Source organism: Hypanus sabinus, chromosome 22, assembly GCF_030144855.1.
Source record: "Hypanus sabinus isolate sHypSab1 chromosome 22, sHypSab1.hap1, whole genome shotgun sequence".
Lineage (NCBI taxonomy): Eukaryota > Metazoa > Chordata > Chondrichthyes > Myliobatiformes > Dasyatidae > Hypanus > Hypanus sabinus.
This window is the reverse complement of record NC_082727.1, coordinates 39,867,514-39,928,461: the sequence shown is the minus strand read 5'-3', so window position 1 is coordinate 39,928,461 and position 60,948 is coordinate 39,867,514. Positions and strand designations below refer to the sequence as shown.

General features: G+C 40.5%; 1 protein-coding gene across 1 annotated transcript; it reads left to right on the top strand.

Annotated features, from left to right (window-relative positions):
- Window positions 1-9,301: 9,301 nt before the first annotated feature.
- slc35g1 (solute carrier family 35 member G1) lies at window positions 9,302-41,680 on the top strand. Its single transcript, XM_059948051.1, has 3 exons — window positions 9,302-9,608; window positions 36,974-37,154; window positions 39,383-41,680. The coding sequence occupies exons 1-3, from the start codon at window positions 9,368-9,370 to the stop codon at window positions 40,140-40,142; spliced, it is 1,182 nt and encodes a 393-aa protein (XP_059804034.1). The 5' UTR covers window positions 9,302-9,367; the 3' UTR covers window positions 40,143-41,680.
- The last annotated feature ends 19,268 nt before the right edge of the window (window positions 41,681-60,948 follow it).

The following is a 60,948-nucleotide window of genomic DNA, read 5'->3' as shown; positions in this document are numbered from 1 at the left end:
TAAAACCGTTCGAAAATAGTGCCATCAGACTCCAACCGACCTCTCTATCTTTGCTGGTGAGTTATCCAGTTATGGGATACGTAACAACGGAAACAGGCCATCTCGGCCCTTCTATTCCGTGCTGAATGCTTACTCTCACCTAGTCCCACCTACCCGCACTCAGCCCATAACCCTCCATTCCTCTCCTGTCCATATACCTATCCAATTTTTTTTTGTAATTTTTTTATTGAAGTTCATCAAACAAATATTTCCATAAGATGTATTTCAGACATTGTACGTATATATCATATAATCATATATACCACAAAATCTCCACAAAGTATTTATCTGGGGTATACACTTATAGAAAAGAGTGGGAAGAAAAAAACAAACAAAAGAAAAGAACTATGTACAAGTAGGGAGTGATCTTTTCTTTTACAACAGATTCATTGATTTGTGAGAATAAAATCAGGCCTATGAGGCATTATGTAGTTAAACCATTTTTAAATGACAAAATCGAACCTGCCTCTACCACTTCTACTGGAAGCTTGTTCCACACAGCTACCACTCTCTGAGTAAAGAAGTTCCCCCTCCTGTTACCCCTAAACTTTTGCTCTTTAACTCTAAACTCAAGTCCTCTTGTTTGAATCTCCCCTACTCTCAATGGAAAAAGCCTATCCACATCAACTCTATCTATTCCCCTCATAATTTTAAATACCTCTATCAAGTCGACCCTTAACCTTTTATGCTTCAAAGAAGAAAGACCTAACTTGTTCAACCTTTCTCTGTAACTTAGGTGCTTGTAGTGAACTACATATACATGTCTGGACACGCCCCCCCCCCCCCCCCCCCGTGACTGCTCCTGTGGCTCCTCCCACAGACCCCGGTATAAAGGCGATTGGAGGCACAGCCCCTTCCTCAGTCTCCAGGATGTTGTGTGGTGGTCACTTGCTGCTTGTTCTTTCTTCCAGTCAATAAAAGCCTAAATCTCGCCTCATGTCTCCGAGAGTTATTGATGGTGCATCAGTGCTAAAATCCAGATAACATTCTAGTAAATCTCCTCTGTACTCTCTCTATTTCTGTTGACATAGTACAATGTCATGGTACAGTGTTTTGCAGAGAGCTAGGATCCCACTCTTTCCTGGGATGAGGTGAGCCTGAACTCAAGGTTGCAATGACCAGTGTCTCTGCTACGCTCACGACAAAAGATCAGCTTTCAGAAGTCCGTATTGGCCAGTGAATGCCTGGATTCCTGCCGCGTGAGGCCAGTTTATTACCATACAAGCCCAGATTGCATCCATTGTCTTTCGTAATGCAAGAAGAATTGCGTGATGTCACAGGTGATACCAGGCCATTCTTTAACAGAATACCAGGAATCATGCATACTCTCAAGAGTGAGCAATTGTGGCCAAATGGGAAATGATATTGCAGTTTTCATGCAGAGAAAAAGCATTTCACCCCTCATCCCCTCCCTTCCACCTAACCACTCTGCCAATGGCCTTGCCAGCAGCTCAGATTGTTGCCACCTTTGCAAGATAGAGAATGTTGGCATCAAGCTTTCATTACCCAGAGTCAGCTACAGTCACATCCACTGTATGAGGAATGATTGATAAGTCTGTGGCCTAAGATGGAAGGAGACAATTTGAGAAAACCTATCACATTTATTTTTCAACATAGTCCCTCCTACATTTACACACTTAGTCCAGCGGTCGTGGAGCATACGGATCTTGGACCTCCAGAAAGTGTCCACAGATGGGGTGATTGATAAGTTCGTGGCCTATGGTATAAGGAGATGAGTTATACAGCTCTCGTTACATGCACGTGCAGTTCAACTCTTTGAGTGAAAATGCAGAAAGCTTGAAGTTAATAACTCATCTCCTTCTACCTTAGGCCATGAACTTATCGGTCACCCGATGAGTTATTAACTTCAAACTTTCTGCATAATCACTCAAAGAGTTGAACTGCATGTGCATGTAACAAGAGCTGTATAACTCATCTCCTTCTACCCTAGGCCTTGAACTTATCAATCACCCTTGTTGTGGACACTTTCTGGAGGTCCAAGATCTGTATGCTCCACGACTGCTGGACTAAATGTAGGAGGGGACTATGTTGAAAATAAATTTGCTAGGTTTTCTAAAATTGTCTCCTTCTACCTTAGGTTACGAACTTATCCATCACCTCTCGTAAGTTAGCAGCTCTCCACCACTAGACTCACGTACAGCTTCTCTCCCACTGTTATCAGCCTCTTGACTGGAACTCTCACATGCTGAGGGTGAGATCTTGATCTCTCAGTCTATCCCGACATAGCCCGTACACTTCTTTACTGGCTTTGAACTTCCATTCTAGTTGCATTCTTTTTTCCTATTTAGTACCTTGACGTAGAACGCAAGATCTGTCTGGATGGCACAGACCCAAAAGCTTTTCACTGTATCCGTGAACATGTGACAGTGCCTATAGATATTAGTCAATGATGACAGGCAAAAGTAGGCGGAAAGATCTTAGCTTTATTTGTCATTTGTACATCAAAAAGGTATAGTGAAATCTGTCATTTTGCATCAAATCAAACCAATGAAGACTGCTGGGCAGCTCGCAAGAGTTGCCAGGCTTCCAGCGCCAAAACAGCATGCCCATGACTCGCTAGCCCAAACCGTATGTCCTTGTAATGTGGGAGGTGTAAGACAGGGCACCTGGAAGAAGCCCACACTGTCACAGAGAGAGCGTAAAAACTCCTCAATGGACAGTGGCGGGAATCGAACCCCGATCTTACAGTTGGCTGCTATAAAGTGCTGCGCTAACTGGTACGCTACCATGCCTGTGCCTATTCTAGAGGCACGAAAGCAATGCATAGGAGTAACTGGTGAACTTTTAGTCAGAATTTCATATGGTTTCATTTACTTTGGAAAGTCTACTTTGCCTTGAAACCCAACATACATTATCAACAGAACCAGAGGTAAATGGGGAACTCTTAGAAGGTGCCAGCTCAGATAGAAAATGGCTGTCTCATTGCCTCATCCTCTACTCTTCCTCTTCAGGCTCCTTTTCCTTAGTCTTGAATGCCATCTATCTGGTAGCAAACACTGCTGTCTCCTGAGAGAGAGGTGGGCATAGGTGCAGAAGAAATTCCCCCCCCACAAATATTTTAACAGAATCTTGGGAAAAGAAAGCAAAAACATTACTACATATTTTTATCAACTTAACAGGGGGAAAAGTGTAATGCAAGAAGTTGAGGGAATAACTGCCATAGTAACTATATTTAAGAGGGGACTAGAACATATCTAGGGAATTGGAGTTCAGGCAGCTTACAAGTTGTGGTAGGAAAATAACATATATTTACCAAAGAAAATTACAGCTTGATGAGCTTCTGATCATATGGGAAACTGAGGAGATGATAGATAAGAATTACAGGGAGATAGTCACTCCTAAGTTGCAGGAGGCAGGAAACTGGGTGATTGTTGGGAAAGGGAAAGGGAAAGGGAATAGACACACAGTGTAGAATAGTCCTGTAGCTGTCCTATTCAATAATAAGTATACCATTTTGGATAGTATTGAGTGGTGGGAAAAACTGGGGGGAGGGAGTTCTGAGTCTGGTACTGTAGCACAGAAGGCAAGGGGGGAGAAGAGAATTGCAGTAATGACTGAAGATTTCATAGTTAGAGGAGTAGACATGAGATTCTATGGACGTGATAGAGACACCAGATGGTATGTTGCCTCCCAGGTACCAGGATCAGGGATGTCTCTGATTAGGCCCACAACATTCTAAAGGGGGAGGGTGAGCAGCCAGATGTCTTGGTACATAATGGTACCAATGACATTGGTAGGAAAAGCAAGGGGGTCCTGCAGAATGAATTTAGGGAAGTAGGTAGAAAGTTGAAAAGCAGGACTTTGAGGGTACCAATCTCTGGATTGCTGCCTGTGCCATGCACTAGTGAGGGTAAGAATAGGTTGATTTTGCAGATGAATGCAAGACTGAGAAACTGGTGCAAGGGGCAGGATTTCACAATTCTGGATCATTGGGATTTCTTCTTGGAAGGTATGACCTGTACAAAAAGGATGGGTTATACCTGAACCCAAGAGGGACCAATGTACCAATGTCCTCGTGGGCAGGTTTGCTAGAGCTGTTGGGGAGTATTTAAACTAATTTGTCAGGGGGATGGAACCAGAGTGATAGGGCTGAAGATAGGGTTGTTGGTTTACAAGCAGAAGCAGTGTATAATGAGACTGTCAGGAAGAATAGGCAGATGACAGGACTAAATTGCAGTCAGTGGGATGAGTAGCAGAATAAAAGGGAGACAAAATCAAAAAGAACATTGGATACATGTTTGAAGGTTTTATGTTTAAATGCACACAGTACACAGATGATGTTGTAACGCAGTTAGAGTTCGGCAGGTATGACATTGTGGGCATCACTGTGTTGTGGCTGAAAGATAATAGTTGTGAGCTTAACATCCAAGGATACACATCGTATCGAAAGAACAGACGAGAAGGCAAAGGGGATGGTATGACTCTATTGGTAAAAAGTGAAATCAAATCATTAGAAAGAGGAGGACATGTGGCTTGAAGACATAGAATCCTGTGGGTAGTGTCAAGAAACTGCAAGGGTAAAAAGTCTCTGTTGGGAGTTATGTGCAGGCCTCTGAATGGTAGCCAGGATGTAGGCTACAAATTACAATGGGACATAGAAAAGGCTTGTCAAAATGGCAATGTTACGATAGTATGGAGACTTTCAATATGCAGGTAAATTGGAGAAATCAAGTTGGTGCTAGATCCCAAAAGAGAGGATTTGTAGAATGTCTACAAGATGGCTTTTTAGAGCAGCTTGTGGTTGACTCCACTACATGATCAGATATTCTGGATTGGATGTTGTGTAATGAACTGGATTTAGATAGGGAAATTAAGGTAAATGAACCCTTAGGAGACAGTGATCATAATATGATAGAATTCACCCTGCAGTCTGAGGGGGAGAAGCAAGTCAGATGCGTCATTATTACAATGGAGTAAAGGGAATTACCAAGGCATAAGAGAGGAGCTGGCCAAAGTTGATTGAAAGGGAACACTAGCACTGATGATAAAGCAGCAATAGCTAGAGTTTCTGAGAGCAATTTGGATAAATCCTAAAGAGGAAGTATCCTAAAGGCAGGATGATGCAACCATGGCTGACAAGAAAATCAAAACCAACATAAAAGGGCATATAATAGACCAAAATTTTGTGGGAAGTTTGAGGATTGGGAAGCTTTTAAACACCAATAGAAGGCAACTAAAAAACCATGAGTGGGATAAAGATGAAATATGAAGGCAAGCTGGCTAACAATATCAAAGATGAGATTGTTCAGATATATAAAGAGTAAAAGAGAGGTGAGTGTAGGAATCCAACAGCTGAAAAATTATACTCTAGTGGTAGTAATAGAGATCAAGGAAGATGTTGGAGTCAATTGTTAAAGATATGGAAGAATTGGATTAGTCCATGATTGAATGGTGGAGCAGACTCATTGGACCAAATGGCTTACTTCTGCTCCTATATCTTATTGTCTTATGGTCTAATTTTTGCATTTACTATTTGCTTGCGTACCCAAGCCATTGCATCATCCTGGTTTCCTGATCTTGTGTCTTCCCTTTCAGTCATACTTTGATCATTTTAAATTAGTAGAGCCAACTTTGTTAAATACTTTGCTTCTTACCCTTTGTAAATGCCATGTTGTCTTCAATATTTAGGTGTCAAAATATGTCCTCCTGGAGCCATGTTTCTGTAATAACTATCAGACTATATTTATTGCTATTTGCCGATAGCTTGGGTATTGATAGAGATGATTCCTTTCAGCATTTGCTTTTTAGTCTGGTGCTCAGCTCCTTGTGCAGAACTTCTTTCTTGATTGTTGGTGCTAACACATATCACTATGACTGGGTCCTCCCCTTCCCACTGTATGTCTCCTTCAGACCTGACTAGACATGAGGTACACTGACACCAGTCAGGTAACTAAGTTTTCTGAACTCTTGAAATTTGCTGCACAGAACCTTAAGGTTATACATTTTAATTTCAAGAATTTGAGGCCCCTCTGTTGGTCGGGGTCAACCATGAATGTTGCAGTCCAGCTACCTACATGATATGGAAGCCAAGACAGTATGATGTGGAGGCTCCCCCTCGCCATGCAGCTGATGAATCCAAAAGAACAGTAGAGACCAATACAGCTTGGCATCTGTGGCATTCAAGTTGTTGCTTGTCAGTGTTGAACTCAACCAAGGATTGCCTTAGGGACTCCAGCCCTGGATGGTAGTGGGAGCTTATTCCCAAAACCATTACTGGCTATAAAAACCTTAAGGAACCAATTGGGGGAATATAAACACAAAATATTACTCTATTCAAAAGAAACTACAGAATATTGCTGTTCAGCTTAATATTGGTGTATTTGTAAATGAAACAAAGAAAGTGACCATAGAGATAATGCAAGTAATTATGAAACCTAATACAGTTATAGCAAGACTTTCCTGTGTTTTTTTTAAATACTTTTTTTAATGTTTCTTATTTTTATTGAGATATAACGCGGAGTAGGCCTTTCTGGCCCTTCAAGCTGTGCTGCCCAGCAATCCCCCGATTTAACCCTAGCCTAGTCAGGTACAATTTACAATGATCAATTAACCTAACAACTGGTACGTCTTTGGAATATGGGAGGAAACTGGAGCACCTGGATGAAACCCACGCGGTCACTGGGTGAAAGTGCAAAACCATTACAGGTAGAGGCTTTTCCAAGGATGAAGTATAAAAGCAGGGAAGTCTTGCTACAACTTGCAGAGTATCAGTGAGAGCATTCCTGAAGTACTACATACAGTTTTGGTGTCCTTTATCCAAAAAGAGCTACACTTGCACTGGTGGTAGCTCTGAGAGTTTTACTAGGTTGATTCTGGGTTTAAAGGTATTGCCGATGAGTCCCCGTCCTGGTTCTTTTCCAGCAGCTGAGTAACCAAGGACTCATTGATCTATGGGGTGTTCCAGGGGTTACACACCGAGACAAATAGTAAGTTCTGCTAGAAAGTCATCAGCTTAGTAAAGGACTCCTTTTGGTCTGCCTAAAGCTTGTTCTTCCAGCATAGTGAGATGTCTATAAGGGAATGCTGCAGACTGGCTCAGTCCAGACTGCAGGTATACATATTGAAGCTTGGTCAACTATTGCTGGTGCTCCGTGGAGAAGGACCATTGTGTAGGCTCCTTCGGCCGCTGTATATGGAGGAGCTGAGTTGGGTGACAAAGCAAAGGGTGACCAACCAAAGGGTGTATCACCTTAGGAAGCCTAATGAATGGAAATGGTGCTAGGTTTGTTTGTGTTTTTCTCCCCAGTAAATTTTTCACTACTGTATATACTGACCATGAATGCACTGTTTCTTCCTTTGTATATACTTTTATTAAAAAATAAGTCATTTTTTGAAATTAATAAAAAGGTTGAGCAGATTGGGGCTGATTGGAGTTTCAAACAATGAAGTGTGATTTGTTGAACAATCATAAGATTCTGAGAGAGCTTGAAAACACAGATGCTGAGACCTTTCACTTTCTGGGAGAATCTAGAAAAGGGGGCATACTTTTAGAATAAGGAGCCCCTCATTTAAGACAGAAAAGTGGAATTTAGTGAATTTGAAATTTTCTACTCTAAGAGCAGTAGAGATTGAGTCATTGAATGGATTGAAATAGACAGATCTTGAAGGCAATAATTGTGGAAACAGTTCAGAAAGTGGAATTGAATTCTTACTCAATGGGGGGGGGGGCGTCAATTCAAGAGGAGAAATAATAATTCTACATGGAAACTGGTCTTTTGGTCCAACTGGTTCATGCTAACCAAGACTTCCTGTATGAGCTAATCTCATTTGACTTTCTTTGGCTCATATCTCTCTAAGCTAGCTTCCCAACTTGGGGTCAAGGTTAATGGCAGGGGTCTATGGCATTAAAAAGATTGGGAACCCCTGCTCTAAACCTTTCCTTTCCCGATACCTGATGAAGTGCTTCCTAAATGTATATAGAATGAGCGGACTCAACTATTTCCTCTGTCAGCTCATTTCAGATACAGACCACCATCTGGGCTAAAAACATTGCCCCTCAGGTTCCTGTTAAATCTCTCCAATCTCACCCAAAACCTCTGGACCTTTTCCCATTTCCTTCATGGTCTGTACAGCTGCTTTCAACATAGGGTTCTAGTGCAGACACAGAAATCCAGAGTGGTAATCAATCTGCTGGAGGGACTCAAGCAGCATTATTTGAGGGGTGGTGAGAACTGTCACCATTTCGGGTCAAATGTGTCCCATTGCAGTGTTACAACCCAAAATTGACTGTTCTCTTCCTTGACCAATGCTGTCTGATCCACTGAATTCCTCCAGCAGAGTGCCCATGTAAGTTGTCCCCCAAATTCCCCCATCATTGCTTTCAATTGGATGCTGAAGGCGCAGTCATAATGTCCAATAATCACATGCAATTGTTGCCATCTCCTATTGAGTTCAGCTCTCCTTCCCCTTCCCTGCCTCTTTAGTCAAGATTCAAGCTGATTTGTCACAAGTGCATCCAAACATGCAGTACAATGTGTTGTTTACATTAACAACTAACATGCTCATGGGTTTGCTGGGGCAGCTTGCAAATGTCACCATATATTCCAGCACCAAATTCTGGCTTCTGCCCCCTTCCACTCTACTGCTGTTGAACTCTTGGCAGGAAATGCCGATTGCTGATTCCCCTCCATAGATGCTGCCTGACTTGCTGAATTCCTCCAGCATCTTTGCCAGCGGTACCCAAGATTTCCAGCATCTGTAGAATCTATTGAGATCAGCTGAATTACTTCAGGCCCTGATAAAGTCCCCTGAAATAAGCTTTTCCTACATCTTATCCATTTTTGAAGTGTCAAACTTCAGGTCTTACCTGCCCAAGGTTATTAAAAAAGGTAAAAGCAATCTCTCTTATCGCAGAAAATAAACCCTGTAAAATATAACATAAAGAACAACGTACACAAAACATGCGAGCTGATCTGTTATCTATGCAAAAACTCATCGTTTACATCTACGCGTGGTTTACAGTTGCAAAAATAACTCTGTTAAACGATACGCTATTACTATACTAAGTTACAGTCAACAGCCCCATGAAGTAATTAACATGAGGGTAAAAGAAACTGGGTACATCGCGGTGCAATAACACACCACGGGAATCTGCATCAGGTTGCAGTGCGAGCCCGAAAGTCTGCTCTTTTGTTTCACTTTTGGAGCTTCTGTAGCACCGGCTGGTGAATTTCCGTGTACAGCCTCCCAGCCCTCAGGGTCACCATGCAACCAGAAGCCATTTTGTTCGTAAGCACCGCCCTTGAACGTAACTTGCCCGAGCTCAGGAACGGCACTGAGCCGGGAATGAGGAGGAGGAGGGCTGAAAATGAGCGCTTACTGCGACCCGGAGCAGGAGTTTGTGGTCGTGGCTGTCGGGGCTGAGCCGCGTGTGACTGAGGTTCTGATGGAAAAGCCCAACGGACGTTCAGCGGCGAACACCGAGTTCAACGAAATCCCAGAGACAGGGCACCGGACAGCAGTCAGCAAACACTTGAATTTTGCTGTGTGCTGCCACTCTCAGAGAGTCGGGCACTCTTCTGTTGAGGATAACTCCAGTGATCCACCAGGTAATGTATACAGGGACTTCTCGTCCCCACTTCCACAGACTTAAAAACAAACTTTTAAAATATACTTTCCTTGTCTGGTGCGGAGTTAATCATAGTAGTTAAATAATATATTTATTTAAAGGAAGATAACTTATATATTTTTACAATGACTAGGCAGAACGCTCGACGGCTGAGTCATGAGGCTTGGATGATTAGGTTACTTACCGGTAAGGAATGTGTGTATTCCTTTCATCAAGATGTTCTTTGTAGGTCAACAACTACTTAGGTGGCAACAACACTGGAGGCACAGAATATAAGCCAACAGTTTTCAATAGTCTTTTATAATTTGCTGTGTGGAAAAGTGGAATTGATACCTTCTGGCAAGTTTTCTGAATTGATGCCTTGTCGTGAAGTTTGTGGATGACACAAAGATCAGTGGAGGGGCAGATAATGTTGTGGAAACAGTGTGCAGATAGGTGGGGGGGGGATATATTATTGAGGAAAAGGAATCTGCAGAAGGACTTGGACATATTAGGAGAATGGGCAAAGTGGCAGGTGGAATACTGGAATGGAAAGGTACGGTCATGCACTTTGGTAGAAAGAATTAAGGCATTAAATGGGAAATGAATTCAGAAACTGGAGGTACAAAGGGACGTGGGAGCCCCAGTGTTGGATTCCCTAAAGGTTAACTTGCAGATTGAGATGGTAGTAAGGAAGGCAAAAACAATGTGTTAATTGACTTGGAGAGAACTAGAATGTTTAAGCAAGGATGCATTGCTGAGACCTTATAAAGCATTAATTAGACCACATTTGGAATATTGTGAGCAGTTTTGAGCCCTATATCTAACAATGGATGCACTGGTGTTGGAGAGGGACCAGAGGAGTTTTCTGAGAGTTATCCTAGGAATTAAAGGGTTAATGTATGAAGAGCTTTCGATGGCTTTAGGCCTATATTTGCTGGTGTTTAGAAGGATGAGAGTGGGGGAGTGAATTTGGGGGTGGGTGTCTTTGAAACCTACAGAATACTGGAAGGTCTGGACAGAGTGGTTATGGAGAGGATGTTTCCAGTCGTGGTGTGAGAGTGTAGGACCAGAGGGTACAGGTCAGGATGGAAGGGTATCTCTTTAGAACAGAGATAAGGTGGAAATTCTTTAGTCAGAGTGAGGTGAATCAATGGCATTTCCATTGCCACAGACAGGTATAACAAGGGCATCAAAGGTTACTGGTGGAGAGCAGGAGAATGGGGTTTTGAGGGAAAATGATCAAATGGAAGACCAGACTTGGTAGTCTGAGTGGTTCATTCTGCCCCATGTCCTGTGGTTTTTTGTGGAAATTCTTTAAAATGTTCCAACCCAGTTTATCAAATTGACAAATGGAAAATGTTGTTATCATTACAGAAAACATTTTTTCCAGTGTATGTGTATTTATATGATAGTTTTGAATGATTGAATAATTAGCCAAACTATTTAAGGAAATGTATGATTATTACAGGCATTTTAAAAACTCTCCCACAGAGGTATCCTGTCACTGTTGGATACAATGGACATCAACCATCATAGGTGTTGAACTGATAAGGTTTAATGCTAGATTTCTAGAGCATGAGGTTGAGATATTTGAAGACTTGTAGCTGATAGTAGGAAGGATGGAGGTCCAGAAGAAAGCTACACTAAAGGATTTTGTTTTTTGTTTGAGGCTGGCAGTGGAGTTTTTAAACAGGATTTGGAATTGGGGTGGAGAGGATACAGGGTTGATAAAGGATGGGACATTCCATTTCAAATGCAAGGGCAAGAACTTCAAATACACGCACTGATGTACTTGATTGTGAACAAATACTTCTTTATCAAGGACATCATTAAATTTGCAGTGTTGCTGGGTGGCTAGGAATTATTAATAGGCCTGAGCTTTGGCAGTGGAGGGAATAGGTGGGTGGCTGGTAAATCATTTATAATAGTCAAATCTGGAATAGATGGACAAGAATTTCCAGAGCAGAAAGGCAGAAGTAAGGTTGAAAGTCAAAAATGGGATGGAGGCTGTAACTTCTTAGTGATGTAAGCATTATAGGATGCTTGATTTCTCCACCTTTGGGGGGAAAAGATTGTGTGCATTCACCCTATCTGTGCCCCTCATGAATTTAACCACCTTTGTTGGATCAACTGTCAGTTTCCTGTGCTCTAAGGAATAGAATCCTGGCCTGTCCAACCTTTCCCAATAGCTTAGTCTGTCAAGTCGTGACACCTTTGTAAATCTTTTCTGCACTCGTTTTATTTAAAAACATGTGGAAGCACCCGAATTAATGATCACAATCTTGATGGCAAAGTACTATCTTGCTAGAGGTGTTAAGAAGAATAGTTATAGCTAGAAGTGGATCTAAATATTTATTATTCAGGGTTAATGGTTAGTTTTGGGAGAAGGGAATGTATATCATTGGTACTTAGTCAAGCTAGATGCAGTAGTTGAGCAAACCACTTGTGTGCCCTTTGACTCAAAGGGGTGAAGAAAAGTGAGCAGAGTATGAAGTTATAAAGGTTTAGATGAGTGCAAGAGCATCAATGAGAAGGCATATGTTTGAGAAATTAAGTATATGTAACTGCAAAAGTATCCTGGCCAGTAGAGTTTGGGTTTATTCCAGGGGAGATGAATATGGGAAGCAAGAAATTCAGAAAATGGATGGGAAGTGGATAAAAATGGAATCTGCAGTCAAAAAGAAGAAAAAGCTGGGTAGTCTCAGGGCTGGAGAAACATGGAATGAGATTGGAGTGTTCGTAAGAAAAGGTTTTTGTGAAGATTGGAGCAAGTTGAGATTTGGGTAAAAATGTTACAGGTGCAGGTGAAATGGTGCAACTTACTGTTGAGAGAGGTGGCATATAGAATGAAGTCTCAGCTAATGAGGGACTAGTTCAGAGTGAACAGAGAAGGCAGAAAATTTCTGCAGGAAAGTGCATAGCAGGGAGCTGATTGTTGACCTGGTTACAAGAGTCAATGGGTGCAGTGAATTGTCATTTATCTTCATGAGATACAGGCAGGAAATTGACAAATAATGGTTGGGTGAAAATGGACTTACAGATTCAAGTTTACTTGTCACATTCATGTCAAAGCATGCAGTGAAATGCATTGTGCGCATTAATAACCAACACAACAATTGAAGTGCTGGATCAGCCCACAAGTGTCACAACACATTCTAGCACCAAAATAGCATGCCCACAATGCTCAGCAGAACAACACACAACAACAGCAAACAAGCCCCCCCCCCCCCCCACCCAATCATATATCCAGTCCTCCAACCCCAAGACATCCATATTCTTTGGCTTCAAGCCACCAGTAGACACAGACTCAGACCCTAATTCAGATGGGGTAATGCAGACATTGTGCCTTTGACCTCGCCAGGAGACTTGCAGAGATTCTCAGACCTGGGGCTCCAGCCGATGAGCCTCAACTTCAGACTTCAGTTTCGATCCTCGGCAGGTCAGCGAGCACCAGGCCTTGACCTCTGGACTTGCTGATGATGGGATCCCAAACACTAGGTCACAAATCCTGATCTCAGAAATGCGCAAACCCAGGCATTATTGGATCTTGTTCCTTATGCCTGCATGGAAATCTGACTCTGGAACCCGACAACAAGCTGCTAACTCTTGGTGAGCTACCAAACTTTATCGATGCTGGTCTATTGGCTGGATGTCCTGCTCCAGTCCAAGTTATAAGGAGAGGTTAGCCAGGCTGGGATGTTATTCCTTTGAGCGTAGGAGACTTGAGAGGTGATCTAATAGGGGTGGAAAACACAATGAGGTGCTTTGATAGAGTGAATTGCCAGAAATGACAAATCAAAAACTAGTGACTGTAGGTTTAAGTTGAAAGGAGAAACATTCTAAAAGAACTTGTGACAGTTTTTCTTGTCTCAAGTTTTTTTTGTACACAAGGTGTGGTATCTATGTGGGATCAAAATGTGGATTAGGCAAGTGCAATATCAATCATTGAGACTCGCCCTTAAAACACATGAACAAAGCTTCAAAACCTGTGTTTACTGTTTGTCTGTAAAGAGTGAGGTGCAGGTGATCTGTAGAAAGAAAATAGACGACTATGTTCATATGACAGATTTGTGATTAATCTAGGTTATTGACTAGCATTTAAGTAAAGTTTTAAAGTTTACATAGAGAACTACTGTTTCCTTTGGAAGCAAACTAACAAGTGTTGACTGTTGATCAAATGCCAGAATACTCCAAGTAGCAACGTCAGCCTTGATGAATCCTATATTAGAGTATATACTCCTGACTATTTGACGAGCCATTTTACATTTTTCTGAGAAACTCAAGCCATTGCTGCTCTGCTGTCATCCCTGCCAGCATCTCTTTCCAATTTATTTTGGGTAACTCTTCTCTCATACCACTGTAATTTCCTTTACTCCACTGACATTCTGCTATATCAGACTTTACTGATATAGACTTTACTGGGTTACTGCCCACCACTGTGAGCGCTAGCATCGCGCATCGTGTGTGAAGTTCAAAAAATGATGTTTACTTTTTTTTAAAATCACAACCAGAACCCTGGTTGAGAAACCTTGCTCTAAACCTTTCCTGTTCACCTTCTTAAATGTCTTAATTGTTGTAATTGTGACCTCTGGCTGTTTGTTCTGCATACTCATCATTCACAATGGGAAGAACTTGCTATTCAGATTCCCTTTAAATCTTTCCCATTTCACCTTATACCACTGTTCTTCACACCCCTACACTGGGGCAAAAAGACTCTGACTATCCATTTTATTTGTGCCCTTCACAATTGTCTATACAGTCGGCCCTCCTTATCCGAGGGGGATTGGTTCTGGGACCCCTTGCGGATACCAAAATTCGCGGATGCTCAAGTCCCTTATTCAAACTGTCTCAATTTGGTGGACCCAGCGGAACCGCAGACCTTATTTAACCTGTCTCAGAGCGGTGGACATTAGGACCCGGTGCCAGGGCTCTGAATGCGCAGTGTTTCTGTTCACGGAAATAATCATGACTAGGATTGAAAATAAAGTGGAAGTAATAAAGTGATCGGAAAGAGGTGAAACGCCATCGGTCATTGGAAAAGCGTTAAGCTAGGCTGGTCAACGATCGGAACATTTTTAAAGGATAAAGTGAGTAAGCCCCTGCCCCGATGAAAGCTACAATTATTACTAAGCAACGCAGTGGTATAATTATTAGGTTTTAGGGTTTTGAGTTTTTGATCCTCCACATCAACCCAGCATTGTGGAGAGCACACTAGAGAGCGATCTGTCCTGAGTCCTGAGAACTTCCGTTCCCGAGCCCGGCACTGAAACGTACGTTCTTAAGTGTTTTATATGCATAGAAAGGTAAAATGTATGCTATATACTAAGACAACGTTTGACCAACTGACGCTAAATAATACTGGATGTATCTGTTCCGACTTACTTAGTAAGAGAACTTCTGATTTTTTTTGATTCCAATGCATGATAACCCACGCACATCCTCCTGTATACTTTAAATCATCTCTAGATTACTTATAATACCTAATACAATGTAAAATGGTTGTTATACTGCATTGTTTGGGGAATAACAACAAGAAAAAATGTCTGTACATGCTCGAACGACAAGTGCTGGAAGGGCACTTCCGGGTTTTCACGATTCACGGTTGGTTGAATTCACGCAAGCGGGATTCGCGGATAAGGAGGGCCGACTGTACCTTTATAAGGCCACTTACATCTTCCTAAGCAGGAAAGAAATCACTTTAACTTATCCAGTTTCTCCTATTCAGTGCCTTGAAAAAACATTCAGACCCCACAGAATCTCATTTTTAAAATGTATTTCATTGAGCGAATCTACAAAGCACTGTGCATCATGTCAAATCAAAATGAAAGTTCCAAAACTAGAAGTTAAAAGCCAAAACTGTGTAGCTGAAAGAAGTAAACATCCCCTTTGTAATGATGACACTAATTTTCCTCGGGTTCCATACTGTATAGTACCTTAGCAATTTGCTCAATTTATTGATGTAGAAAATTGGAGAATCACCTTTTTATAATGAATTCATAAGAATAAATACCCCCTCTCTCTGTAAGATCCAACAGTGTAGTAGATTTTCAACAGACCAAATAAAATGATGACAAGAGCATTCAAGACAAGTCAGGGAAATGATAATAGAGGAGCACAAATCTGGAGAAGGTTCAAGACCATCTCAAAGGCACTGATCATATCTTGGAGTTCAGTACAATCCTTCATGGAAAAATATTTAAAAAACTAGCCAGGCTGCCCCTCTAAACTTAGTCGCTGGAGACGAATGATAGAACACCACTTGTAAGAGAGGCTACAGTGACACCAACAGTTACTCTGAGGGAGATGCAGAAGTCAGTGGCTGCAACTGGAGATGAAGTTCATGGCTCCACAACCTCTAAGGCCTTGCACAAAAAAGGAAGAGTGGCTAAAAATAAAAGCATAACTTTGTTTGTCAAGACTTTGCAAAGCATCACTTAGAAAATATTGTAAAGATGTGGAAGAAGGTCTTGTGGTTGGATGAAACTAATGTGGAATTGTTTGGCCTCAACACTGTGGTATGTATTGTGTAAATCTAATACTGTACATCAGCCGGGAAACCCCATCCCTACTGTAAAAGTATGGCATCTGGGCCGCAGGGACTTGAAAATTGGTCAGGATTAATGGGAAGATAAATGTTGCTAAATACAGAGAGATCCTGGATTAAAAACCTTCTAGCCTCTGCCTCTCCCAGAAAGCTTAAACTGGGAAGGAAGTTTGTCGTTCAGCAGAACAACAACCCAAAGCACACTGCCAAAGCTACCATGGAGTCACTTTAAATGAAAAAATTTGATGTCCTTGAGTGGCCCAGTCAGAGTCCTGATCTTAAACTCGAGTCAACATCTTTGGCAAAACCTCAAGATTGCTGTCCACTGCTGCTCCCCAACTAACCTGGCACAGCTTGAGCAATTTTTTTTTGGAGGAATGGGCAAATCTTGCTCCATCACATTGTGGAAATCCAATAGAGACTTATCCAAAAAGTCTACTTGCTGAAATAGCTGCAAGAGGTGGTTGAACTAAGTACTGTGCAAATGGGGATGAAATCTTTTGAACTCCTTTCATTCCACTTTCCGAGTTTTTAGTTTTTCATGCTTAACAATTTTCCCCTGTTTTTTTGGGGCTCTACTGTGAAAAAGAAGCATGTAGTTCACAAATAAAAATTCTCAGTTAAATTGATCAAAATCCCTGGTTGTAGATGAAAACAAAGGGTTGGGGCTAAATACTTTTACAAGGCACTGTAATCAGGACCCCCAGTTCTGGCAACCATTCTTGTAATTTTTCTTCTTCTCTTCTTCTGCACCCTTTCTAGCTTACTAATTGGGCATTGTAGAGATTCTAATGGCGCATCACAGCACTCCTTGAAGTTCAAAGTGAATTATAGTTGCAGGGACCTTGGATCTTAGGAAGAGTTAGCTTTCCAGTTTATTGTGATGGTTCTGTGAAACTAGGACAACATTACTGTAGCTGGGAGAGGTTTCCCCCTTAACTCTGTTTCCTATACCAGCTCACAGTCATGTTTGACTTCAGTGGGCAACACAAATTTATTTAATATAAAGTGCAAGGTAAATTTAACCATTGATTGCCCAAGCGAGTGATATCAGCTTCAATCTGACTCACTTCATGAACTTGCTACATTCCAGTTCACATTCTTCTCTATGCCAGCTTGTGGTCATTACCAGCCAATGTGTTTGCTTTTTTAAAATTTGAGATCCTTGTTTCTCAGCCAGCATTATGGGTGGTAGTAACAGTTATAACAGAAACTGAAGTGAGTAAAGATTCAATTTATTTCCTGCTCTCAGGAAATACCTGTCCGCCTTCTCCTTTGTACATTTATAAGTTTGGTGACCTTATTTGAAGCTGCCAGTGTGAAATGCCTGGTCTCATCTTTACTTGATTAAATAAACACACACAAGTCCTGCTTTTTTAAAATATATTTCATATTTCCTTAAGACAAAGGAGGCTATTCAGCACTTCTAATCTATGACATCTCTCTCAGGGCAATTCCATCAATAACATTTCCCACTTATTTGGAACATAGAACATTACAGCATAGTATGGGCCCTCTGTCCATGATGTTGTGCTGACCTATACAAATGTACTCCATGATCAATCTAACCCTCCTCTCTTATACAGCCTATAATCCTCCATTTTTCATATATCAAGTCAAGTCACTTCTTATTGTCATTTCGACCATAACTGCTTGTACAGTACATAGTAAAAATGCGACATTTTTTCAGGACCATGGTGTTACATGACACAGACACGGTACAAAAACTATATTAAAAAAAAACAACACAGAAAAAAACTACACTAGACTACAGACCTACAGATCCATGTGCTTATCTAAGAGTCTCTTAAATATCTTCTGGTATTGGCCTTGCTGCCCTGGTAAAAGGATGCTGACTGTCCACTCTATCTGTGTCTCTCAGGATCTTGTACTTCTCCATCATGCCACCTTTCATCCTCCCTAACTCTAACTCCCTTAGCCTTCCCTTATAAGAAGAAAAATCTGTACGGTGCCGTTTGTGATTTTTTTTTTAAGTGATATCGCCTGGAGACCAGAACAAGTGCTGCCCTTAAAATGCTGAAAGCTTTAATTTGTAACTTTTCTTTTGACACATGCCCATTTATACCATTCCTAGTTTTTTTTCTCTCTACCAGCTGCCAACACCAAGGCTGATTTACAGTGGCCAGTTAACCTGACCCAGCACATCTATAGGATGTGGGGGAGGAAACTCAATGGGCAACCACAGCTTGAGTGCTGACATTTTTAGTGAAATTACTTTAGCCTTGAGATCAGTTGTTGGTAGAAGAAATGCACTTTTTACAAAACAAATGACAGTGAAGCTTCACTTCTGTTGATAATTTGGTAATCTAACGCTCCTTTTAAAGGAGTGAACGACCTCACATCTGACTGAACATGTCAGTGCTGCTTTCTATGATTTGTACTTTTAATCTTTCCCATAAGATTTATTGCTGAGGTTTATCTGTTCTGCCAAAATTTCATATCCCTGCATTGTGAGAACTTGGCTGCTGGAGCCTCCCTGATTCGCTTCAGTAATTCAACTATAACTACACTATTATACATCAGTCCCTCAGGCCAAGGATGTCCTGAGATGTCTGATGTGCATGTTGGTGGTCTGGAGCCTCCATTCTTCTTGTGCTGTTTTGGCTTGGTCTCTCACTGAACAGAGGTGAGAGTGTCGCCTACCCTGAACCTGCTGCTCCAGGTTGAAGTCCTGGGCCAGGGAGTCCCTTGAGTGATTGATGATGTGACATTTATTCCATAAGGCTTTGACAACATCGTTTTGAAGAATTTACTCCATTCATGACAGACTGAAGAGTTCACAAAAGTCAGTTAACTGGAAAACCAGACTAATACTCTGAAATTTGAGTACGAAACTTGAGATGAATGCTTTTGAATCAGTCTAGAGGAGGTGTAAACAGGGAGAACAAATAAGTTAGAGAAAAATTCCTCCTGGAATTGTATGATATGGAAGACAATAGTTGCTGGATGTTTGAGGATTTTTGATAAGCCTAGCAGGATAGACAGTGTCTGCTGAGCAAGAAGATCTGAGTGATGTGATGTCTGATATTTAATTGAGACTTTTGTCCCAATGATTTGTAGTACTTCAAGGATCGAGTTGCTTCTGAAGTCTAGGTCTGCAGCATTTGAATCATGTGACCCTGACCTTTATAAGAAGTGAAGATCTGACCTCTGTAAAGATATCAGAAATGTGAAGGGGCAGCGCCAGTTCAAAATCGAGTCCAAGTCCAGCCGTCAGCTGTGACAGGCTTGCATTCTATACTGGGTTACAAAACAAAGTTGGGCAGCATTGCTGACGACAGTACATCCCTTCCTGATGAGCTTAACACATTCTGTGCAGGCTTTGGACCAAAGGTAATAGGTATGTCACTATTAACCCAGACAGTTTCCAGTGCACCTGAAACTACAGTCACTGCCACAGGTTTAACGTCAGTCTTTCAGAGGGTGAACTCACAAAAAGCATCAGGCTAGGATGGTGTCCCTGGTTGTGTCCTTAGATCCTGAGCTTGCAGGGGTATTTGTAGACATTTTTAACCTCTCCCAGCTTCAGGCTGCCCTAAAGGCTGCTTTAAGAAGACCACTATCATCCTGGTACTAAAAGAAAAAGATAATGTGCCTTAATGACTACTGCCCAGTGACTCTGACGCTTACTGTAATGAAGGGCTTTAAGAGGCTGGTCAAGGTATGCATCAGCTCCAGCTTTCCAGATAACCTCGATCCACTGCAATTTGCCTTCTGCCAAAACAGGTCAATGCAGATGCCATCTCCTGGCTACACACTCATCCTTGGAACACCTGGACAGTAAAGTCACCTATGTTCAATTCTTGTTTATTGACTACAGCCCTGTCTTCAATACGATAATTTCAGGCAAATGTTGTCAAATCCCAGAACCTAGGAGCCAATGCACGATGACTTGGTATGGCAACTGCTCTGCACGTGACCATAAGAAGCGGCAGAGAATTGTGGGCACAGCTCAGCACATCACGGTCACCAGCCTCCCCTCCATGGACTCAGTCTATCCATCTCACTGCCTCGGTAAAGCAGCCACTCTAATCAAACCCCCAGATATCCTCTCATCCTCTCTCCCATTGGGCAGAGAATACAAAATTCTTGAAGTACAGTTGGCCCTCCTTATCTGCAAATTCCACCAACTGCGGATCGGGAATACCCGGAAGTTCTCTCTCCAGCACTCGTTATTTGAGCATGTACAGACTACTTTTTCTTGTCATAATTCCCTAACCAATACAGTATAACAAATATTTACATAGTATTTACATTGTATTAGGTATTATAAGTAATCTAGAAATGACTTAAAAGTACAGGCAGTCCCCGGGTTATGAATGAGTTCCGTTCCTGAGTCCGTCTTTATGTCAGATTTGAAGTCGGAACCGGTACATCCGGTATTATTTAGCGTCAGTTAGTCAAATGTTTTTCTTAGTACATTTTCTTAGTTTTTCTTAGTTCTTAGTACATATTTTACCTTTCTACGCATATAAAACACTTCAGAAACATACGTATTTCAATAATTAAACCACTGTGTTGCTTCGTAATAATTGTAGCTTTCATTGGGGGCAGGGCCTTTCATATGCTCCATCAAAATTGTTCCGATTGTTGATGACTGTAGCCTAACGCTTTTCCAATGACCGATGGCATTTCACCTCTTTCCAATCGCTTTATTACTTCCTCCTTATTTTCAATCCTGATCGTGATTATTTTCTTGAACAGAAACACTGAGGATTCAGAGCTTCACCACCGGGTCCTAATGTCCACTGCACTGAGACATGTTAAATAAAGTCCGGGGTTCCGCTGGGTCCTAAAGACCACCGCATTGAGACAGGTTGAATAAGGGACTTGAGCATCTGCATTTTTTGGTATCCGCAGGTGGTCTCGGAACCAATCCCCCATGGATAAGGAGGGCCGACTGTTTGTACCTTCAGGCTTAAGGATGTCTTCTGTCCCACTATTACCAGATTCTTGAACTGGCCTCTTATATGATAAGATGGGCTCTTGACCTCACAATCTACCTCATTATAATTGTGCATTTCACTGCTGGCCTGCACTACACCCTCTCAGTAGCTTTTATGCTCCATTCTGCATTGTGATTGTTTGACCTCAGTGCACTGTGTAATGATTTGATCTGCATGAACAGTATGCAAGACAAGCTTTTCACTCTTTTTCTTGTTACATGTGACAATAATAAAACGATAACTAAAGATGGGATGAATGAACTGTACAGAAGACATGCAGAATAAAGCTTTTCACTGTACCTCAGTACACATGACAATAATAAACTAATTACCATTTTAGTTGACCCAATTCTTTCAGGCAGCTTATATTCTAATAACACACACAAAATGCTGGAGGAACTGGGCAGGCCAGGCAGCGTCTATGGAAAAGAACAAGCAGTTGACATTTTAGGCTGACACCCTTCATCAGGAGCTGCTCTGTAACTCCTACATTGTTTTGCCCATGCTCTTGTTCACTTTGTGACTATGTAACTTTGTTTACAGCTTATCCCAGTCTTACCCTATCAGGGTCTGCCCCACACCTCCACCCCTCCTCCACCTTTTCTGTGAAAACTTAGATAGGTTAGAACTTTATTCCTTCGAACATAGAGGATTGAGAAGAGAATTGATAGAGGTATACAAAATTATGAGGGGTATAGATAGGCTAAATGCATGCAGGCTTTTTCCACTGAGGTTGGGTGGGACTACAACCAGACGTCATCGGTTAAAGGTGAGAAGTTTAAGGGAAACATGAGGGGAAACTTCTTCACTCAGAGGGTTGTGAGAGTGTGGTAAGAGCTGCCAGTACAAGTGGTGCATGCGAGCTCGATTTCAACGTTTAAGAGAAGTTTGGATTGGTAAGTGGATAGCAGGGGTATGGAGTGCTGTGGTCCTGGTGCAGGTCATTAGGAATAGGCAGTTTAAATGTTTCAGAACAGACTAGATGGGCGAAAGAGCCTGTTTCTGTCCTGTACTTTTCTATGACTGACTTCTTGTTTTTGAGTTGCAGGGTAGAGATAGATTCTTTTTTTGGTGGATATTAAACTCTCATGATTTGAATGGAAAAACAAAATACTAGTTTACATTCCTCAAGTGCTTTAACATGGAGTCAAAAGTTTAGATGTTTGGCTGCTTGGAAAGAAATACAGTGGGAGGAATTTCAGTAACAAAATTTAGTCAGAGCTCTGATCATTTGGTTTCAAACAGAAATGATTGGATAAATTAACTGTGTTGAAGACAAAAATAAAGGAGCTTTAAATAGGCATTTAAAGTTGTGTTTGGTGCTGTATTCTTTCTGGTCCTCCTGAGCATTGCTGGTGCTGGAAAGCATGGCAACACTTGGGTTGTGTTGGTTATTAATGCAAACAACACATTTCAGTGCATCTTTCAATGTAGATGTGATATCTGAATCTGAAGTTACTTTACATGAAAATGCTGCATGACTAACAACTCGAGACTGAGAAGAAATGTCACAGGTGAGAGGGGTTTGCACATTTTGGCTTTGTTATTGTCACTGATTGAATGGTAAACAGAATGAGGTTGGTGAGTGCAGATTAGATGGAGAAATTAACTTCCTGGTAGGGGACAAGGCAGCAGCTGTAATAAGGCTGAATAAGGTGAATGGACAATGACAGAATCAAAATTAGTGATCAGAAAATGTCCTACTTTTGGAAATATCTTCAGTGCTTTCATGTTCATGATCATGTAAGAAATATGGAGAAATAATATGTAGGGTATGAGGAAATTTCTATATTTTGGGGAATTTACGAGAGATTATGAAATAATGAGCAACTTCCTTGTGTTTATTTAGGGCAGGAGTGAATGGTGTTTAAATAAAGTCCTGCCGAAGTGTCTCAGCCCAAAATATCAGCTGTAGTCTTTTTCCATAGATGCTGCCTGGCCTGCTATGTTCCTCCAGCAGTTTATGTGTGTTGCTGTGATAAAGTTTTACTTGGTTTAAAATCCAGTGGTATGTTTGTGCCAGTGGTGTAATGGCACTGATTTAGCAACTGAATATGGGTGTGGGGATTAATGATCTTGCCGTCTATTACTGCTTCAGAGTGCAAAAGAGAGATTTGAGGTTTTGTAATGTTGAAAGGTCTGAGAATTTTTCAATTAAATCACAAGGACTTAAACTTTATTACCCTTTTTCCAAAAAATACATATAATATTGGATTATTTTTCTCAATAAATAAATGATCAGGTATAATGTTTTTTTGTGTTATTTAATTGTGTTCTCGTTATCTAGCTTTAGGACTTGTGTGAAGATCTGATCACATTTCAGGTCATTTATGCAGAAACAGAGAAAACTGTACAGGGTTCACAAACTTTCTAGCACCACTGTAGTGTGCTCCACCATGGTTGATTTATTATCATTCTCAGCCCCATTTTCCTGCCTTCTCCTAGTAAAACTTTGACAACTTTAGTAATCAAGAACCTTTCAAGCTCCACTTCAAATATACCCAATGACTTGGTCTCCACTGCTGTGTGTGGCCATGAATTCCACAGATTCATTACTTTCTGGCTACAGAAATTTCTCATCATCTCTGTTCTAAATGAGCGTCCCTCTATTCTGAGGCTGTGCCCTCTGGTCCTAAACTCCTCCTCTGTAGGAAACATCCTCTCCAATTGTAGTCAGTCCTGCCCCTTCTGTATTCAATAGGTTTCAATGAGATTTCTCTCCTCATTCTTCTAAACTCCATTGAGTACAGGTTCGTAGCCATCAAAAACTCCTCCTACATTAAGTAACCATTTCACTTCTGAAATAATTCTTGTGAGCCTCCTTTGGACCCTCTCCAATGCCAGCCCCATCTCTTTTTAGATAAGGGGCCCATAACTGTTCTCAATACTCCAAGCGTGGTCTGATCAATGCCTTCTAAAACCTCAGCATTACATCCTTGCTTTTGTATTCCAGTCCTTTCAAAATGAATGTTAGTATTGCGTTTGCCTTCCTTACCTCAACCTGCAAGTTAACCTTTAGGGAATCCTGCATGAGGACTCCCAAGTCCCTTTGCAGCTCTGATTTTTAATTTTTCTTTTCCTTTTAGAAACTGGCCCACACCTTTATTCCTTCTTCCAAAATTGCATGACCATACACTTTCCCACACTATGGCTGATTTGCCACTTCTTTGCCCATTTTCCCAATATGTCTAATTCCTTTTGCAGACTCCCTGAGTCCTGAACACTCGCTGGCCCTCCACCTGTCTTTGTATTGTCTGCAAACATTGCCACAAAGCTAGCAGTTCAGTTATCGAAATCCTTGACCTACAACATGGAGAGAAGCAATCCCAACACCAACCCCTGTAAAACACCCCCAGTCACTGGCAGCCAACCCAGAAAGGCCCCCTATAGTCCCATTCTTTGCCTTTTGCCAGTCAGCCAATCTTTTTAATTAATCAAATTATTGGTTTATTTATTTATAAACCAATCTTCTATCCATGCTAGTATCTTTCCTGTAATACAGCCTCATATGTGGCACCTGGTCAAAAGACATCTGAAAATCCAAGTAAACAACATTCACTGACTTTCTTTTATCTATCCTGCCTGTTACTTCCTTAAAGAATTCCAGCATATTTGTCAGGCAAGATTTACCCTTAAGGAAATACTTGGTCTATTTTATCATGTTTCTCCATGTGCCCCAAAACCTCATACTTCATAATGGGCTCCAACACAATCCCAACCACTGAAGTCATTCTAACTGGCCTTTAACCTCCTTTCTTCTCCCTCCCTCCTTCTTAATGTAAAGAGGGTTTCTTCTTTTTGTTAACTAGCAGGAATGCTAATTTACTGATAACGAGAATGGTATTCCTTTGTAAACCAAATGGGGATTAATTTTCTTTCTTCTGAGTCTGTAAGCTTTTGTTGACGGGCTTTTGGGCAGATCGGCGCGAGGGGGTCGAGAGAGAGGACGCAATGCTCTAAGCTGGGCGAGGATCGGACCCCAAAGGGGGGTCCGAGGCCGGAAGATTCTCCGAGGAGGGGGGGGTTGAAGCTAGATGTGCTTGGTTGACCACTCGGAGGGTCCTGAGCTGTTTGGAGAGTCGAGGAGTTCGGAGGGTCCTGAGCTGTTTGGAGAGTCGAGGAATTCGGAGGGTCCTGAGCTGCGAGTCGAGGAGTTCGGAGGGGATCGAATGGTGGCCAGAAGACTTCAGTAATTGAGCTCCAACGGTTGTGCACGAAGTGGTTTGGACTTTGATAAGTTTGGCGCCTTTTCTTTAATTTTCTCTTCATATATACTGTATCGTTATTAATCACTTAGTTATAGTAACCTTTATAAATTGTACTCATTTAATCGCATATGGTGTGCTGTCTGTTTTTGGGCGAGGCGGGGACATCACACAGCATCCACACCAGCTGATTACCCAGTTTGGCGGGGCTGAAGGCTGCTCCCCCTAGACGAAACGAGCTGAGCGAGCCTGAGGCGACCCAGGGAGTTACATTGTGGGGTGCTCGTCCGGGGTTGATTTCTGTGGAAGCTGTGTGATCACCCTCTTTAAATTGTGTCTGCGGCGAAGAGCTGGTGTGCCTTTGTGGGTGTGCGATTGCTGGTTATCGCGGTGTGTGTGTTGGGTGGGGTGGTTGCTTTTGGCTGACGAAATGGTGGTGGGACCATGGGTTGTCCGTACTGTTTGGAGATTGAGGAGTGACAGGTTGGGATGTTTCAGCAGTGGTGAGCTCCGCCCAGTTATTGGAATAATGTCCAACCCTAAAGGGGCGGAAGCGTGGGCGGAGCGGACCCCTCAGTTATTGGGTGAGTGGCAGTGCTTGGCTGAGGAAAAGCGACAGGGACAGGTTGAAAGTTTGAGTAGGCGGGCTGGTGACTTTGTTAGAACTGTCGGGCGCAATTACCTCGAAGTGACCGCTGCCAGTTCTGGGAAAGTGTGGGAAAATGCGTGTGGTTCGACTGGAAGTCAAATGCCGCAGCTGGGGGGCTTATCATATCCGTGGCAGGAGATTGGTGGGAAGTTTTTAGGGTATCCTTTTTTGCCTAGGGGGGCAGATAAATTGCTTGTGGTGCCAAGGGGATCTGTCAAGGGGATCAGTTGTTCCGTTGATTCGAGAGGTGTCGGGAAACTTAGAGGAGGCCCAGTGGGGGAACGGCTTGGGGTCTCTGGGGGAGCACGTTCCCAGCAATGTACCAAGGAACTCCCGAAAGGAGCAGACCCTATTCCTGAAGGCTTAGAGGGGCCATGCGCACAGGTGTTGTTACGGATGGATGGAAGTCAAGTTAAAGCCATCCTCAGCACCGGGGCGCCGGTGAAGTTGCTGTACAGTTTGTTTCATAACCGTTATTGGAAGCATTTACCCTTGACAACATTGAGGACACTGGAGATTCGGGGTACCAGTGTCGGTGATTATCCAGACAACGGTTGTTGGTCAGTGAAAATGGAGTTCTTAGAGGCAAATGTGGAGGAGACTGAGGTTCATGAATCGTTAATGCTGATGTGTCCGGACCCTGTTGAGACGGGCAGCGTTTCTGTTCTAGAGAGAACCAATATCCTGCTGGTGCGCTTGGGAGCCTGCCCGGAGGAGGCGGGTGAGCGCTGTTTGGAGGCATTGTCGATGCACCCAGGGTTTCGAGCTGCTTGTGCGGACGTGTGTAGCAGCATTGGGCTGATAACGAATTCAAACAAGAGCCAGTGGTGGTACGGCCTGGGGGAAGTATCTGATGGTGAGACCCTTTTCGTGGACGCTGCGAAATACCACAAGGGAGGGGAGTTGACTGCTGAAGACACCTCGGAGAGAGAGAGGTTGCGGCGACTGGCCCCTACAGCCGTGGAAGATGTAGGCAGCGTGTGTATGGATTATATTGCGTTGAAGAGGCGCACTGTCAGTGACCAGAATATGGCCCTGAGGGCCAGAGAGGCGATGGCCTGTCTGAGTGGTGTGAAGTGGTTTAAGGTGCTGGATCTGAGGAGTGGATGTTGCCAGATCCCGATGAGTGGGGCCTACAAGGAGAAGACGGCCGTTATAAGTTCCCTAGGAGTCTTCGGGTCCGAAAAGATGCCACAGGGCATATCTGGAGCCCTTGCAACCTTCCTGCGGGGCAGGTGGAAGACCATAGGGGATGTGGAGGTGTTTGGAGTTTTGGTGTATGTGGATGATCTCCTGGTATTTGGATTTGCCTCAGGAGAATATGAAGTGAGGTCGTTGCAGGAGCAGCTGAGAACTACCGAGTTAAAGTGTTTTCGGGACACGTGCCAGGGCTGGCGAAGGTCGCAGCTCGTGAGAGACTGTCTCTACGGAATCAAGTTTGAAATGAAGACGGAGAGACTGGAGAAAGTGATCTGGAACCATTCGGAAGACTTACAAGTTGGAGAGAATGAAGAAAGTTGTCTGACTGAGGGTAATAGCAAACTGAGAACCCGGAGAGGGGAGTTTGCGGAGGTGAAGAAATTACAGATGAATCTCAGAAGAGAGAAGCGGAAACTTGAAGGGAACCTGAAGATGACCATCGACAGTTCAAATGAAGTGCAAAACCTGAAAGTTGATCTGGAAGAAGTCATGAGGAAGAAAAAGCTGGAGAGAAGTGCAGTGAATACTGAACAGGAGGCTGAAGAGACTGCGGGAGCAGTGCAGGCCACGTGTTTCCGTTTGGAGAAGATCAAACAGCAGCTACCGATCACAGGAATGAGGAAGAATACAGATTCGATGGATGATGTGCTGGATGTGTGGTACATGCTGCCTTTTGCTGACTTTCCCTCGATTGAGGAAGAGACCTTTGGCCCTTCTCCCATTGAGTCAGGTGTAGCGGGGAGGGTTAGCTGTGTGCAGTGTGAGGCATGAGTGAGAGGTTGAGAGAGGAGGTGGTAGTGGGCCCAAGGTATCCCCAGTTGTGTCCGAGCCTGAAGGGTTTAGGTGAGGGGGTACGGAGGTCTCAGAAGGGTTAGGGAACTCCCAGATAGTTGGCCTAAGTAGCGCCTGAAAAACAGGGCGTGAGGTTTACTGTGTGGGGAGGAGATGTCCCTGTTTGTGCTTGGGTTACGGTGTGTTGGCAGGAAAGGTGGCGAGTTATTTAGTAGTCATGAGGACATGACTTTTATTTGGTGGAGGGAGAGTGTAAAGAGGGTTTCTTCTTTTTGTTAACTAGCAGGAATGCTAATTTACTGATAACGAGAATGGTATTCCTTTGTAAACCAAATGGGGATTAATTTTCTTTCTTCTGAGTCTGTAAGCTTTTGTTGACGGGCTTTTGGGCAGATCGGCGCGAGGGGGTCGAGAGAGAGGACGCAATGCTCTAAGCTGGGCGAGGATCGGACCCCAAAGGGGGGTCCGAGGCCGGAAGATTCTCCGAGGAGGGGGGGGTTGAAGCTAGATGTGCTTGGTTGACCACTCGGAGGGTCCTGAGCTGTTTGGAGAGTCGAGGAGTTCGGAGGGTCCTGAGCTGTTTGGAGAGTCGAGGAATTCGGAGGGTCCTGAGCTGCGAGTCGAGGAGTTCGGAGGGGATCGAATGGTGGCCAGAAGACTTCAGTAATTGAGCTCCAACGGTTGTGCACGAAGTGGTTTGGACTTTGATAAGTTTGGCGCCTTTTCTTTAATTTTCTCTTCATATATACTGTATCGTTATTAATCACTTAGTTATAGTAACCTTTATAAATTGTACTCATTTAATCGCATATGGTGTGCTGTCTGTTTTTGGGCGAGGCGGGGACATCACACAGCATCCACACCAGCTGATTACCCAGTTTGGCGGGGCTGAAGGCTGCTCCCCCTAGACGAAACGAGCTGAGCGAGCCTGAGGCGACCCAGGGAGTTACATTAAAGAGTAGAGTGACATTTGCAATTTTCTAGTCATCTGGAACTATTCCAGAATCTAGTAATTCTGGACAGATAATTACTGATGCACCACAGTCACTTCAGCTACCTCTTTCAGAACCCTGGGCTGCAGTCCATCTGTTCTAGGTGACTTGTCTGTCGTCAGACCTTTCGTCTTCCCAAAACTTTCTTAGTAATAGCAACCACACTCACTTCTGGCCCTTAACACTCTCAATTCTAGAATACTGCTGATGTCTTCCACAGTGAAGTCTGATGTAAAATACTTTTCAGTTCATCTGCCATGTCTTTGTTTCTCATTACTACCTCCCCAGCAACATTTTTTAGTGTTCCAATATCTACTCTTGACTCTGGTTCGTTCTTTATATATCTGAAAAATCTTTAGCTACTCTCTTTTGTAATATTGGCTAGCTTAACTTCATGTTTCATCTTTTCTCTCCTTATGGCTTTTTTGAGTTCCCTTCTGTTGTTTTTTTAAAAGTGTTCCAATCTTCTAACTTCCCATTAAAGCTTTTTTTTGGTTTAGTACATTTACATTTAGCAAACGATGTCTCACCATCAATCTTTGAATCTGAATGTAAATTGTAGATTTAATTTAAATGAATGGAGGACTTCTGGTGGCTGTAATGGAGTAGTTTGCAGTAGCTACGTGGTCTGAAATTATTTGTTTACTTCGCTGTTTAAACCTATCTCGGTGAGAGCACCATGAGTAGAAAACACTCTAGAAAAGAGGATACTTTAGAGACTTTGGCTGAAATGTCTCAACAAATGTCAGAGAGACTCGAAAAACTGGATGACTTAGAATCCAAGTTTGACTTGTTATAGAATTCCTTCGACCTGGTTAAATCTGAACTGAAAACGCTTAATTGGAAACTTGGAAGTATACAGCAGACTGTGAATGACCATGAAATTCATATTAAGCTACACGAAGAATCTCTGCCGGTGTTGCAGAAGGATATGGACGGTTTCAAGAAAATTTCTAAGGAACAACTTAAAAAATACTACGCGTTACTGAAGAAACTGACAGATTTGGAGACCAGGAACCGAAGGTGCAATACCAGAGATCTTGGGCTTCCTGAAAAACTGGAGGGTAATCAACCTATCGATTTTTGTGCTCAAATGCTGAAAGATTTATTCCCTGATATATTATCAGAACTACAAAAATTTGAGCGCGTTCACCGAGTTACCCCACCTAATTGGGATCTTGCCAAACCTCGCTCTATTATCATTCGCTTTTATGACTATCAGATTAAAGAACAGATCCTTCGTGAATCAAGGAAGAAACGCATATTACAATTTCGTGATCAACAGTTTCAGATCGTTCAAGATTATCCACCGGAAATTTTAAGAGCTAGACAGGTTTTTAAAGAGGTCATGTCTGACCTATTTAAGCTTGGCTGTCGCCTTTCTCTCAGAGATCCGTGTAAACTCAAGGTTACTACTTCTGATAATAAGGTTTCTTGGTTTACGAAGCCTGAAGAAGCTAAGGAATTTTTACATAGTCTCCATGCTTAAATTTAACCTTGAGTTGCTTTATGCTAAATGTTTTAATTTCAGGTGTCCAATCAAGTAATTGGCGCTTTGTTGATAACAAGGTTTCTTGGTTTTATGAAGTTTTAATCATTTGTTTGATTAAGTAACTGGCGCCTTGTTATCTTTCAAACTATGCAAAATATGCAGGCAGACTGCATCCATTTTCTCTTTTGTTGTTTTCTGCCTTTATATGGGTCCTCTAATGTTATTTTCTTGCAGCTCTTTTTAAACAAAACGTTATATTCTCTGAGTGTTATTTTTATTTTTACCTTCCTTTTAGTAATTTGACTGAAAGTAATTATGTAGGGTATACATGTAGTAATTACTGAGGAATGAAACTATAGGGTGCTTTGCTTTACTTTAAATTCATTCAGATTTTTCCTATCTTTTGATTATTTATATACTTTTCGGTCTTTTACTGTTTTTCCAATAGTATACAATATTCTATTGCTGGTTTTTGGTTTTTTCATTATTTTACATTTTGTCCTTTTGTTTTTTTTCTCCCTTGAATGCCTTAAATTAGTCATGTAGGAAGTTATCTGAACCGCTTCCCTTTCTAATTTATTTTCTATTTGTTTCTTTACTCCTTTTCTTTGCGCCCGTAAGTATATGTTGTTTTTACTTATTGATTTTCCTTATTTGTCTTTCCTTTTTACTGAGATTAATACTTATATTTTCCCATGTTTTTTTCTTGTAAGTAGCTAACTTATTTCTTTGATATTTTGTTTTTGTATACATATATTTACTATCATTTATTCAGCTCAGCTACACATATATTTTTTGGAGCCACCGGAGTTTTGGGTTGGGAACGTTAGAATTAGCCTTCAGCCTCCCTTGGCTGATTTTTCTCTTTGGGGGGGGAAGTGGGGAAATGGGTTCTTCCAGAATGCTGATTGGAGGTTTTTACTGTTATATTTATTCGCTATCTACATGTCTGTGATTACTTTTTATACATTACTAAAGGATACTTGATGGATTCTTTTATTAATATACTCAGTTTTAATGTGAAAGGTCTAAATAACCCTGTTAAACGAAATAAGATTTTCTCTTGTATCCGGAAACTTAAAACTCGTATAATCTTTCTCCAAGAAACCTATATTCATAAAGATGATAATCCACGCGTTTTCAAAGGATAGAAGGGTATACATTTTCACTCATCCTCACAATCTGGATCGAGAGGCATCTCTATCCAGTTTGATCAGAATGTATCCTTTATTCAACATAATGTAATTTCTGATACAAATGGGCACTTTGTTTTTGATTTGGGTAGTCTTGAGAATAAACTAATCATATTTGCGAATGTATATGCTCCAAATACAGATGACTCCTTGTTCTTTGAATGTCTTTTCTCTTTTCTGCCTGATTTGAATTGGTATTCCTTAGTGATGGGTGGAGATTTTAATTTTTGGCTTGATCCTATATTAGATTGCTCTTCAAGTAAAACCCCTGTCACTAATAAATCAGTCCTACTTTTAAAATCTTTTCTATTTCAATGTGGTATTCTCGATGTGTGGCGTTTTTTACACCCCCAAGAAAAGGAATATTCATATTTCTGTCGGGTTCATCATATGTACTCTTGGATTGACTACTTTTTTATAGATAGAAACTTGCTTCCACTGGTTCAATCCTGTGACTATAAGGAGATTGCTTTGTCTGATCATGCACCTGTGCTTCTGTCTTTAAGATTACCTGTTCACTCTGTACCAAATAGAAGTTGGTGTTTTAAATTATCATTGTTATCTGATAAAACATTTTCTAAAGTTTTTGGAAAACCATATTACTTTTTTCTTTAAAGACAATTTTAAAGGAGATACTGCTGGTACTATGGTCTGGGATACTTTTAAAGCATATATTCGTGGAGAAATTATCTCATACTCTGCCTATATAAAGAAAAAAGCTGATAAAGAAAGGTCTGACCTAGCAGCGAAATTAAAAGATCTTGATCAAAAGTATGCCCTATCTCCAGATCCAACTATATATATTTAGATTCAGATTTAACATTTTATATTTGGAATAATAAGCAAGCTCGTTTAAGTAAAGTTTACCTACAAAGAAATAAAGAGATGGGTGGATTAGCCCTGCCCAATTTTAGGTTTTACTATTGGTCTGCCAATATAAGGAATATTACTTTCTGGTCTTATTATATTTATTGTAAAGATTGCCCATCATGGGTCTCCTTAAGAAGTTAATTCTGTAAAAAATTCCTCCATTGTCTGTTTTCTTGGATCATATTCTTCTTTTTCAGCAAATAAAATAACAGATAACATAATTGTTAAGCAAACTTTAAGGATTTGGTCTCAATTTAGAAAATCTTTTGGTTTAGTGAATTTTTCATTATCATCTCCCATTCTCCTTAATTATTTTTTATCCCTTCCATGACTGACAAAATCTTTAAGGATTGGCATGAATTAGGTATTAAGTGTTTTTGGGACCTGTTTATCTCAGGATCTCTTGCTTCATTTGACCAATTGTCAACTAAATTTGCACTCCCAAAAACACATTTTTACAGATACCTTCAAATTAGAGATTTCTTAAATTTCCAATTAACTACTTTCCCTATAGGTCCTGATAAAAATTTACTGGATGATCTTTTAAATTTAAAACCTTTTGTTAATGGTTCTATTACCGGTATCTATAACTTGTTGATTGAATCTAGACAAGACTTTTTAGATAAAATAAAAAAAGCTTGGGAGGATGACCTAAATTGTCAGATTTCTGTTGATAGATGGAATAAAATTCTTAAACAGGTTAATAATCATCTTTCTGTGCTCGTCATTCTCTTCTACAATTTAAAGTGGTTCATAGAGCTTACATTTCTAAACAGAAGCTGTCCAGTTTTTATCCGAATGTTTCTCCACTTTGTAATAAATGCAACTCTGCTGATGCCTCTTTAATTCATATGTTTTGGTTTTGCCCTAAAATTGAAAAGTTTTGGCGGGAAGTATTCCATACCTTTTCACAACTTTTTAGGGTCCAATTTGATCCAAATCCCCTTACTGCCTTGTTTAGTATTATTGCAGATGAAGATATAACTTTAAATACTTCTAACCTACAGGTTTTAGTTTTTACCTCTCTTTTAGCAAGGAGAGCAATCTTACTTAAATGGAAGGAGTTTACCCCTTCTACACATCTTCAATGGCTATGTGATATTATGTATTATTTAAATTTAGAAAAGATCCGCTGCTCAATCTTAAATTCAAAACAATCTTTTTATGATAAATGGGGACCTTTCCTAAATTACTTTTCCAATTTATAAAGTTTAACAGTGCATAGACTTTTAAGGATATTTTTATCTTCTCCTCTTAAGTGAATATGTTTTCTTTTCTAATTTATCCATTATCATCCATCAGCTTTTTTCTTTGGTGGTTGGTAGGGGGTTGAATTTTTTTATATAAAAAATTTCTTTTATGATGTATGACCTATCTTTAAATTTTTGATCACAGAGTGGTATACCTTTGTGTTATGCTATAACATTTTGATCAATTTTATCACAATATATGAACAATATATGAATGTACACAAGTTATGTTGAGATGTATCTATGTGATGCACTCTGTAAATCTTTTCTTTTGAAAAGATTTTTCAAAAAGATTTTTCAGTTTTTTCTTCTGAATAAAAATATTGTAATAAGAAAGAAAGAAAGAAAATGAACAACAGGATTCTAAAAGCTGTGTTTCAGAGACCAAACAATGCTGTTTAAAATTCATTTAGATGTCTGTGGTGTGGGTGCGAATCAGGAAATGTGATGTTTGTGTGTAGTTTCACAGAAAGCATTGTGGAGTCATTGTAAATATGAAGATGTTCATTGATGTTTAGCACGTAAAATATCGAGCTCCACGTTGGGCCAATGAGACTTTTTGACTGAAGGCATCTCCATTTGATGCCTACTCTACCTCGTTTTGTTGAATAAAGAAGCTGCTTCATAGCTAGCAGTACTTTCTTCCAGTGGCTTCACTCGTGCAATAGAACTTCCCACTTTTTTTAAACCTAGTACACCTTCAATTATCTCTCAGTCAGCATTGAAATAGAGTATCCAAAATGTGTTTTAATACTTCATTCCAGCTATTCTTCGTTGACAGTATCTAAAATGACTTGGGTAATGTTGACTCTGTTCTGTTCTGTGCTACAAACAACCCACAATCCCATTTTCCTATCTACTACTTTATGTGCTCTTTACCAAAAGAAACAATAATCAAACAATACATTCCACTGTTGGATGCAGAAAGAAAAATATATACTGTATGCACATTCACCAGACTTGCAGTTGAAAGAATTACTGAAATTTTGTACACTGTCAATTATTTTTTAGAACAGTCAATTTGAAATGGCTGGGTTGATCAGACCCAAACTATTCGAGTGTCCAGGAGATGTGGTAATAAACTTCCAAGTACAACAAAGTAACTTGAGCCTAAGTTATTATCACAAAATAGAAAGCACACATAAATCACATAAAATTCGACACAGCAGGTCATTAAAAATGTCCACAAAGATTTTAGGGCACATTATTCTTGGTCACCACTCGATCGTTGCTGTTTCAGGGAACTCTGAATACTGACTCACTCATGATGCCCTAGATGAAGCTAACAAAACCAAGAAAAGGTCTCCAATAAATATGAGTTTCACAAACTGAGAGAGACAAAGAGACAGGGAAACTCTCTGTTTTTTTTCTCATGCCATTAACTCAGCCTTGTTTTTCTCACACAAACAACACATGTTCATTAACACAGTGTTCAACATATCCTCATAAATCAATTATTATTATCAGACACTTTAATGGTCATCCTTCATTAGTTCACCATTCCTCAGACTCATAAAAAAAATTGATATATATACGGTAAGCAATACACCTGAATCCAAGAAAGAATCTATCAAAGCAACTTAACAAACTTTATGAAATAATACATCAATTTAGCTCTCAAAGTGACCATCAGACACTTAGTCATTAACAGACATTCTCATGTTATGTGCCTAAGACTGAAAGAATCAAGCTGCCATTGGCAAACATTCTACAGACCTTAACAGTGCTCATTCTGTATAGACACTTAACAAACATTACCCACTAATAGACATACTGACCCTAAATGCTAGGGTTCAAAAAGAATTAAGTTGTCATTTGAACTGTTAAGACATTCATCCAATATTTTACAAAATTTAAAATGACACCATTTTATTATTGTTGCTGATTGATAAAACATGTACCTTTTTAAAATTTAAAATGCTTAACTAGAGTAGCAGAATACTATGTGTGTCTTAATATGATTTAACAATATATACATGTTATATATTTTGTAACATAGCAACATTGTTGTTGTTAAATGGCTTCCGTGTAGCTCAGTGAACACAGAATATTGCCAGGAGGAACCCAGACACCCATGTAGAAAACTTGTACAGATGAGATTTCATATACCATTGAGCTGTTGGAGTCTGTTACAAACCCCGTAACTGGGTGTCTTACCAGCAAAGATAGGAGTATCCGTTGAAGTCTGATGATACTATTTTTAACAGTATTTATTAGTAAAAATACACAAAAATAATATCAATGCAAATATACAGATAATATATGTCATCAATACTAAACCTAGAAGTGCAGGTATAATAAGAATCAATAAGAAATAAGCTCTATTGTTGTCTAGGGGATAATGAATTGTCCGATAGAAAGTTCAGTTCAGTTCATACAGGCTGCAGTAGTTGTTGTTCATGGTGTTGCAATTGTTGGAGAGAGAGAGAGAGCGAGATAATAACTTGCCGATTTTCCTTTTACGATCTTGATCCGTCTCCATCCTTTAGCTAGACCGTTCCGTGGAGGACTCATCACCTAAGCAAGGGTGGACACACACACAAGCTCCCACCAGTCTCATAGCATCTCTCCTGGTGCGTCTGAGGGGTGTTCCCCAGACCCTACTTTTATCCCCACTCACGGGGTCTCAGATGTCAATCAGGTTGGGATGATGCAATCCCTCAACCAGACCACTCTGGTTACCCCCTGAGGGGTTTCAATGAATAGAACAGTACTCAATACACAATTCCTTCTTCAAGAGACAATAGCAGTAATCTCTCTCTTTGTCAGCAGGAGACATTCCACCTTTGTGTACCCCGCATTGTCTCTCCCTCATTACTGACATGAGCTGTTTATCTCTCTCATTTCCTGGGTATCAGACCCGAAATAATAGTGATTTTGCGATTCTCGAAGGGGGGGGGGGTGACTTTGCACCCTTCTGCCCATCAGAGTTGCTCCTCATTCGTAACAAGTCCTTAATGGTAGGAGTGTGACTGTGTCTCAAGTATAGTGTTTTGTTTTCAAGATGGGTGGAAAATCTGGTTGGAAGAAATTAGATACTCTATATTATAAATAGATAGTAAAGTTATAATTTACTCTATATATTGATTATGTTACTGGAGTAAAGTAATACTGGAAGAAATATTATAAGCTGGTTGCTGTGAATAACCAGTCCTGAAATGTTAATTCAATTATACTGATTTGGTAAATGTTTTTTTTTAATTTTGCAGTACCAGAGAAGAAACCTAAATGGGTAGGCCTCGGGTTATGTTACGCACTGTTCTCCTGTGTATTCTTTTCGGTCCTTGCTCTCCTGGTGAAGAAAATCGAAGGAGTCCATGCACTGGAAATCAGTGGGTTTCGATGTTTATTTCAGTGGCTATTTACATTCCCAATTATTATCTATAACGAGTAAGTATGAAATGTGCAGCTTGTAGCTGGCTATGTATTGCATGCATTATGATTGAACTTGTGCAGCATGAGAGGGCAGAATCCACTCACCTGGAGATAAGAGATTCCTTTGAATTTCTCGGTGTATTTTATAGGCCATCAAGTGATAGGGCAGGTCGAAGATTAACTTTGTAGGAAAATCAGAGATGCAGTAGTGGAGTGAAACTGCAGCAGTTCAGTTTGAGAGTGTTTCTTAAGAAAGTAAATACAGGGTCACTGCTTTACAAATAAAGGGACAAAGCATTAAAACTAGGAGATCGTAGAGTACTGGATCCAATTCTGAAATCTCATTTTCAGGTGGATATATGAATCTACGAGGGGCTGCAGAGTAGATTTTGGTAGGATGTTTCTTGGCATTAAGGGCTTCAGTTATATCGATTAAAAAGATGAAGCTATTTTTTGAGGTTGTGGGAAGAAACCTGAGCACTCAGAAGAAGCTCCGTGTTGAGTATACCGATGTCAGGACTGAACCAGGCCACTGGAGCAGTGAGGCAGCAGCTCCATAAGTTACACCACCACGTGGTCCACAGCACATCATGAATTCATTCCAATAGTTGGCAAGAATGAGGAATTGATCAAAGTATGCATATGTTACCATATATTACCTTGAGATTCACTTGCTTGCAGCATTTACAGGAAGATAAAAAATGCAATATAATTTATGAAAGACAAATTATGCCAATAAAAATATCTGAGAATGTGAGTTGTATTAGATCTTTGAAAGTGAATCCAAGTTGAGTTGTGGTGAGTGAAGTTAGCCTGATGGCTGTAGAGTAATAACTGCTGAACCTGGTTCTGTGGGACCGAAGGCTTCTGTACCTGCTGCATGGCCTGGGTGTAATGGGTCTTTGATGATAGACGTTGCTTTCTTGTGGCAGCGGTCCATACAAATGCGCTGAATGACGGGGAGTGGCTTTGCCTGTGATGAGCTGCACTTTATTCACCACTTTCAGTAGAAGTTTCAATACCAGGCTGTGGTGCAACCAACTGGGATACTCTCAACTGTGCATCTCGGGCATGGAGATGAGGTATTTCTTTAGCCAGAATGTAGTGGATCTGTGGAATTCATTGCCACAGGTAGCTGTGGAGGCCAAGTCATTGGGTATATTTAAGGTGGAAGTTGATAGATTCTTGATTGGTCAGGGCATGAAGGGATAAGAAGAGAAGGCAGGAGATTAGAGCCTGAGAGGGAAAATGGATCAACCATGATGAAATGTCAGAGCAGACTCGATGGGCCAAATGGCCTAGTTCTGCTCTATATTGTATAATTTTATGGTATTTGCTCACAATGAAAGTTTAAATTCTTTTTGTTAGGATTTCAGAAGAATTTGCTGGGTTGAACAGAAATATTTTCTGCTTCTGGGGCTGTCTTAAACCAGAGGAAGTAATCTTAAAATCACAACCCTCCCGTTAAGTGGAGAATTTTAAGAAAAAACAATTACTCAGCAGAGTGGAAGAAGTGCTGCAATCATATTTGCAAAATAATTAGAGTCAGTAATTCAGTTGATACTTTTATTGGGTTAGGTTAAAAAAAAATGATGTGTCACCAAATTCTATGAATGGAGTTGGGATCAACCACAGAATGGCAGTAAATGCCTGATAAGCTTATTCCTGTTTCATTTGCCTTTACTTCTGTTTACTAAATGACTTTTGTCCCAAGTGCATCTCAATATCCAAATGAGACATGCAAACTAAGATCATATTGAATAATCCTGAAACATATTAAGATGAGATATGAAAACCATCTGTCTATATGCCAATCATTTGAATGGGATTGAAGTATGAAAATGTTCAAATGAGCAGCTTTTGGGAATGAGGCTGGAGCTTGCTTTGGTCTTGCCATTTCCTTGGCAACCATGATGGGTTCGTATCTGCTGTGCATCTTGGGTATAATAGCTGTTGACTCGGATGGGTCCAACTTGAGTGATAACAAATGAACTGTCAGCCAACACTGTAGAAAGTGAAGGCATTAAAACTGAAAAATTAATTACGTTTAATTGGGCCAGATTCTATTCTTTCTATAATTTAATATGAAGTTGAATAAAAACAAAGTTGTGCAGAAATATTTCCTGTCTTTGGACTGAACAAAGGAAGTGAAATAAGGGTACAAAAACACATTTGAGCTTGATCTGCTTGCTTCAGATTTCATGCCTTAAACATGCTTTAAAATGTGTCAAATTGTTTTACAGAGTGGATATTATGGGACCAAAAGGTCTGAGACTGTTGCTTTTCTTACGAGGACTCCTTGGTGCTACAGCCATGATGTTGCTCTTCTACGCCATTCAACAGATGCATTTGGCTGATGCCACTGTCATAATGCTCAGTAACCCCATCTTTGTCTCCATATTTGCTTGGATTTTTCTGAAGGAAAAATGCACTTTGTTGGATCCCATCTTCATCGTTTTTACTTTAGTCGGAGTCGTTCTTATTGCTAGACCACAGTTTCTGTTTGGCACTCAAAATGGGGGATTAGAAAGTGAGTACAAGAATCACATCAAGGGAACGGTGGCTGCTTTTGGAAGTGCACTCTGTGCGGCAATGACTTTGATTGTGATCCGCAAGATGGGCAAATCGGTAAATTATTTCCTCTCCATTTGGTACTACTCGGCAGTTGGATCGATCCTAAGCATGAGTGCGGTTTCGATAACTCGGGAATGGAGCTTGCCCTTCTGTGGGATGGATCGAGCTTTTTTAATCCTGATTGGCCTACTGGGGATTGGAGGGCAAGTCTTTCTCACAAAAGCTCTACAGATAGAGAGGGCTGCCCCTGTGGCTCTTATAAAGACAACAGAAGTAGTCCTAGCCTTTATATTGCAATATTTATTCCTAAATCACTCTCCTACCTGGTGGAGTCTGGGAGGAGCTATTTGTGTAACAAGTGGTACCAGTGGAGTTGCTTTTCAGAAGTGGTACACTAGCACCAAAAAAGCAAAGAAAATTCAAAATTAACCAAAGCCCCATGATGGAGATCTCCTCAGGAACATAATGGCTAAAATTTGAATGTAGTTATTTGTTCATTGACTGACTTTCTGAACACTGACTAAATACTCAAAAAATCATAAACCACACTTTTGACAGGATAATCAGCAATTATTTAAATGTGTATTTGAATTGAAAATTTTGTAATTGAACTTCTGTCATGTAAAATCAAGTTGCAATAATGCTGTGTGAGATTTTGCACTACATGCAGAGTTTGGATCCTGGAATCTGGCCGAGAACTCTGTTAAACCAGATATGGTTCACTTTTGATACTGTTGCCTTTGAGTCAGGAGGCCATGGGTTCAAGCCTCTCCCCAAAAACTTGCACACTGTCTGCACTAAGAAAGTGCCTTGTAAAAGAGGCGATAATCTAAGGCCCTGACTGCCCCTTCAGGAATATTTTAAAAAACACAAAAGATCTTCACGACACTCCAAAGACAAATCAATTAACTTCTTATTCTGTCTGGATCATTATTTATCTCAATTCCAAAAAAAACCCACGAATACCTTGTTTAGTTAGTTTCTACATTGGAGACCTTGTGGTATTCTGCCACCAGCGACTACATTTCAAGTAACTCCATGGTTGTGAGGCACTTTAGAATATCCTGGAGTTATGAAAAGTATGTAATTTATGTACTGTTTCTTGCTTTGTATCCAAATAAGGGCTATTGAGTAATACTGATCACATACTTGCTGTGGGCGACAGCTTCATAATGCTTACTTTACACAAGTTTCTAAAACTGTATTTTAGCCTTTTCCATTAAGATGTTCAGTTTTATGCAATAATAATTAAGAGAATATTTATTAAAATATTTGATAAAAGATTTCATCTTCCTATTTTGACAATTCAATTTAGCTTACTTTAAGATAAATTAAGGTTAATAGTTTTATGTAGAATATTTGTTGATATAATAAAGCTTTTTTGTTGCTGTTGAACAATCATCCAGCAACATGTTGATTTATCAACCTATTAACTGATGGTATTGCCCCAGAGATTTTCTATACCAAATCTGGAACGGCTGAGTATATACTGTAGTTGGTTTGATCTATATGGAATACAAAACACATCAGGCAATATGGTACACCAAATTGGAACTATAGGCTGCACATTAAAGGATTATTAAAACTGAGAAAAGAGTAAAGTATTCTTTGACTATTTGTGCAATTAACTTTTTTGGAGCAGCTACTGAGAAGCGCAAGTGGAGGATTAGCACTGCACCAAAGCCAAAGGTAGATTGTTGTTGTGTATTCCTATTTTTTTGAATAATTGTAGTTTGTATGGTACAAAGCAGAAGATTTTTGTGCAATAAGAAGGTTTCAAAATACTACTAGGCTCTGGTATTGGGTCTTTTAGCCCTTTTCCTCCAAATTAGGATGCACAAGTTGTTATAGTACCAACATTCAAAATGTTGGATCAAATTCCACCTTCTGCTCTCTTTGTTAGAGTATTGCTTTATGAAATAAAATACTACCTCCGTTAACAAAGCACTGAGAAGAAAGTTGTATGTAAGTTGCTACGACAATGCCTAGGTTTTGGTCTCTCTGCTTTTCTTGAATCTTACTACCACCATTTCAAATGCAATCTCCACTACAAAATAGTGGCTTATGTAAATGAGAAGACCACGTGATGAATGTTGAAGGGACTAAGGTTATGTTCAGTAAATATATTATGCAATCAAATCTACCTTTTTGAGTGAAACACCAAAAGACTATTTTCTGTTTGCTTTGAGTTGCATGAAAATGGTGAACTGACACTAGAGCATTAAGATGCTGGATTCAAGCCAAAAGAAAAAATCTGTTGGACGAATTCTGCAGGTCAACTGTGATATTATTTTAGCATCAAGGGAGCATTGTGCAATATTAGTTTCAATGCAGTACCTGTCAAGATAACTGTCATTGCCAATAGTAAAATAACTGGGTCCAGAACACACACATCTTTATGACTCAAATATTCTTTTTTTTTTACCTGTGCACAAGAAGAACAGCATGGCCCCTGTTACCCACACTGTTCTGAAGACTGAACAGAAAAGCATTATTTTTATATAGAATTAGCCTATCAGTTACTGATACTGATTATTGTAAAATCAATCACCATTCATCATAGAGCTGTTAAAGCCGATTGAAACTACTAGTTTCATTGGATAGCCAATGATATTTTGAAGTTAGTAAAGACAATAGAGCCCTAGTTGTTGGGTATTTTTCACATCCCTCTGTTATCTTGTCTGTCTTCAGCACCCCTATTGTGTAAGGGGACACTATGTCTTAGGAAGACCTTAATGGAAAAGCCTCATTACAGAGGTCTCACTTACCCAGCTTGAGTACACACTACTATATTCAAGCCAGCCTGTCTCATCTGTAGTAATCAGATGTCTCCAGTGGTCATACAGCAAAGGTCTCACTGGACTACAACTGCCTCAGGCTATCCTTGCTTTAACCTTCGCCTTCCCACAACTTCTACACCTGTTGTCTTGAGGGATTGGGTTGTTGGATGGTCTCAGGACAACAGTCTTACTTGTATCTTACTAGCTGGGAAGCCCAGAAGGCAGGTAAAATACTTGACAACACACACAAAATGCTGAAGAAACTCGACAAGTCAGGCAGCATCTACGGAAAGGAATAAACAATCGATGCCCTTCATCAGGACCCTTGTACATCTTCCTCCACCTCTCCTGCCTTCTTACTCTGACTTTTCCAGTCCTGATGAAGGGTCTTGGCCCGAAACATTTACTGTTTATTTTTTTCCATAGATGCTGCCTAACTGCTGAGTTACTCCGGCGTTTTTTGTGTGTTGCCTTGGATTTCCAGTACCTGCAGATTTTCTTGTGTTTCAGGTAAAATACTTGCCTAGATCTTTGTCTAGCTTCATCTCTGGGTACTGATATAAACCCTTAGGCCACCCCCTTGTGTTGAAATATAGCTGTAACCCTGAAATCATGATCAATTTATAACTTTTGTAAAGTTTAATGTGACAAAATGAAACCTGTGAGATTCCAGAGTGCTTTGCTGGTTTTGATGGGAGGCTTACAAGAAGTGTGTATGTGCATCTTTTATCAAGAAGTGTGTTTTACTGCGGAGGAAGTTTTGATAATAGAAAAAAAGACATAGCTGTCATGGGGAATAAGCCTCTAAAGATGAATGGACTGAATGAAGAATGCATGCCTGGAACCAGAGACATTTTCAGATAACAGAGCGATGCCATTATGGAATGGAACAGCCTAAATTACTGTTCCCTGTGACAGTATAAATGTGGTTTGTCTTAGCTATAAGATTGAAGCTGTCTTCCTCTCCATAATGTGTGAAAGTAGACTTCCCTTGCAAGTAAATAATAAAATGTGCCTATAATTTGATCCAATCTGAATTTGTTGTCATTTGCTACTGTACAGTATATTAGAAGTCCTAGCTGAATGATACGGGAGAGAATTTGGAGCTTCCTCCGAGATTCGCTTGTCTAGGTTTGACAGCGACATGGGAAATTCCAAGTATGGGGCTGCCTAGGGGGAAACTCCTTGGAAGTAGTGATCACAGAGAAAAGTATGTTTCTTTTGCTTCTGTGGATTTTCCCTCTTGGCAGTCAAACTTTTGTCTTACTTTCGTCCTATACACTGTGATCAATGCTGTAGTGTAGAGTGGATCAGTTTCTCTTGTCATGATTCTAACATATTTGGCGTTGATGACAGAAACTTTGAGTAATAAAAGAAATGAGCACATCAGGTCGACCTAGCGACTGGAACATGTGCACAAATGTATTGATGGTTCAGTTTCGGAGACACTTACTCAGATTGACCTAGCATGGGAGACCAGTGAACTTTTACTGAGGTAATATGAGAAAGGAAATTATAAACCATCCAGTAATGAAGGAGTTCAAGAGCCATGAGGTAATTTTACAGCTATGTAAGTCCAGAGTTAGACCCCACTTGGAGTACTGTGTTCATTTCAGGTCACCTCACTACAGGAAGGATGTGGATACTATAGAGAGAGTGCAGAGGAGATTTACAAGGATGTTGCCTGGATTGGAGAGCGTGCCTTATGAGAATAGGTTGAATATACTTGGCCTTTTCTCCTTGGAGTGACAGAGGATGGGAGGTGACTGATAAGAGGTGTTCTAAGAATGATGAGAGGCATTGATTGTGTGGATAGCCAGAGGCTTTTTCTCAGGGCTGAAATGGCTAAAATGAGGGGGCATAGTTATAAGGTACTTGGAAGTAAGTGCAAGGGGAATGTTAGAGGTAACTTTTTCACACAGTGGTGGTGTGTGGAATGCACTGTAGTGATAGAGGCAGATACAATAGGGTCTTTTACGAAATTCCTAGATAGGTCCATGGAGCTTAGGAAAATAGAGGGCTATGGGGTAGGGAAATTCTAGGCAGTTTCTAGAGTAAGTTACATGATCGGCACAACATTGTGGGCTGAAGGACCTGTAATGTGCTGGAGATTTCTATGTTCTAATGTGGGGATGTTATGCTTTAAACTTGTTAAATGTTTTCTTGTGCATGATGAGTAATACCACCATTTCATTGTTTTAAAGTATCAAAAGTAACTTTTTTTCCCCTCAGTTTTGTCTGATTGTAACTGAATATTTTGGTAACAGTTTAACCCTTTTTGATTTTCTGAAATTGTTTAAAGTTTGAATGGTTTGCGGCTTTCAATTGTGTGAAGTGTGGCCATGTGTGAGTTCACTGGAAAGAGGGAGAGTAAGTGAAAGAGAGAGAGTGTGTGTGTGTTTGAGCAGGAGAAGGAAAGAAAAAAGGCTGTTCTGTGTTTGCTCAATTAATATTTGGAAGTTTGAATGATTCTTGTGCTTTAGACCAAAGTGAAATATTTTACTTTGGAGTAAATTTGCTTTTGTATTTGTATAATATGCTAATACGTCAGCGCCCCACATAGTGTTTTCCTCTTCCTTGATTCTTCGTAAAATGTGTGAAAGTTTATGAGTGAGAATTAACTGCTTAATCTAAATTTTGGAGTTACTTGCGAGAGTTCTGAAGGACAAACATTACAAGCAAGGATTTTTGTTTTGTCTGTGTTTCTTTATTTGCTTTCCATTGAATTGATTTTGGAGAAACCATGATTCCACATTGGCCACTTGGAATCTAGATTAATGAGATGAAAATCTGCGCATCTGTATTCCGGATATGAGATGCCCAAATTACTGAGGGAAATTGGCATTTGAGGAATTTCTCATTGGTGGAGTGTTAAATTCAGAATTTGAAATGAACAGTTTTGGAAAGATTGGAATGGTTTTGGGAGCAATTCTAAATGCTACTTTACTAATAGGACTGCTTTCTTGTATAGAACATAAATGCTGATGTTTGAGACCATTGACCTTTGAGTTTGAGATTCTTTGGAAAATAGTTTGAATGCAATTCGTGTTTGTCATGTAAATTGAAAATGGAGGCAGATAAGGAGTTTCCCAGGGGCCTCTACTCTGATACTGTACCCCCTGTTGACCTTTCCAGCAAATAAACTTGTAAGCGGAACTCCCTCTACCTTTGACGTAAAATAGCTAAGAAAAGTCGTTAAGTCTCCAAGCAGAAACTACAGTTTGTACAATCAAATGTTATTTATCTGGGACCTACCCTATCCCAGAATACAAAGCTTTGATTAAGACTCGGATGAAGCAACATTTAAAGCCCCACAACCAACGACTAATGGGGACATTAAGCATTTTCTGGGGATGACAGGCTATTGTAGACAGTGGGTTTTGGATTATGTCTCCACTGTTAGGCCCCTGCAGAAAATATCTCTTCCTAGTCAACCAGATCCGTTATGCTGGACCCCGAAAGCTGAGGAGGTATTTGAACGTATAAAAGATGCAATGATACTCACCCCAGCTTTGGACCTCCACCACGTCTCACCTTTTCGTTCTCCATAAGAATGATTTTGCACGGATCATTTTGACGTAGGACCACAGGGAAAGACTGCTTATTTCGGTGCTCAGTCAGACCCAATAGCCAGAGGTGTTCTGATTTCTTCCTGCGGTGTCAGCTTCTTGCCTTGCACACGCAGTGTCTGAATCTTAATCATCTTCCTCAAGTCCATTCCCCACATTCAGTGGAAACGTTACTGACTCGCTGAGCCACGTAACTAAATTTATTAATAAATCCGAATGTTAGAATTACTCACTGTGCAAATCTTAATCGAACCACGCTTCTCCCCATGGAGACAGATGACAATCCACACTACAGTATTGTGAAAGTCTTACACAAGTAATAAAACTCCGTGTGGACCTACGGATACTCCTATTGTTAATGCCGATTTAATTTTCTTTGATGGCTCGGCTTTACATAAGGATACGAGAAAACCATACGCAGGATATCTAACTTGCCCTCACCCATGTTGTGGGGAGGTGGGGGGCAGCGGCACTTCCCGCAGCTCTTTGCGCTTACTTGGGTTTGTATACTGGACAGACCGCCAGCATTTATACCGGCTCACGCTAAGTCTTTGAATTGGCACAATTATGGATTGATACGGAAGATTTTTTTTTGGACATCGGAAGGTTCCCCTATATTGGTAGCATTACAGGAGTCTAAACAGGTTGTGATTATTAAATACACAGCACATACTGGACAAATGATTGAGGTCTCCCAGGGCAATAAAGCAGCGGATTGTACTGCAAGAGGCAGCAATCAGGCCCACCCTTGTGCCAGAAAGAAATAAGTAGCCCTTTGCATTTGGCCCTGATGATACCCCCCCCCCCCGCTTTGTCGGGTATAGGAGGATACCAGGTTCCATCGACCAAAAGGGTAAAGTGGGAATAGCTGGGGTGTACGCGGTACAATGGTATGTAGCTTCAACCCGATGGTGGCAATGTGGCTCCAGATAAATTGGAGATTGACCGATGTGTTCGCAAGTTCACACTTGCGAGCCAGAGGGAAATGATTAATTAAATAAACCAAATTCGGGATGCCTCTGGAGTAGCTCAAGTTGCAGAACAAATCTGTAGAGAATGTTCTGCTTTTCAGAATCCGGAAAAGCTGGTAAAAATAACAGGGGTTCATACCCCGCCGTCAGATGATCCCTTTGAACACTTGCAGATCGACTTTATTGAAGTCTTAATAGAAAGAGTATTTGTATGTATTAGTCATTGTTGTGTTCTGACGATGGGTTGAAGCATTTCCTTGTGGAAAAGAATGATGTAGTTACAGTAGCGAAGTGTTTGTTGAAGGAAATAATCCCGCGATTAGGGATCCCCTGGAAATTTTCTCGTGACAACGCTACCCATTTCATTGGTAAAGTAATTAAAGAAATATGCAAAGTCTTACAGGTGGATCAACATTTCATTGTAGTTACCATCCTCAGTCAGCGGACCTAGTGGAAAAGATTAACGGAACAATTAAGAACAAATTTAGCAAAATGTGTGTGAAAACTGGAGTGAAGTGGGAACAGGTGCTGACTTTGGTTCTGATGACTATTTGAGCCACTACTAATAAAACCAGCGGCTCGTCGTGGCATGAAATCTTAAAGGGATGGCTATTGCGCATGTCATTGGATCTGCCACTGGGAGTCAAAACAGATAGATGGACATAACGTGGACGAAAGTGTTCGGGACAATTGTATTGCCTCCCAAAAAAAAAGCATCACATAATATCATCACCAGGTAAAGAGAGCCCAGTAACTAGCAGCAGATGCTAAGGCAGTGGTCTCCAACCGCCGGGCCACGCTCACTGTTGAACTTGAACGCACGCGCGGTCACAGTGATACCCTCGCGCCGGGGATCACTGGTTGGCCTCGGGTAACTGGCCGGCGGGAAGCGCCGTTGGTACTGGCCCGGGGTGCGGACAGGAGGGCGGCCACTCTCTCCAGACTTACCTTGTCCTCTCACTGGTGTGTTGCAATGATTTTATATGTTCATACGAGGAAAATATGCGCTGTGTGTTTAATATCCAAACGTTACTTAAAATGTTATGATACTATTGACTTATAAGTGAGTTATAATTGACATCACCTATAGTCCGGTCATGATTAACACCCCCCCCCCCCACCCCAGTCGGCAGGTCGGCAATATTCTTCAGCATTTCAGTTATTGCTGGTTACTAATACTGCCATCAAGGTAAGAGAAAAACCATCGTGGATTCATGTTTCTCACTGTAAGAAGGTGCTTAATGACATAAAAATTATAAAACCACAGAGTCGGAATGACGGCGGTTTCTCTGACAGATCTAACTTCCATGTACTGTACACTTTCTTATGAATGACTTACTAATATGAAAGTAACACAATGTCTCAAGCTGTTTGTATGGCTGTCCACGGTATACTTGTTTTATCTGTGCCCTTTAATGAAACAGAGATAAACTGTATTCTAATTGGCCCAAGCAATCTGCCCTGGATATATTTGATACAATGATGATGGAACTCAGAAACATAGACCCTTTTTTCCCCTTATCCGTACAGCCAGAATGTCACTGGGACAGGATAGGGATATAAATTTGGAAACAATGAGTGTTCTTGAGGTTGGTATATACCTCTGTAAGACAATGCTCACCCCAGCGTTAAAGGACTTAGTGTTGTCCCTAGGAAAGGTAACACTTGCAGCACGGGAACTGATTTACATAGCATCAGCTTTGGAAAAGTTAGCAAATGAAAAGGCATTTGCTCTTGATCAAATGTGATGAGCAATTTCTAAATCATTGGCAGAATCTATGGCGGTTTGCACAGTAGCTTTGCAAAATCAAATGGCTTTGGACATTGTTTTATCCAAGAAAGGAGGCACGTGTGCTCTTTTTGGACAGGGATACCAGATTTACATACCAGACGAATCCAAAGACATATCTCACTTTTCAGCTCATATTCAAGATTAAGAAAGTATGAGATCAGTTTCACAATGATAAACCACCAGGAAGAGTATGGTGGTGACAGTCCTATATTACAGTATAACTTGGTATAATAGCTGTTATCCTTTTGCAATTTTTGTGCAGTACAGTAGGAATAAGGAGAGGACTTTGTTGGCCCTTTCTAGGAAAAGGGCATTTTGCTTAACTAAATTCTGAGACTGTATTGTTATATGAATGTTTGAAGTCACTTTGATTACTGTACACATACCTTAATTGTGTTTTGAAGATTATGATGTTGTCATGAAATGGCAAAAAGGAGGGGATGTGGAAATAGTGTGTGTGTGTGTTATATAATCCTGAAGTATTGACAAATTTATAACACGTACAAATAAGCTGGATGAGCTCAGCAGGTTGGGCAGCATCCGTTGACTGCTCCTTTCAACAGATACTGCCCGACCTGCTGAGTTCATCCAGCTTATTTGTATATGTTATTTGACCACAGCATTCTGCAGTATACTTTGTGTTGACAAATTTATAACTTTTTTTGTAAAATGTAATGTGACAAAATGGAACCTGTGAGATCCCAGAGTGCTTTGTTGTTTTTCTGGTTTGGATGGGAGGCTTACAAGAAGTGTGAGTGTGTGTGTGTGTGTGTGTTTTATGGTGGGGGAGGTGTAATTGACAATAGAGAAAAGCAGGGCATAGCTGTCATTGGGGAAGAAACCTCCAAAGACAAATGGACCGATTGAAAAATATATGCCAGGAACCAGAGGTATTTGTAGCTAACAGAGGACTATCATTATGGAATGAAATGACCTAATTACTGTTCTCTGTAAAAATATACAAGTGCTTTGTTTGGGCTATAAGATTGAAGTTATCTTCCAGGTGATAACATGTGGAGCTAGACTTACCTTGCATGTAAATAATGAAATGCAACTATAATTTGATCCATTCTGAATTTGTTGTAATTCATTACTGTATATTAGAAGACCTACCTGAATGGTACATGACAACTGGCAATCCTATTTTAGTTTCCTACCACGTCCACATTCTGCCAATACCTTGCTTTTCTTTTTCCCTTCCTCTGCAAACAAATAGTTCAAAAATAATCCCTTTCCTCCAATGTAATAGCAGGGAGAGATCTTTAATATACATTCCCAAAATAATATTGCTTACAGTGATTCCTAAGTTTTAGCTTTTCTCATATTAGTCTGACACTAGCTTTTACATATGCATACCAAACTCAACAATAACAAAGTATTTAAGAGAGGAGAATGAAATGTGTGGTGTGGCTGTTGATCTCCTGAGCTTGGTTTGGGAAAGAAGAAGTACATATTACTGGGATATAAATGTGCAATGCCTGATCAGTTTTGGCCTTGGGGTGAGTTTTCCTCAGAACATCAGCAATCCAATTGCCAGTAATGCTCTGCCACTGGACTAACTGTTCTCATCCGACTCCTCATCATTTTTTCTTTGGTCCTGCTGAAGAGCTTCAGCCCAAAACATCAACAGTACTCTTCCAAAGATGCTGCCTGGCCTGCTGAGTTCCTCCAGCATTTTGTGTGTTGCTTAGATTTCCAGCATCTGCAGATTTTCTGGTTTCTTTTTAGCTTTTCTCTTGTTCTCTTTCACCTACTTTTAGCCTTTGTTTTTCACATAACTTTCCACAATTTTCTTTGAATTAAATGATTTTTTTAAAAAAAGAGCTGAGCAAATAATGCTGTTATCCTTGAACAGCTTTTGTTTAACAATAGGATTTTGTTGTCCTTGCCTGCTCTTTATTTGGCTCCCTTTTCCATCTCCCCTGGGGGATCAAATGGCCCTCCTCTTATTCTGACTCCTTACAGAACCCTGGCTTTCTTTTTTCATCTGTTTGCTTGTGAAAATGAGCTATTGATTGTCTCAACATTTTAAGTACTGTACTGGCATTCCATCCATCAGTTACATTTATGTGACTTCTTAAACACAGCAGTCCCATCTTATGTGTGTCAAATAGTGTGTGAGAATCACACCTGTCAAGCATTCAAATATGAAATATACAATAGAAACAGTGTTCTTGGCAGCCCCTTGTGTGATGTATTCTATACCCAAAGGTTTTAGGAGAGGTATTCACTGGGTCATTTTAGAACTGAAGTTAAAGTAATTCAAAAGTTTTTTTTTTGTACTGGTTTTTGGCCTTCAGTCTGGGGGTCTTGTTAAGTGGTACAAGAAACTGTCTTTTTACATTGTGCCTATGATATTTACATGAAACTTATTTATTATGTTATCAGGCTTTATTGTGTTTTGTAACTTCAAAACACTTCAAATAAAGACACAGTAGTCTGGGAATGCGGGTGTAACTTCATCTTAACTTTAAGCAAGGCAAACACGTATCATGTGGTAGTGTAATGAAGTATGTAAATGTATTTTTTACGTATAACCTGTAATGAAATATTTAAATGAACAGAAATGCTTAATCAACCTATATATATATATATACACACGCACACTCTCTCTCTCTCTCTCCCTCCAATATTATTTAAACATAAAACCTGTTGTGTATTTAATATTTAATTATGATCAGTTAGTACTTTGAGCCATACTTGGTACTTGTACAATGAGTGTCCTCTGTCTATTGAAGCATCTTCTGATCGGCAAGATAAATATTTGCCAATATTTTAGGCAATACCAAAGATTCTGGTTAATTTGGACATCGGCACCAGTACATTTGGCCCAATTAAGCGGCTATTGCAATTAGTTGAAGTTTCATTGAAACAGTTCAATATCTCTGAGGATCTAACCTGGACCTAACAGGTTAGATAAAAAGAGGGCACCACGGCAGTTATATTTCATTAGGAGTTTGAGGATATTGGTATGTCACCAAAGACACTCAAAAATTTCTACTGATCTATTGTGGAGAGCATTCTAACTGGCTCCATCACTGTCTGATGTGGCGGGGGTGGCTACTGCACAGGATTGAAATAAGCTGCAGAGAGTTGTAAATTTAGTCAGCTCCATCATGGGCACTAGCCTCTGTAGTATTTAGGACATATTTATTTTAATTTATTTATTGAGGTACAGTGTGGAGTAGGCCTTCTGGCTCTTCAAGCCATGCCACCCACCAATCCTCCAATTCAATTATGGGACAATTTACGATGACCAGTTAACCTACCAACTGGCATGTCCTTGGATGTTGGAGGAAACTGGAGCACCTGGAGGAAACCCACACAGTCACAGGGAGAACACAGACAGTGGCTGAAGTATCTAGGATATCTTCAAGGAACGAGGTCTCAAAAAGGTGGCGTCCATCATTAAGGACCCAAGCACACCTTGTTCTCACTACTAATTTCAGAAAGGAGGTACAGAAGCCTGAAGGCATACACTCAATGATTCAGGAACAGCTTCTTCCCCTCTGCCATATAATTTCTGAATGGACATTGAACCCTTGAACATTACCTCACTTCTATTTTGTATCTATTTTTGCCCTAATTTAATTTAACTATTAAATATATATATATATATGTAAACCTGATTCTGAAAAGTCAAACCATTGTTTAGTTGAGTAACAAGTTATGTTTTTAAATGAAATACATAACAAGTTATATCACTAGCGATGTTTTGCTACAGTACTATTAAACTGTATTTGTTCCTAATGGTTACTGACAAATTACATAAGAACATAAGAAATAGGAGCAGGAGTAGGCCATCTAGCCCATCAAGCCTTCTCTACCATTCAATAAGATCGTTGGCTGATCTGGCTATGGACTCCTCTCCACCTGACTGCTTTTTCTACATAACCCTTAATTCCCTACAATGCAAAAATCTATCCAACCTTGTCTTAAATATATTCACTGAGGTAGCCTCCACTGCTTCATTGGGCAGAAAATTTCACAGACTCACCACTCTCTGGGAAAAGCAGTTCCTTCTCATCTCCATCCTAAATCTATTCCTCCGAATCTTGAGGCTATTCCTTTTAGCTCTAGTCTTACCTACCAGTGGAAATAATTTTCCTGCCTCTATCTTATCTAACCCTTTCATAATTTTATATGTTTCTATAAAATCTCTTATTCTTCTGAATTCCAGTGAGTACAGTCCCAGGCAACTCAATCTTCCCTCAGTCTAACCCCCTCATCTCTGGAATCAACCTGGTGAACCTCCTCTGCACTGCCTCCAAAGCCAGTATATCCTTCCTGAAGTAAGGAGACCAGAACTGCACACAGTACTCCAGGTGTGGCCTCACCAGTACAGTTGCAGCATAACCTCCCTGCTCTTAAATTCAATCCCTCTAGCAATAAGGCGAACAGTCCATTTGTGGCCTTGATAGCCTGCTGCACCTGCAAACCAACCTTCTGTGATTCATGCACAAGCACTCCTAAGTCCCTTTGCACAACAGCATTCTGCAATTTTTACCATTTAAATAATAATCTACTCTTCAGTCTTTCCTTCCAAAGTGGATGACCTCACATTTACCAACATTGTACTCCATCTGCCAGATCCTTGCCCACTCACTTAACCAATCTAAATCTCTCTGTAGACTCTCTGTATCTTCTGCATAGTTTGCTTTTCCACTCAATTTAGTATCATCAGCAAACTTAGATACACTATACTCAGACCCTTCTTCCAGATTGTTAATGTATGTTGTGAACAGTTGAGGGCCCAGCACCGATCCCTGCAGCACATTGCTCACCACTGATTTTCAATCAGAGTAACACCCATGTATCCCAACTCTCTGCTTTCTATTGGTTAACCAATCCTGTATCCATGCTGATACATTATCCCCAAGTCCATGCATCCTTATCTAATGGATAAGTCGTTTATGCAGCACCTTATCGAATGCTTTCTGGAAATCCAAATAAATAATGTCCAGCTGTTTACCCCCCCCCCTCCCCCCATCATTATGTCCTCAAAAGACTCCAGTAAGTTTGTCAAACAGGTCTTGCCTATATTGAATCCATGCTGTGCCTGCCTGATGGGTCTATTTCTTTTCAGATGCCTCACTATTTCTTCTTTAATGATAGCTTCAAGTGTTTAACCAACTACAGATGCTAAATAAATGGCCTATAGTTACCTTCCTTTTGGCTGCATTCCTTTTTGAACAGTGGTGTGACATTTGTCGTCTTCCAATCAGCAAAGATCTACCTAGAGTCCAAATAATTTTGGTAAATCATCACCAAAGCCTGTACTATAACTTCTGCCATTTCTTTCAGTACCTGGGATGAATTCCATCATGATGTAAAAACATAACATTGCTCATTTGCAACAATAAAAACGTCTTCGGGTAGCTTTCTGATAAAGATGTCTAGTGTGGATATATTGTGATATGACTTCAGTGTGGTTGGGAAGATCATTGTGGTTGTACTTATTGTAGATAGGTATGGTTTACACTTGCTGAAAACAGTGGGCGATCTGTTTTGCTTTTAAATTTAATAGTAATGAACATGCTATGATTTTAATAAAAATTGGATAGTTTTTACTTACCAGCATTAAAAATTTTTTTATCTGGATTGGATACACTGCATGATGTTTGAAGTCACAAATTGCCAGCATCTATCACTCCTAAATCTTTATAGTTTGGTCCTCATAGATTAGAGAAATAATAATTTAAAAACTAATCTTGTTTGTAAATGCTTCTGGGACATTTTATTGGATTGGTGAACGAGACTCTTGTTGTAACACTCTGCAGCTTATCAGAGTGTATTGTGTTGGTCTCTCTCCTTCTTTCCATCTCCCCACTTTTTTAAAATGAGCTGCTCACTGGACTCCCACACTCTCACCTTTTACTGGCATTGACCAAAGTGTTCAAGCAGTTCCTAATATTTAGGTGGTAGGTTCTATGTAATATCCACAATCACACAGACAATCTTAAGAGCTGCAAATTATGTTGACATTAACACATTAACACTTGTTTATCAAAGTGTCATTCTAGGAAGAGGAGATATCTAAAGGAACATGTGATAGGGAGGATAGATCAATGGAACATTCAGTATGGGTACAATTTCAACATTTCAGAGGCACATATAGGGGAAGGGCTTGTAGAGTTATGGATCAAACATGGAAAACTGTGATTAGTGGGGAGGATGGTGTTGTTAGCAAGGACAAGTTGGGTCAAAGGACCTGTTTCTGTGCTGTATTACACTAGGACACTATTACTATGAATCCTGGGATATCCAAGGTGTTTGGGATCAGGACTGACAAACTGAGCAGGGTGTGGGGGAGCACTGAGAACAGAATAACTGCTTGGTATGCTTTTGATGTGACTAAGCAGCTATCTTTAGTTTACTCAAAACTTATTAATATCTCACACTAATAATAGTACCATCTTGCAGACACAACATTTTTAAATCATGGCCCAGATTTTGTTGAATGGGGCTTGTCTTCCAAGCTGTCTGCTGTGGTCTGCACATCTTGTGTTACTTCCCAAAGAGGAATTTGCTGGCCAAGATGTCCTGAACCTGAGAAATGCCAGGGCTTAATGCAGTGTGAAAGGGTTAGCTTGGGTATATCAGAATAAGCCCTGCTCACAAAACAACTCAGAAAGCTTGCACACAAGAGATTCTGCAGATGCTGGAAATCTTAAGCAACACACAAATTTTGGAAGAACTCATCTTGGCAGGCAGCATCTATGGAGAGAAACGAACAGGCCACATTTTATGCTGAGGCTCTTCAGCAGGAAGGGGAAGGCAGAAGCCAGAATAAAAAGCTAGGGGATGGGAGAGGAACATAAGCTGTCAAGTGATAGGTGAAGCCAGCTGAGGGGGAATGTAGATGGGTGGGGGAAGGGAGAATGCTGTGAGAAGATAGGAGGTGATAGGTGGAAGAGGCAAAGAGATGAAGAAGGAGGAATCTGATAGGATAGGATAGTAGATCATGGATTAAAGCAAAGGAGATGGGAAACCAGAGGGAGGTTATGGCAGGTCAATGAGAGCAGGGTAAGGGAAGAGAAGGTGTGAGAGGGTGACCAGAATGAAGAAAAGTGAAGGTTTGGGAGGAGGGAAGCATGGGACAATTTTTACTGGAATTTAGAGAAATCAATGTTCATGCCTTCAGATTGGAGACTACTAAGGAGGAAAATGGAGTGTTGTTTCTCCTACTTACATTTGGCCTCATGGGTGGGGGGGGGCAGGGAAAAATGTGATTGGTTGTGGGATCCTGTTGGGGATGATGGAAGTTGTGTTGGATGCAGAGGTTCATGGCCTGGTAGGCGAGGACAAGAGGAACCTAATTTCTGTTATGTCAGGAGTGGGAAGGGGGAAGGACAGACCTGTGAGAAATAAAGGACATATAGGTGAGGGTAGCATTGATGGTGGTGGGAGGGATACCCCATTAAAAAAAAACAAATAAGGATACTTAGGATGTCCTGGGATGAAAAGCTTATCCTGAAAACATATGTGGAGGCAGAGGAACTGAGAGAAGGGAATAGCTTACCTACAAATGGCCAGAGGTATGGTTAAAATAATTGTTGGAATCAGTGGATTTGTAAAAGATGTCAGTAGATATTCTGTCTCCAAATATTCAAAGTACATTTATTATGTAAGTATGTATGCAGTATACAACCCTGGGATTCATCTTCCTACAGGGAGCCATGAAACAAAGAAACACCATAGAACCCATTCAAAAAAAAACATCAAACATCCATTGTAGCACAGGGTGTAAGTTCCAAGCAAACTGATGAAGATGATGAGCTCAGTGTGGGTGCAGGAAGCAGCACAAATGTATGTGTGACTCACAAAATGATTAATAAACTATATCCTTTGTGGTCGGTGATGCTTCTATCACAGAAGTTCTGAAGCATTTAAAAATTAATCAATTGAACAGTAAAATTACTTTTAAAAAAAATCAAGAACTTAAATTAAATTAAATTACCTGGAAACTTGAAAAGCACTCTGAAATAGCATTACCGCACATGCAAAGAACTAAACAATATGCCTTACTCTATTTCTTCCTCACAGCAGTAAAAGCTCCATTGAAGTGCAGTTCCTGTGTCAAGTCTAATCTGACATGGTAGTTGAGAACTGACTCCTTGTTATAAAGGTTGGGGAATTCCTGCATGCTTCTGTTCTGCATACCATGGGAGCCCATATAAAGCTCAAGTAACGGAGTTGGGAAAGTGTTAATGGAGCTGAACAGGTTTGAGATTTCCATGTTTATGCAGAAGTTGGAACATTGCAACTTTGGCCAACTTAATGAAAATTCTGGGGCCATATTCCCCTATTTTCATCCTCAAACTTAAGATATTTTAAAGTTTTTCCAACTGTATATTTTTAAAACTTGAGTTACTGGCTTCAGAAATATTGTTAGATTTATATCTAATTCCACTTTTCAATATGCAACACTCAATATAGACATTTTTATTTGTTTTTAGAGATACAGCATGGTAACAGGCCTTTCTGGCCTAACGAGCAAGATGTCACATTCATGTGACCATTTAGCCTACCATTTGGCTGTGTGTAGAAACTGGAGCACCTGGAGGAAACCCCATGCAGTTGCGGGGATAATGTACCAAATTCTCCTCCGACAGTATGGAATTGAACACAGGTCGCTGGTGCTGTAATAAAGCATTACCTCAGTGGTTTCCAAAGTGGGCGATTTTGCCTGTGGGAGTTTCTTGGGGGGTGAAAAATATAAAAGTGGGTGCTCGGTAGCAAGAGGGGGCAGTTGAAGAATTACAGGCTCAGTTTAAGACAAGGATTACTTATTATAGCATTTGATCCTCAGTGCCTTAGAATTGACTATAATAATCATGTAATCATCTCATCTCTTGCTAAGTCACCATTCTCTGAGGCTTGTCTTGAAATCTGTTCTAGATGTTGAAAAGCAATGTGTCACTTCTGCATTTGGCATGTCATGAGAATTCTGGACTGAAGAAATCGCATCATTGCCATTCACTACTATAATATGTTATTAGCTAGCATGATTCCCATGCATTAGAAATCAAATTCCAGGTTGGATAATAATTCCATTCCTGAACACATAATGTGGAATTAACAGGAGGATGGAAGAAAAACTGACCTTGCTACAAATGACTTTGAGCTAAAGCCGAGGTTCAAAATCATATCAAGATTTTTGGTTGCAGAAATAAACCCTTGAATGTTATCCTGTACTATGAAAAAAGATCAAAATGTTCTTTATTGCCTAATTAATATCATATTTTGTGGAGCTGCCGTTTTGGTGCAGTGATCCAACTTCCTTCAAAGCAACAAAACAGAATGCAAATTACTGAACATGGGGGTCTGAGACTCCTTCTGAGTAACATTCAGCCTGATGTTGAGAAGCTGATATCACAGCACTAAACCTATCTGTCTCGTTGAAGGGCGAAAAAGCAATGAAGTAGTTAATAGTTGGATTGTTGATACACTGTATGCTCTGAAATTAAAATCATGGAGAAGTACAACACAGAAGAAGGCCTTTCAGCCCATCTAGTCCATGTCGAAAAATGCCTACTCCCAATGACCTGCACTGGGGCCATAGCCCTCTATATCCCTACAATCCATGTACATATCCAAACTTCTCTTAAATATTAAAATTGAGCTTGTATAGATCACTTGTACTGGCAGCTCATTCCACACTCTCACTCTCACTGTCTGCATGTAACGGTCTCTCTCTGTCTCTCTCTCGCTCGCTGCTCCTGAGGGAAGGTCCCTGTGTTTGAATGGTCTCTCTTTCCCTTAGTGCTGTTGGAGGATGATATTGAAGTTCGGAGTCTACGGGTTGTGGGTTGGACAGTAGTTCTTCATTGATTTTATTTCTGTTGCTATTTTGGGTGACTTTGAATTGGGTTGGTCTGTAGATAATGAACACTGAGCTGATTTGTACTTTTGCTTGTTTTTTCTTGTTGCCATTTGTGCAATTTGTTTTTTGCCCAGGGGAGGGGCGGTGGTTGATATTCTTGTCGCCTTTTTTTTGTGCTTGGGGTGGTTGATGTTCCTGTTGCCATATGTGTGGTAAACTATGTATATCTGTCTGGACACGCCCCTCTGCTGACAGCTCCTGTGGCTCCTCCCACAGACCCCTGTATAAAGGCGATTGGGGCACTGCTCCTCCCTCAGTCTCCGAGATGTTGTGCTCCCTTTTTGCTGCTAATAAAAGCCTATCGTTCACTTCCTGTCTCCGAGAGTTATTGATTTCTGCATCAATATGCATGATGTTTTTTGCATGTGGGAGGTGTTTGATCTGGCTCTCTGGAGAAGATGAATCAGAGTTGTATACAGCATATATCGATAATAAATGTAGTTTCGATCCTTTGAATCCTTTAAGCAGGCACTCAAGATATTGAATGCTGCCATAACCAAACAGACAACAGTCCAACCCAACATAAATCAAAGCATAATTGAAGACGTGAATCAGGTTTGTTTGAAAAGATCATTGCCCAATTGCTATCAGTATATAACTTGTAGCACCAAGGGTACCAACTTACTAGACCACTGCTTTACAACAATAAGGAATGCCTACTGTTCCATGCTCAGAATGCATTTCGTGAAATTTGATCACTTAGCCGTCCTTCAGAGAAGAGGCTGAGGATCAAGACTTCAGAGATGAGGCTAACAAAGCGGTATTCGCAGGAGGCAGTAGAGCAGCTACGGGATTGCTTTGAGTTGGTGGGCTGGTCTGTGTTCAAGGACTCATCAGTGAATCTGAATTGATAGACCACAGTAGACTTTATAAAGATAGTCATAGACTAAAGTGTCCCCACAAAATCATTCAGAGTCTTCCTCCCCAACCAGAAGCCATGGATGAACCATGAGGTCTGCAAACTGCTGAGGGCCAGATCAGTGACATTCAGGTCTGGTGACCAAGGAAGATACAAGAGCTCCAGGTATGATCTCTGGAAAGCCAATGTCACATGCAAAGTGGCAATTCCGAACTAAAGTTGGATCACTGAAGGATGTTTGGCAGCTCTGGCAGGGGTTGAGTGCTGTTGCCTCTTACAAAGTGAAACCAAGTGAACAAGTGACGAGATGGTGATAACAAGTTTTCACTTCCAGGTGAGCTCAATGTCCTCTATGCTCACTTTGACCATCAAACCATGCAGGAACCTTCACGAACTTCCACAACCCTCTGATTTCAGTCTCTGAGGCCGACATGAGCACATTCTTCAGTGTGAACCCAACAAAATAATCTGATCCAGATAGGGTACCTGGTAAAAAAGTGACCAGAGCACCATTTCTACACTTAAGGTACTTTGTTTCTGTCATGTAATTATGCTGAAAAATGAATTCACACCTTTATATTGAATAGATTAGATTACTGTTATGAACTTTTTACAGGCCTTTCAAAGCAACCTATTGACAAACTTCAACTCATTCAGAACACAGCTGCTAGACTTTTAACCTAAACATGGATGAGGGAACATATCACTCCCATGCTAGCTACTCTGCATTGGATTCCTGAATCTTTTAGAACTGATTATAAAGTTCTCTTACTGATTATTAAAACTCTTAATGATTTGGGACTGGAGTACATCATAGAATCAATTCCATCTTATAACCTTGCTGGAGCTCTCAAGTCTTCTACAGGTCTCTTAAAATTAAACAATCTTCCTCAAATGATTATTGGCAGGTCATTTTTTTTTTAACTACACCTGCAGTGTTCTCGCACAGGTGTAAAAAAACTCTGAACTAAACACCAAGCTTAAACCAGTCAATGAGGCGGTCCCAGTAAGATTAACTGTTTACTGTTCACTCTTCCACATTAACGTACAGTGAAAACTGTTGATAAAACAGTACAAAATATATACAGTATTTGTTTCCTTGACATCACATTTACATCATAAATACTTGCAAAAATAAAACTACAACACTATATTACATTAAAGTGCAACATGCAGTCAGAATCTACCTACGCCATTGACTGGCTTTAAATCCATGAACACAAACTATCCACAACTCTTTAAATAACAGAAAACTTTGAACTTTATCAATTGTCATTACTTTTAACAGAATCAGCAATAACATTTTTAATTCAACATATCGATTATCTTATGAACTTACGGCGTTGCTTCACTGATGTTTCTAATGCGTAGAAAGAAA

Bases quoted from the DNA above. Each gene is read 5' to 3' on its own strand.
- slc35g1 (XM_059948051.1), top strand. From the start codon at position 9,368: ATGAGCGCTTACTGCGACCCGGAGCAGGAGTTTGTGGTCGTGGCTGTC. The intron at 9,609-36,973 runs GTAATGTATACA...TTAATTTTGCAG, and splicing joins TAACTCCAGTGATCCACCAG to TACCAGAGAAGAAACCTAAA. The intron at 37,155-39,382 runs GTAAGTATGAAA...ATTGTTTTACAG, and splicing joins CCAATTATTATCTATAACGA to AGTGGATATTATGGGACCAA.